Source organism: Punica granatum, chromosome 4 (assembly GCF_007655135.1).
Source record: "Punica granatum isolate Tunisia-2019 chromosome 4, ASM765513v2, whole genome shotgun sequence".
Lineage (NCBI taxonomy): Eukaryota > Viridiplantae > Streptophyta > Magnoliopsida > Myrtales > Lythraceae > Punica > Punica granatum.
In genome coordinates, this window is record NC_045130.1 from 18122702 (window position 1) to 18193729 (window position 71028).

General features: G+C 38.2%; 6 protein-coding genes across 10 annotated transcripts in view; 5 read left to right on the top strand and 1 right to left on the bottom strand.

Moving 5' to 3' along the window:
* The first annotated feature begins 15147 nt into the window (after positions 1-15147).
* Positions 15148-16383, top strand: LOC116204205 (F-box/kelch-repeat protein At3g61590-like). The gene has a single exon (XM_031536281.1). The coding sequence runs from the start codon at positions 15148-15150 to the stop codon at positions 16381-16383; it is 1236 nt and encodes a 411-aa protein (XP_031392141.1).
* A 3830-nt stretch (positions 16384-20213) lies between these two features.
* On the top strand, positions 20214-33106 carry LOC116204064 (NAD-dependent malic enzyme 62 kDa isoform, mitochondrial). The gene is made up of 19 exons (XM_031536121.1): positions 20214-20675; positions 21291-21387; positions 23164-23282; positions 23819-23986; positions 24258-24386; positions 25078-25138; positions 26087-26190; positions 26267-26350; positions 27107-27213; positions 28223-28334; positions 29032-29145; positions 29746-29811; positions 30500-30572; positions 30681-30767; positions 31695-31749; positions 31845-31916; positions 32158-32220; positions 32310-32424; positions 32716-33106. The coding sequence occupies exons 1-19, from the start codon at positions 20493-20495 to the stop codon at positions 32788-32790; spliced, it is 1884 nt and encodes a 627-aa protein (XP_031391981.1). The 5' UTR covers positions 20214-20492; the 3' UTR covers positions 32791-33106.
* Positions 33107-34913: 1807 nt separating this feature from the next.
* LOC116205648 (pentatricopeptide repeat-containing protein At1g63330-like) lies at positions 34914-39408 on the top strand. 2 transcript variants are annotated; one of them, XM_031538280.1, is made up of 2 exons: positions 34914-37941; positions 38016-39408. In XM_031538280.1, the coding sequence occupies exon 1, from the start codon at positions 35187-35189 to the stop codon at positions 37878-37880; it is 2694 nt and encodes an 897-aa protein (XP_031394140.1). In that variant the 5' UTR covers positions 34914-35186; the 3' UTR covers positions 37881-37941; positions 38016-39408. The 2 variants fall into 2 exon arrangements, with proteins under 2 accessions (XP_031394140.1, XP_031394141.1); XM_031538281.1 differs by having other exon boundaries at positions 38029-39408.
* Positions 39409-57587: 18179 nt separating this feature from the next.
* On the top strand, positions 57588-63732 carry LOC116205013 (dynamin-related protein 1E-like). 2 transcript variants are annotated; one of them, XM_031537432.1, is made up of 15 exons: positions 57588-58159; positions 58638-58701; positions 58797-58904; positions 59932-60033; positions 60141-60191; positions 60278-60339; positions 60613-60703; positions 60791-60855; positions 61131-61325; positions 61405-61524; positions 61604-61674; positions 62208-62433; positions 62521-62571; positions 62647-63150; positions 63348-63732. In XM_031537432.1, the coding sequence occupies exons 1-15, from the start codon at positions 58019-58021 to the stop codon at positions 63474-63476; spliced, it is 1980 nt and encodes a 659-aa protein (XP_031393292.1). In that variant the 5' UTR covers positions 57588-58018; the 3' UTR covers positions 63477-63732. The 2 variants fall into 2 exon arrangements, with proteins under 2 accessions (XP_031393292.1, XP_031393293.1); XM_031537433.1 differs by having other exon boundaries at positions 58019-58159; positions 62671-63150.
* Positions 63733-64883: 1151 nt separating this feature from the next.
* On the top strand, positions 64884-67459 carry LOC116204940 (berberine bridge enzyme-like 21). The gene is made up of 2 exons (XM_031537324.1): positions 64884-66713; positions 67156-67459. Exons 1-2 carry the CDS (start codon positions 65063-65065, stop codon positions 67269-67271), a joined length of 1767 nt encoding a protein of 588 aa, XP_031393184.1. The 5' UTR covers positions 64884-65062; the 3' UTR covers positions 67272-67459.
* Positions 67460-68107: 648 nt separating this feature from the next.
* Positions 68108-71028, bottom strand: part of LOC116204941 (phosphatidylinositol N-acetylglucosaminyltransferase subunit P) — a 3051-nt gene continuing 130 nt past the window's right edge. The window contains exons 1-5 of one of the 3 annotated variants that reach the window (XM_031537325.1): positions 70887-71028; positions 69676-69907; positions 69241-69313; positions 68650-68768; positions 68108-68477 (exon numbers count right to left, since the gene is read on the bottom strand). The exon at positions 70887-71028 is cut by the window's right edge and continues 122 nt beyond it. In XM_031537325.1, coding sequence (XP_031393185.1) covers positions 68353-68477; positions 68650-68768; positions 69241-69313; positions 69676-69862 — 504 coding nt within the window. In that variant the 5' untranslated portion in view covers positions 69863-69907; positions 70887-71028 and the 3' untranslated portion in view covers positions 68108-68352. Of the gene's footprint in view, positions 68478-68649; positions 69114-69240; positions 69908-70886 lie in introns of those variants that run through there. The other 2 variants (XR_004156422.1, XR_004156423.1) reach the window with 2 other exon arrangements.

Consider the following 71028-nt stretch of genomic DNA (forward strand, 5'->3'; position numbering starts at 1 on the left):
TCGCGCGCAAATAGGCACTAGATATAAGCTAAGATCTGTCAAAACGGGGAAGAGAATTAATACATGGTGATCAAAGGCAAGAAATATGCAAAATTGAGCCCAAATATATAGCAAGAGAAAAGGGAAGAAACGAGTTGGCTCAATTTGAAAGTAAGGATATTAAAGAATAATTTTTCAGAAAGGAACAAATTCAAATTTTTATATTTGAGCTTACTATATCTAATATGGGAAAAAAAACTTGCTATATCTAATGTATTAATTATTAAATAAATATGAAATGTACATTAAATAGGAAAATTAGCTGTAAAATTGTCACTGAATGACTTAGAATATCCAAAATATATTATGAACTACTGTTTGAAATTTGAAATTAATTGTTAAAAGATTAACTTTCTTATGAAAAATTTAATTTTTATGGAAATTGCGATCAATTACTACGTAAAAGTAGATCATGATATGCAATAATGTCCTAATTAATAAGTGCATTAATCATTTCAAATGATTGTTGACAAAAAAATACTTAAAATAATTATTCTCATTAATTCATTGATTCTAAATAAATATCTTATTGCATTTAAGAACTAATTCATCACATCTATATACCTATATATAATATATAATGGCAGTACGAAGGGAGAGAATGAATGGGGTTTCGCCAAATTTTCTCTTAGCTTCAACATAATCTGTCATGTTATTTTTTACTTCTCTAAATCCCGTCACGTAGTATCTTCTCAATCCTTATTAATGCAAACAAATTGATCTCCATATGGCATCTTCTATACCCCCTTTAATACAAGAATTGATGGATTTCAAAATTAGTGCAATACAAAAATAAATATGATTTTGTAAGTTCAATTCATTAATTATTTCCATTTTCTAATATTTGGTTTAACAAGTTAATTGATACTGACTAGAATATCTAAAAAAATCTTCGTTGACATCAAATACACTCAAAGATTAAAAAAATATAATACAAATAAATTGATTGAAGAATTCATATAATTTAGGAATAAATATAATCTTTTCAAATTCAATTAACTAAATTATTTTATTTTTTCCAATTCCCAACGTTACAGAAGTTTGATTAAATTCTTGAAACCATAATTAGAATATTTAAAGGCTATTACAAGTTTTATGTTAATATTAAATCCACTTAGAAATTAAAAGTGATGCTTATGAATTTATTTATTAAAAAGGATATTGAAATATTCCTAGAGTCAAATTTAATTTTTCAATTTAAACAGGATATTCAAATATTTTTCAAAAATTTTCAAGCAAGTAATTTTACTTATATTATTGAAATCGTAAGGACCTTAGAAAAAAATAATACAAGTAAATTAATCTAAGTATTCGTACAATTTAGAAATAAATATATCTTTTCAAATTCAATTAATTAGAATTGGTTTCTTTTTTTCATTTTCCATTTCTACAAGCTTACTCTTGAAATAGTAATTGGATTATTTAGTTCAAAAATGATGTTGAAATACTTTTGAATATTTTTCACGCAAGAATTACTTACAAAATTGAAATTGTAAGGAGTTTTGGAATATTCAATAACCATTACATGTTCTATATTAATATTAATTACACTTAGAAATAAAAATGATGCTAAAAAGAATTGATTTCTTTAGAAGTTCATAAAACGAATGGAATAAATTTAGTCTCTATGTTTATTAAATTTACTTAAATTTGAAGCATTTAAATTCTATGAGTGATTTACTTTTCAGTGAGAAGGAGTGATTTTTTTTTTCAATTTTCAATTCTACGAACTTAAACCATATTCTTGAAATTGAATTCAATTTTTCAGCTAAAAAAGGATATTGAAATATTTTTCAAAAATTTCCACACAAGTAATTTTACTTACATCATTGAAATTGCAAGGACCTTAGAAAAAAATCATTCAAGTAAATTACTCTAAGAATTCATACGATTTAGAAATATCTATATCTTTTCAAATTCGATTAATTAGAATTAGTTTCTTTTTACATTTTTCAATTCTAAAAATGCTTAATTATACTCTTGAAATCGTAATCGGATTACTTAGTAAAAAAAGGATGTTGAAATACTTTTTTTAATTTTTTTTCGCAAGTAATTACTTATAAAATTAATTGTAATTGTAAGGATTTTTGGAATATTCAATAACCATTAGATGTTTTGTACCAATATTTATTACACTTAGAGATAAAAATGATTCAATGAGAATTGATTTCTTTTTTCAGCGTTAACCTTGGTATCCAAAGGCGCAATTGGACCTTGACTAATTTAGTCAAGTAAGGTTGGCCCACTATGGGATAAAACTCTCACAGCGTTAATTTTTTATATTCATAATGACTCGAATCCGATACCTTATTTAAGCGAAATAAGCACCAACCTCATGAACCAACTCACGTTGGTTAAGAGAATTGACTTCTTTAGAAGTTCATAAAGCGAATGGAATGAATTTAGTTTTATTTTTATTATATTTACTTAAAGCCGAAACATTTAAATTTTTATGAGTGATTTACTTTTCAATGAACTACGAGTGATTTATTTTTATACAAAAGATACATATCCAAATATCTTTCAGATATCGATAATGAAAATTAAGATTCTTTTTAGAAACCAAAAGATTTAATTATTACCTTAATTTTTATCAAATTAATGTTGTTCATGCTTTTACTGGTCTTATCTATAAAATATATTCATTAATACTTTTTAAATAAATGATATAGTTTATTATGTATATATGATAAATTTAACAATTTTATTTATTGTTATTTTGACAATTATCAAATAGTTAATTCTATAACTATAAGCTAATTAATATTTTTTAAGACACTTTATATTAAAAATATACAAATTTCTGCTATGATGAGCAATCGCGCGGATGAAATAGCTAGTAATAAATACTAGTAAAACGCAAAATGAGATTTAACGAGGCTGCGCCACGTGTCATCCTAAGGTTAATAAGGTAGTGCCACGTACCAAAAAGAGAAACGTGGAGTTAATCCTTGTGGGTCAAGCTACCTTTATAGAGTAAATGAGAAGCTATGTAATAGAGAGTTTAAAGTAATTACTTTTTTTAAATAAAAATATATAATAATTTATTGAACTTAATTAATCTTATTTGATTCTACAATTCAATTTTAACATTTCTTATCCAACAAACATATAATTCAAGGCTGTAAACTGCCGTAAACTATATATAAAATTAAATTTGAAAAAATATTAACGATTAATATTTTCAAAGAATTAATATTCTTTCCATAATTTTTCACTTAATAACTGGTATTATTTGATGAAAAACATTTACTTGAATAAGAATTAAGTAATTACTTTTGTAGATAAAAAAAATATTGCAAAAGAATTTAGATATAAAACTGTAAATGCAAATTTTCAAATAAAATGCATTACTAAAATGATAAGTAAACCATAAAATTGTTGGATAATTATATTAATTAATTACGTTAATTTCGTTCAAAATAATTTTTGCTTTTCAAATCAATGTTAGGAGGGCTTTATCCCTTAATGGGCAACCTCGACTAAACTGGATTAATCGGGGCCCAAATTGGATTTCCGAATACCAAGATTTAGTCGAAGATTGAATGTTAAAAAAATGTCGAAAATGAAGTTTGTATAAGAAATGTAAGAACTAAATAATTTTAATAAATATGTTTCATTATTTTCTATTAAATGAATATACAATGAACAATAATTGAAACCATTAGTTATGAAATACTTAATGAGCATTCAAAACACGTAGCCTTTTATTAGATAACTGAGTTATTAAACCTGTGCTTTACACGGACTTGTAAAGAAAATTTTATTATGAGAATTTATATATAAGACAATAATTGATATAAATTCATAATTAATGCTAACATATGCAAACATTATTTTTTAATACTACATACACTTTTTAATACGGTAAATTTCACACTCATACTAGATAGGATTAACACAAGAGCTCATAATTAAGTAAATAATTCATGTGAAATATTTCACATACGTTATCTCAATTATCAATCCAATTTAAAAGAAAATAATAATAAAGTTTATAAAATTTTAAAGTTAAGCATTAGCTGGTTTTTCATTATCATGCACATTCCATAGATTAAGTTTGTGAATTTGAATAATTTAGATAAAATGAGCCGATTACCTTGATGAAATATTTACTTAATTAAAATTTTATAAGTCTAACAATCTTTGTTAAAATTAATCAAATGAAGTTTAGTATAATTTTAAACAATTCTTATTTTCCTAAAAATTTTGAATATATGTTTACTAATAAAATTGCAATAAGTGATTATAATCATTCCTTAAAAATTTTGAGTATATATTTACTAATTTTTCATTTAATTTTTATGTACAATATTAATCTATTAAGACATTTAATATTCTATCCATTTTTAATAGGGTATAATCAAGTTTACACCCGGTTTTTAACTTGCAATTATTTGCGAAAGAGTCTACAAGAGAACATAGAACGAAATATAAGTTTTTACATATAGTACAAATAGCGGTAAAACCCTTAAATAGGGTAGGATTAGATGTACCTATTTTAGTTTGCTTAAGAGACGCAATGTTTATTTCTTTTAAGAGGTCTTTATTAGCAATCTTAGAGTCAAATTTTCATAATAGTCCTATATACTTTTACTGTTATTCTAACTTTTCCATAGAAAAGACACTTCTTTTCAAAAGACTACTACCCTAGACCTATGCCTCCTAATTTATAATACGAAGAACCAGCATTTGCTACTTCATATTCTGGAGATAGCCTTTACGAATGAAATCTAGACAGACAATTGGAATATCAAATTATTAAAAGTGTATTTGGTTTTAGAGTTAAGTAGAGTTGAGTTTTGATTTTAATTGAATTGTAATAATAGTGTTGTTGAATTATGTGAAAAAGTGTGAAAAAATAATGAATAGTTGAGAAAAAGTAATGATTGTATTGTTGAATTGTGAAAAAGGTAATGGATAGTTGAGAGAATTTAATATTAAAAATTGAATTGAATGGTTAAAAAATTGAAGAAAAATGAAAAAGTAATAATTATGTTGTTGATTTTTGTTGTATAGTGAGTAGAGTTAAAGTTATAGTTAAAATTTGAAGTATTTACCTAAAATGGCATATGGTTTGCTTGTTTTGTTAAATCTATTATATACTTTTTTTTGTCAAATCTATCCCATGGTTTACTTTTTTCATCAAATATATCCCGGTTTTATCTTTTCTGTCAACATCTAACGGCCGTGCTGAGGTGGCGCCTACGTGGCAAGTGTGGCCCACTGTCTCTCCACGTGCCACGTCATCACGGCCGTTAGATGTTGATGGAAAAGATAACGCCGGGATATATTTGATGCAAAAAGTAAACCATGAGATAGATTTGACAAAAAAAAACATATGATAGATTTGACAAAACGAACAAACCATGAGTCATTTTAGGTAAAAACCCCTTAAAATTTTAATAATGTGATTGTAAAACCAAACGGAGTGTAACATACTTAACGAAATGGTTATAGCCGCTAAGGCATATAGAGGTAAAAATAATAATGATCAAGATATTGCTAAACTTCTAGCAATAAGATTCAATGGTCTTCTAAAAGGATGGCAGGATAATTATTTAAAAAAACAAGAAGGAAATTATATTTTAACTGATACGCAAAATATAAATGGAGAAGATATAAAAATAGCGGTATCAACCCTAATTTACGCAATCACTAAACATTTTGTTGGTGATCCACACTAGCTACAAGAAAGATCCACATAATTATTAACAAATATAAGTTCTCCCACTTTACACGATTTTAGGTGGTATAAAGATGTATTTTTGGCAAATGTGTTTTTAAGAACCGATTGTAATCAAGATTTTTGGAAAGAAAAATTTATTTCAGGATTACCACTCTTATTTGCAGAAAAGGTAAGAGAAAGAATGAGAGAAAGACATAGTGGAAATATACCTTATTATGCTCAAACGTATGGTAAAATAATAAATTATGTTACGAAAAAAGGATTAATGCTATGCACAGATCTAAAGTTAAAGTCTAAAGTATCACATGATACTAATAGATTTAAAAGAGAATTATGATCATTTTGATCACAATATGACCTAACGAAAAGTGAATCTCCTAGTCCATCGGCCATGACCATCCTCCTTTATCTCCATTACTTTATCCTTAATATAGAGCTCCTAGGTTGATTTCTCCATCCACTTTTAGACCCATGACTGCGTTAGAAACTACATAATCTCCTTCATCTCCATTTCTTCCTTTCCACTATCCCTCTCCTTCTTCTACTTTTGCTCAAGTAGTTAATCCTGAAATCAAGAATATGAAAGGATTCATAGTCAATGCTATTGTCCACTTATGTTCTATAGAATCATAATTCAAAAATCTTCCACCTTACGAAATTACCGAAAAAAATTATCCTAAAGGCTTTGATACCATTTTTATTGAACCCAAGTAATAAAATATTAATTTTAATTAGCAAATAAATGAAGAAATTATTTTCCTTTCATTTTCTATTACCCTTTGTTTATTTTCAACTAATGAAAGTACATAAAAATAACTCTTGCTTTAATTGTTCTTTATAAGTATTTAATTTTGGACCTCTTTTCGAATAGATTTTTGGAATTTTTAATAAACTTTCTAAATTATTTATTATTCTTTCTCTCAATACTTTAGCATATATTATCCATTCATTAAGATCATTCCTATTTACATTTAAATGATTCATTAAATGTTTGATTGTATGAATACAACTCATTTTTAGGGTCATCGGTCTCTCGGAAACCAATCACTATCTATGTTTTCATTATCTTAACTTAAAAGTCTTTCACTTTGTACATTTTCTATGTTAGCACTTCTTAATCTTTCAATTTCTTCCTGGAATGCATTCATCATTGTTTCAATTAATCCTCGACTATGTTCGTGATTTCTAAATAAATATCCTGACAAACTTTTATGGTAAAATATTGAAGAATTAATAAAAAAATTTACATAAATTCCCTTAGCTATGCTTAAATAAATATCTTTCATACCAATTTAATAAATTCTAACAAATACATGCGCCTATTGCTCGCCAAAAATACTGCCTGAAATTCTCTTTAGAATTCCCTTAGCTATGCTTAAAGCTTGTAGTCATTTCCATGAATGTGTACTCTTACTTCCTCATCCCTGTACAAAAGATATCATTGACGAAATAAAGGAAGATTTGTAAGTATTTTTATTGTTCAGAATTATATTTTACTATGTCTTACAGATTTGAAATGAATTATTATCAAAAAATAACATACAATATTTTTTTGTTGGAATCGATATTCTAAAATAATCGAAAGATTAAAATTTGAACTTGACTGTTTATTCGCGGCTCTAAGATATCCTCATAACGAAAGTATTCCTTTAAATAACAAAGTTATTTTCAATCTAATGGATAGTGTGCGCACCCGAATTTCATCTCGTCGGGGCACGCGTGCGCGCGCCTATGCAACGCGGCTTGGGAGTGTCCACCTTCCCGGGGACGCGCGACGGACGCACGTGAGAAGGAGTCGCCACTTGCCATTTTACGACCCGAAGGTCGAGGGCCGGCAAGTTACCTGGGTCTAGGGGTACGGGGTACACCTAATTGCTAAGGCATATGGTCTGCGAAACCTGAGGTTCCGAATTCGGGGGTTCTGTTACATGCGAGCCTATATCTCGCATGCCCTATCGGTACTCTAGCTTGTCTAGGCTTGCCATTTTAATTTAATTACCGCTTAATTAAGTTCCGCTCAATCTTACGCGTTTTGACATCGTAAATTCGAAGGAACATTCCGACCGTCCACTCTCCGACCGGGATTCTTACATGAATAAATGTACAACATAAATCCTTACATTGTCCTCTCAAATAAGTAAAATACAAATTACAGCAACTGAATCCCGGTCGAATCGCGTTCGGTTATTATTCCACTCGTGCTCACCGTGTGATTTGAAAAGACCGGAATTGAAATTAAGATGCGCTCAGTGTTAGGGGGGGTAGACCCCGTGATCTACGGTGGGGCGTTGGATCCCCTATGGGTCGCATCCTAAGGGATCGAGCTCGATCCGCATAACAAAACAAGTGCAAGAATGTAACAAAACGGGCATAAATAAGCAAACAACGGGATTTTGTTATTGCCGAATTTACGTGAATTAACCGATTATTAACCGGGGTATCTTGGCATACAAATCCTACCCTAAAACAAACAAAGTAGGTACAAGGTGTGAATCGATCAAGGATCGCCTCGGGAAGGTATTTCGCATTTGGCATTATTTTATGAGGACCTGACGTACGTGACGTCTGTTGTCAAGCCTTGTGTTTGTGGGTTATTTTTAGGGTTGTTCTATGTTGTGACACTACGGTTGTTACAGGTTATTACCAAACATTGATTCCGCCTGTACATCCTAAAACCTAGTGCCTATCCCACTATTGCCCATTTTGTCTTAGCAGAGTATACAATTAATTCGGTATTTGTATTTTGAGCTAATCCACCCGAACTAACTACCCGAGACTATGCTATAATAACAAAAACTCATCGGTCGGATAGGGCGGGCTATGCAGATGAACCTGCGCCTAGATAGGTAGCCCATCCCTACCCTGATACCGCATGTTTCTCTTATTCTAACCCTAGGGGGGTGTCGCTAGGTTGCAAATAGACGATTTTGCCCTTGAGATAAAAATTGTTTTCGGGAAAGAGAGATTACGCTGTGCGGGCCACCTCGGCCTGTGACCGGCGCTAACCGATCCCCTGGACCTTCCAGGGTTGTCAAGAACCCTAAAAGAGCCAAAAGATCGGTTAATCTATCCGGAAGTGATCTAAGAAGAACTTCCACGTCCAGACCTGAGTTTCCTGAAATCAGGTAAGGCCTCGAGTCAAGACGCGCAAGTCCTTCCTAGACATCCATGTCACATCGAACTACGTGTCTCGAGTTTTATAAAATTTGCAAGTTTTGAGAAGGGCACCAACGCATGTTTGCAACCTATCGACGCGTGTTACCGGTTTATTACCAATTCGTACAAAATTATTAGGGCCAAGTGAATTAATTAATCGTGTGAACGTCCAATTACCCCGTTAGTGGAATTATTGATTAAATTAATTAATGTTTTGCCAAATGCTCTAAATATTCGGGTTTCGGACCGTCGAGCCGATCATTGATGGACCGTCCGATGCGAATCCTAATTCCCGATCGCCTTAGGATTTAAAAATTAATTTTAAGTCGAGTTTACATGATTAACCCGATTCATGAGAGGTTTCGATTTAAACGATAAAGCATTTTAAGCACAGATCAAGAGCATATCACCACATCAAGCACGGCGAACATACAAATTTACATAACCGGTGCCGCCATGATCATGATAAACACATACAAACATACATGCAAACACGATATCAACGAAATCGATAAAACGGCACCGATTCATGGAAAGCGGAAAATCATGCAAAGCACACACGTTGTCATGCCGTATACATATAATTACAAGAATAAAATATTTAAACATGGCGCACGCGCTGTCGGTCGGTGATCCAAGTAGGAAAGGGCCGGATGTCTTTGGAAAATGTTCAGGACTGATTTGAAAATTCCGAAAAGTTAAGGGACTGATTTGCAAATTCCGAAAAGCTCAGGGACTGATGTGAAAATTCGAAAGGTTCAGGGACTAATGTGAAAATTCCGAAAAATTCAGGGACTAATTTGAAAATTGCAAAAAGTTTAGGGACTGATCTAAAAATTCCGAAAAGTTCAGGACTGATCTGGAGATTTCGAAAAGTTCAGGGATCGGTTTAAAAATTACGAAAAGTTCAGGACTGATATAGAGATATTAGAATGACCGGGACTTGACTGGAAATAATTTTAAAATTCGGGGCAGATCTGAAAAAATAAAAATGCGTCCTCTGGACTGAAATGAGACAAAATGAAAAGTTCGTAAAATCGAGTTCGCGACGAATCCGATCACCCACACGATCCAATAACACTCATTTCACATCATATTCATCCAAGCAAACATAGATATTTGGCAAATGAGCCCTAAACATGCCACTAAGTAGAGGAGTTACCTAGTTTGGGAAGTTGAGGGATGATTCTGTAAATAAAAAAATAAAAAAATAAAACTGGCGGGCGAGTTGGGCTGGGCCGGTCTGAACTGGATTGGGCCGAGTGGGCCTGCTGGGATTTGGACTGGGCTGCGCTAGGCTGCTGGGCCAGACTGGGCCGAGCTGGGCTGGAATGGGCCGAGATGCTGTTGGACCAGTGCTGGGCCGGAACGGGCCGAGAGTTGCTGGACCTGTGCTGGCCTGGAACGGGCCGAGAGTTGCTGGTGGACTGAGCTGATTCGGGTACCCGGCTGGGTTTGGCAGACCCGATTGGAGGAAGAACACCTGTTCGGCAGGAAGGCCGGTCCGAGCGGCTCGAGCCGCTTCTCCACGTTGGCTAGGGAGGCTCGAGCTCTCCGAAGGTTCCTAGACACGACGGTAAATGGCTCGGGGGCGCCGAGAATCTGCGGCCGTGTGTGTCTGTGGACGAGCTGTGGGATTTCGGCCGCCGCGAGGTACGAGCTCCGAATTTTTTTGAGGGAATTCGTGAGCTGAGAGGAGGAAGAGAGAGCCGGAGCTGAGGGAGTTTCGGGCGAGCTGAAGGAAACTGAAAATCGATCGAGCTGTGGGCTGTGGGAATTTTTCCGGGAGAATCGATGAGCGCCCCGGAAATTTTTTTCGTCTGTTCCCCCCCCCCCCCCAAATTCCTTTTTTGAGCTTCGGTTTTTTTCCCCGAAAAAAACCGAGGGAGAGAGAGAGAGAGAGAGAGAGCGAGAGAGAGTTGGCGTTCGCCTGTCGGAAATCGTTGGCGTGTGCAGAGAAGTCGCGTGCGCAGAGGAGTTGGCAGGCTTGGGTTCAATCGGCACAGAGGTCACGGGTCGGGAGACGTCCCTGCCAGGAAGAAGAAGAAGAAGAAAAGAAAAGAAAATGAAAATGAAGAAAAGAGGAAGAAGAAGAACAGGAAAAGAAATGATGAAGGAGAAGCAGCGGTCAGAAGTCACTGACTTCTGACCGTGACCATCTTTTTTTTTTTTTTTTTTTTCGAAATTGACGCGTGTACAAATTGAAAATTCCGTCTTCTCGATCGAACGTCGGAAAAATAATTCGAGACTGCCATCACGTTCAGAAAAATTCAATGATCGATATCATGCGATGAAATTATTTTCAATCTCGAATTTTGTCCCGAATTTTGAAAATTGACGTCAACATACGCGAAATTCGAAAACGTCCCAAATAGCATTATTTTTGAAAAAATCATAAAATTGGGGTTAAAATAAGAAAATTTGCTATTTGCAAAAGGTGGTGAATACTCGAGTAATTAATCGAAAATACTTCCCTCACGGGTGGCAAAATGACGAATTTGCCCCTCTGGAGCCGGTGGACCAAAATTGGGTGCTGACAGATAGAAAGATTAAAATGATTATAGACATAAAGAGGAAATCATTCTTAATTTTGAAAAATTCTTATTTTACTAAAAATTTTGAATATATGTTTACTAATAAATAGCAATAAGTGATCATAATCATTCCTTAAAAATTTTGAGTATATATTTAATATTTTATCATTTAATTTTTATATACCATTTTAATCTATTAAGACGTTTACTATTATACCCCTTTTTATTAGGCTGCAATCAAGTTTATCTAAATATTATATAAAGTTGACATGAAATATTTTAATTTTAATATATCCTTAATTCTTATGATAATTGTAAAATTATCCTCAAAACTTATGGTATACTGATTTTGACTGAATTGGAGAAATGATAATTTGAAAGAGTCATATCACCACTCTTTTTTTCCAATATAGTAGTAATATATAAATCAATAGTAATTCCTTAAAATATTTGGATATAGTTATTATATTTTATATTATAGAAAAAAGAAAAATCCTTTAAGAAAATTTTGAAATTTAACTAAAAGCAAAGTTTAAATTAGGTAAATACAATTATATTTGTAGTAAAAATTTCATGCAACTCACAGGTAAAAGTCTTAGTATATATATGAGATAAATGCAATTTGTCCCCTAAACTATGTGTAGAATTTAAGTTTGCCCCGCCGGCCTTCAAAAGTTTGCACTATGGCCCCTGACCTAAGTGAAAAATAAGCATAGTGACCTCTCTTAACAGAAATAGAGACTTTTCTTCTTTATATCCAAAGGACCAACTTCTGAATCTTTTTTTTGACGTTAACCCTACACTTGGAGTGTTTTTTAGTATCTTTGGAAACCTTGTGCGGAATACTATAACTTAGAATCAATTGGAAGTTCAAAACAATAAGGATGAAATTAAAAACTAAGGTCGAAATTCAGAATTTGTCACAAAACCGAAAAACTTGCTATGCAATAACACCTAAACGGCTCAATGAAATTCAGTGTTGTTAAAACCTATAACTTCCTTACAACCTCAAAAGTCTAACCATATAAAATTTAAGGCTGAAAACAACATATATCGGAGATTCACCATTGATACCCAACTTTGAGTTTTCTCCTCCTAGGTTAATGGTGATTCTCGATATGTTATTTTCCTCTTTAAATTTTTATATGGTTAGACCTTAAAGGTCGTAAGGAAGACACTTAATTTCGTTAAGCGGATTAAGAGTTATTGTATAACAAAGTTTTGCGATTTTGTAACAAAATCCAAATTTATGTCTCGTTTTTTAATGTCATTATTTATTGTTTCAAACTTCCAATTGATTATAAACCGTAGTACTCTGCCCAAGGTTTCCAAAGACACCAAAAGCGCCCCAATCGAAGTCTTAACGCCAAATAAAGATGTTCCGGAAGTTGGTCCATTGGATAGGTAGAAGAAAAGCCCCCAATTCCATGTTAGAGGTGACACGATACTTATTTTTCACTTAGATCCGGGGTTATAGTGCAAAATTTTGAAGGTTGAGGGCAAACCTAAAAACACTCTATAGTTCGGGGGCAAACTACATTTATCTCTCTCTCTATATATTTTTCTTGAGTCGAAATCTTCTTTTTGGATATGTTGATTCTATATGATATAAAACTCGAGGAATATTACTTATCAAAAAAAATCGTGCAACGTTCACATGGGATGGAACACTAGTACATAAAAAAAGGGAAAAATTACAGCTGAAGTCCTAAAATTTTTTCGTTTTTGTCGATCGAGTCATATATGTTTCATTTTGACTAAATCAATTCTATAATAAATATTTTGTCACACACTTTCAGCCCTAATCGAATGAGAGTTAACGTGCAGTGATGTGGGCATTGACCGTGTTAAATAATTTCCACCTATCATGAAATATCCTTACATAAATATATATAATAACAAAAACGTATTTTTAAAAATGCAAAAAAAAACAGAAAAAAAAAAAGAAGAAGAAGGGGAACCCCCATCCCTCGGGTTACGCTCTCCGGCAACACTTCCAGCCCAGCAACGGACCGAGGTAGTCTCGTGTTTTTTTAATTTTCTATTTTAAAACTTATTTTATTATATTATCTTTATATTACAAGTGTGTATTATAATGACTAGTGAAAATTATTTAATGCCGTCAATGTTTAGGTCAATACACGTTAACTCTCAGTCAGATTTGGACTAAAAGTGAGTAATACGTTATAAGACTAATTAATCAAAATGAAACATATGGGACTCGATTAATAAAAATGGTGAACTTCTAAGATTTCGACTGTAATTTTTTCTAAACAAAAGTAATATCATAAGTGAAGAAGGCAAAATAATAATAATAATAAATAAAGTTAGAGAGCGGGGCTTTTGACGAGGAACATCAAGAAACTCTCCTTCTTTTTTGGGCGAGATAATTTATTTTCCTTAGGAATTCTCCTCTTCCTCTTTTTTTTTTTTTTTGGGGGGGGGGGGGGGGGGGGGGGGGGGGGGGGGGGGGGGGGGGGGGTGGGTGAACCTTATTGATTGACCCTGTCAAAAGTCCCAAAATTTCCTTTCCTATTTTCTTGTATAGAGATCCACCTGTTTTGCCTGCCCACTTCTACTCACTCTCCTTTAGAAAGAGGGGGGGATGAAACGAAAGGTTCATGCGTGTGCACGCGTTGAGAGGCAAAGCAGATGACCGTTGAGAAGCAGCAAACCAAACCAAAAGGCTTCTAAATTAATGCGTTTGTGTCGTAGATTTACTTCCACTTATAGAAACATGAGTAATCTTTTTAAAATGGGTTCGGAATTCATTTCATCCACTCCCATATAATAAGCTCAATTTTGGTGGACCAAATATTGGACTAGAGAACGAGAAGGGTCCGTCTAAAGAAGGAAAAGGCAAAAGTATTTTATTTTATTTTTATATCGGTTGTCGATCTTCAAAGTCTCTTCCTTTCTTTCAGGTTTCTCTCTTTTTTCCCACTCTAATATTCCCCTGAGCGCTTTATCTGTTTGTAGAATATGTGTATCGATGCTTCTCGATTCCTTGATGTTTCCCAGGCATTCATTCTAGAAAGAATTTACAATTTTCCTTTTTACGTTAATTTTTTAACAAAAGAAAAATCAGCTCATTTTCAAGAAAATAGGTAATCGGAGAATATTATTCAAGTTGTCAGACTTGATTAATTGCCCTTTGTTGTTCAAAATGAATGGTTTCATATTTATAATTTTCTAATTGTTCAAAGGTCTTATAAGTTGAATTAATCGAATTCAACTTTTCTTGTTCTATCTCAATGTCGTTGAAGCCATTTGTTTGATCGGTTTCTTATTTCATATGAGTTAGACGGAGAGGTGAAACGTGCATTGTAAATTAGATTTCCATTGATTGCAAAAACAGAATCTTGCATTTGATGGCAATTCTATGTTTTTGTGTATGTGTGTCTGTTTCCTTTTTCCCCCCTTTTTAAAGAAATCCTAATGATAGAATCTACATATTCATAAAACTAATAAAGTTGCATATGATCTTCTTTTGTCGTTTGTGAATTTTGTTTAGTCTCAGGTCATTTTGTTAAGACTCTGCCCTAATTAATTTTTCAGCAATTGATTGCATATCATATTCCCGGGATTTGTTTCCTTTAATATCGATTTAGGCTCTCTATTATAACTCCCATTAATATATGATCGGTTGCAGATTAAATTGGTTCTTTTTAGGTTGATTATATTTGAGCAAGTTAAGTTAACCCTTCTTCCCGCAGCATTTTGTTGATCATGGACAGCGGTGGGTCTTGGGATGATACCGACGACATCCAGGATGGTGGCACACACTCCTGCAGTGAGGTTGATGCCGACGATGAAGGCATGCAAGAAGAATATCCCGTTTCCTTAGATTTAATGCCGAACGATACTTTGGAACGAATCCTCTCATTCCTCCCTATCGAGAGCATTTACAAGGCGGAATCTGTGTGCAAGAGATGGCAAACGATTGTGCGCTCGAGAAATTTTATAAGGAACATTTATCCCGTTCATCATCAACTGCCATGGTACTACATGTTCAAGTGCACGAACAAGCATACAGGCCACGCGTACGATCCTAACCTGAGGAAGTGGAACCGAATTTCGCTCCCTAATTGCACGGAGAGCTCCGACTTGATCATCGGTACCTCGGGCGGGTTGGTCTCTTTTTATGATATTGATGTCCGCACGGGCAAGCTATACGTTGGCAATCCGCTTACAAGACAATGGAGGGAGCTCATTGAGCCCCCGGGCTTAAATCTTCCAGAATATGGTGCCCTCTCAATGACACGCAGCAGGAAGAGTTCATCAGAAGGAGGATCCTATAGGATCTCGATCGTCGAGTCGAAGCATGTCTCTGTAAATTTTTTGGAATGGAACCTCTCGATTCATTTGTATGACTCCGAGTCTAAGACGTGGAGAACACCTTTGAGGGAAGTCCTGACAGGATGGAGAGGGGGTAATGAGAGCGCGATATGCGATGGGTCTCTGTATTTTCTCATGTATGCTGCAGGCGGTGGCTGGAACATGCAATATCAACATGGCTTGGCGAGGTACAGTCTATCGGGGCAGTCGCTAGGGCATGATTCTCTGGCAAGGAGTTTCATTCCTGCGCCTTGTACGCTGACATGCGGACGGTTGATGAACCATGGGGAGAGGTTGGTGATGGTGGGAGGGATCGGGAAGGAAGGCCGGCCCGGAAGGTTGAAGGGGATCGGGATCTGGGTCCTGAATGGGAGCAAGTGGGATGAGATTGCTATGATGCCGCAGGAGTACTTCGAACGGTTCGGAGGATCCGATGATGTGTTTGCTTGCAGCGGGAGCTGTGGCTTGGTATACATTCATAGGTATGGGAGATCTGCGCTGCTCATGTTTGACATGAACGAGAGGCGATGGAGGTGGGCGCAGAAGGGCCCAGTTGTCGCGCTGAAATTTTCTCTGGACGTCTTCAGCGGTTTCTGCTTTAAACCAAGGCTGGACGCTATGCCCTGATCATACCTCAATTTCTTCCATCCCCTTTCGATCATTAATTAAGATATTATTTGAGATATGTATTCTTCGTGCATCTATGGTGCAATCATTTTTATGGTTCAATCATCTTTTGGACCGTTGAATTGCAATTCAATAAAAAAAAATATTTGATTGTTCATTCCACGGTGTAAAATCTGATTGTACCATATAATAATTCCACTACGGAATTTCCTATTGTTCAGTTGCAATTGTATCAATAATTTTTCGGCCGAATAATTGTATGGCTAAGTGTATCTTTCTGGGCTTATCAATTGTTGTATTAGGGCTCTTAAGCTAGGCCCGGCCAATATATGTTTCAAAGGATATAATCCCCAAACAAGAATTTTTTTTTTAAGTAAATTGCACTAGTGGTTCAAAAAGTTTTACAAATGTTTCAATATGGTATAAAAAGTTTTTTTTGCTACTTGATGATACAAAATGTTTTGAAGTTGTTTCAGTATAGTACAAACTGTCTTATCGCAATTAACGCCGTTAAGCCGTCCTTTACAAAATCTGTAAATTTTGCACTATCATGTAACTTACGTAAAACATTTCGTACTATTAAGTTACAGTTTCAAAACATTTTGCACAATCATATAACGTACCACAAAAACCGATTTTGCACAATCAGCATCGGTTTGATGGCGTCAATAGCGAAATGACGGTTTGTACTATACTGAAATAACTTTGAAACATTTTGTACCATCAAATAGCAAAAAAAACTTTTTGTACTATATTGAAACATTTATAAAACTTTTTGGACCACCAGTGCAATTTATCTTTTTTTTTAAGAACCTCGGCCATTTTATTTTTCTTTTTTGTATTATTTCCTTGTCACAAGATTTATCCTCATAATTTGCATTAGATTTGCTAGCAAATAAAAAATAGAGCGAGACCAAGGTACACATCCGGAAAAAATAGAATGAGAAAAGAAAGCAAAAACAAAGTGAGTTGGTTTAGCGTTGGGTGGCTCGGCGCCTATTTTTCACAAGTAGTGTTTCAAATTTGAGTCTCGTAAATGAAAAAATTTCATGATTTGGATAATTTTATTCCTTAATGGACCGATCAAATTCGAACTCATTGGGACTTTAAATACCATGGTCCATACTGGGAAAACCAAAGAACTAAATTAAAAAAAAAAAAGCAAAAAAAACGACTTAAGAGGCAGGTAATTAGAGGGGCATTTAATAATAATAAGGAATCCCTTGAGTAAAAGGAAGATCTAGAACTCAGATTTCTTGAAAAAATATTCAATGAGTATTACTCATCTAAAGTGAATGAGTAAGAACTGATCAAAATACTTATAAGTGAAAATATGTGAGTTCATTATAGAGTCAATTCCCCACTTTCAGCATTTTAATTCGGTGTTACACATCCAAATTGATGAATAATAATTTCCCAATATTTGCTCGGATTTCTTGCCACGTAAAGTAAACCATACATAAATGTTCTTTTAATAGATTTCTTGGAAAGACCATCCTATCTAAATCTCATTCACCATATATGTTAAATATATGACTTATATTTTGTATGCATATGTAGGACCCCAGATTCCCTGCCAAATTCTGCTATTGCAGGGGTTTCCATTGAACTCACTAACATCTTCCTATATAAATGCCCCGACCTTGCCCGCCTCTTCACCCACGACATTATATCTATTAAGAATTGAAGGACTAGCTCTTTTTCTTTAAGTTTTGTCCCTTCTTCTTATATATATATATATATATATATATATATTCTAAATTAAGTTTTGATTATTGGCTTGGGAATGAGAGAGGATTGGAGGAGCTCCGTTTAATTCAGAAATAGGGGTGGAGAGAGGGTGGCACAGCTGCTGAGTCATGGATACCTCTTAGGGCTGCATATATGTATATATATATATATTCCCCTTAAACATTCACTTGTATATATGTATATGGTATATACTACAGGAGAGATGGGAGCTACGAACAAGAAGGCAGCTCAAATGGGTTTGCATGACTCAGGAGACGTTTGCTTTCCCTTCCCCTTCCCTGCCCTGAATTGAAGGGAGCTCCCTCCCCTATCTACTTATAAATATGTATATATATATCCTTTACCCACACCTCACCTTGTCTTCTTATTCTCCTCTTCTTTTCATACGCAAATTTATATAAGTAACTATTGAAATTATATGAATTTCATTTTTGTAAGTATATTTTACTATCATCATCTTCCATTTAATATGTATCAAAATTATTTTTTTTAGCTCAGTATATGTATTATTTCAGTTTCTTTTTTTTTTTCAGTAAGGGAAGGGGCAAGAGCCCACACAAAAAATTAAAGCATACAAAAGTGAGATATGGAAGCTCCGATAATCTCGCCTAACATGAGATGGCCAAGGTCGTTAGGAACTGAATCAAGGTAATGTACTTTATATGAAAAAGAGGAAGCTCTTTGAGCAAGTCAATCCATACAGCTATACCTGAATTTCCCAGTTTCTCGCAATGAGCTCTCTGACTTCCCAGATTCCTATTTATTTTTAATAAAAGTTAATCTCTCATGTGCAATATATATGGATTTACACTAATACAATTGAATATTTTGAGTATTTGAAATTTGTGCTACTTACACGTTCTGACGGTTGGGAGAAACTTGGACAACACCCATGTGCAAACTTTTGGTTTTTCTCTATCTAACCTTCCTTGTTTTAAGGATAATTATGCTGAAGTAACATCCATTTTCCAATACTACTAGGATATAATTTACACATGCACGCACTAAATTAGGCGTTCACTCTTTTGGGCTCCGGCCCGTAATCCACCGAAAAAAAATAAGCGTTCACTTTCCTTGTCCTATTGGTGTTCATTTTCTTATTTCGATTTGTAATGGTCTAATTAGGTACTTTATTGTTAGGAGACCTTTGTTGGGGTTGCTAAACCCCAAGTGGAAGCCCGACTCATAGTTGGTTTGACCCCCCGGCCCAAGTGTGGAAGAGGAAGCCCACCTTGAGATAGTTAAGTCCCAAATTCGGAAGAGATGAAAACTCGGCTCGAAGTTAGTTGATGAGGGCGAATGTTTAAGTGTTCACGTGGCATGTTAAGGTAAACGGTGAGAAAGACCACATGATACCACATAAGAGCGAGTCACCACACGGTGCCATGTGAAAAATTAAAATGAAATCCACGGGTTTTTAGGAAATTGAGTACCACAATCAAGCTTTTGGTTTGGAGATGGATCCAGTAGCTTACAGGTTCAATGGGTTGGAGATGAGTCCAGTAACTTATACGCCAAATGGGTATTTTATATGATAGGAGTGGGTTCTATGAGTATTACTTAACTTAAATGAATAAGAATCAATTAAAATGCTTGTAAGTGGGAATCATTATAGGAGTGGGGCCAATTTCGTTTTTTCGTTGGGTGTTACACATCCAAATGGATGAGCATTACTCATGCCAATATTTGCGGAAGCTAACTAATCACTAGCCCAGCGGAAATAGCAGTTCATATCCCCATGTGAATGAATTATGTGCTACGAGCTCCAAACCTCGAGTTACGGAACACTTGTGATCTCCCCAAACTTAGCCATTGGCACATGATCTCCCCAAACTTAGCCATTGGCACATGCTCTTTGATCAACCATGATCGTCACTGCACAAATGGAGAATCGATAGGAAATCTCCTACGTCCAAGTCCAATTAAATTAAAGAGGGTGAAAGAAGTGAGTGGTGGTCCTAATCTGAAAAATCTAAAATCTGGATAAGAAGTGAGTTAATTGGCCCAACAAAGTGGGAATTTCCATCAATCAGTCAGTCGGTCAATGAATAAAGCCCCCAAGCCGACAACCTCAAACACCCAACGCCAACGCTCGAGAGAGAGAGAGAGAGAGAGAGAGAGAGAGAGAGGACTCGTTATTCATTCCCACTTGCAGAGTCTGAGTCTGAGTCCGAGTCTGTCACTCACTCTCCCTCCACTTCTTTCTTGCTGCTTAGCTCTTTGCTTCTCTCTCCCTCGCTTTTCCGCCGATCACCGCAAGCACATCCTTCCAGTTCCCACTCCGTCCTCCAGTCCTTTGCTCGGCTCGCTGCTCTGCTCTACGTCGATCCTTGGGATTTGATACCGGAGCAGGAGAAATGTCCAACTTCTCCGGTCAGATCAGGGCATCCTCGTCCCTAATGAGGCGCCTCAGGCACCGCCTCAGCGATGATCCGGCACGCCTCCTGCAGGTTCGGTGCTTCACTACCACCGAGGGCCATCGCCCCACGATTGTCCACAAGCGCAGTCTTGATATCCTCCACGACCCCTGGTTCAATAAGGTAAAAAAATCTCGAGGAGATCTTGCTTGAATACTTCTTCCTCGGATTTATGCCTCGATGAATTGAATGCTTGATACGTTCTCTAAGTCAGATGCTTGATACCGAGGGAGAGAGCTTTAGGAAAGGAATTGGTTATGTAGTCTACTGTTAATTTGGATGCTTGCGCTTTGGCCTACATCCTCTGGGATTATATTGTTTCATTCATGTTTTAATCTGCTTTATCTTATATAGAAATACATGCCTGAATGAATAGGAAGGTTAGGTGAAAAATGGAGGAGATATCGCGCTGGAGAATAGTCTGTCTGCCCTCTGGATAAAACTTATTTATGAGTTCTTCGAACGTAATTGAGTTACAAGTTTGTTATTGAAAGCAACGAATGAGAGAAAGGAATGAAAGCAGAAGGATGAGGACTTTTGACTTATTGTGCAATTAGATCACCCTCTCCTTCTTTGTCCCATTCATTTTTATCTTGATGCTGAGACTGAGTTACTGTATGGCTATCTTGGTATTTTTGTTTATAAGATGTGTTTTGGTCAGCAATTCAGCATACTTAGTTCTAGGTAGACATCTCTTGCATTTACAATCCGACAAGTGACCCTTTCTGCACTTGATAGGGAACAGCATTTTCTATGACTGAACGGGACCGTCTTGATCTTCGAGGGCTTCTTCCTCCCAATGTTATGTCCACCGAACAGCAGATTGGTCGCTTCAGTATGTTCCATAACTCACTTTATGCTACTGCGGAGTTGTTGCTGCGTCTAGAGTGTTCCCACTTTTACTTTTAGTCGCATATTGTGCAAATATATAATAGATAGTAGCTCCTGGTTTTTCCTCTTTGAGAGTAATATAGTTCCAACTGGGAAACAAGTAGTAAACAATAAGTTCTTGCAACGTATGAAGCAAACCATCTAATTCTTACGCACTAATGCTGAAAATACATTTTCCTTTATCTATTATATTTTTAGACATTCTAATAATGCTATTATTAGTTTCTGATGCTCTGATCTCTAATGACCAACAAATTGAGGTCATTTTAGTTTCTTTGCTGATTGGAGCATTACCTAATGCCTAGTTGCCTTTAATACTTTGTCGTGATGAAGGAAAATCTTCCATTTTGATGATCTAATGACGCATCTCATGCAAGGACTATTGGATCTTGTGTGATAGACCAATATATTTCTCGTAAAATTACAAATGCGGAAGTGGCATCAAATTCATGGTTTATCCAGGGAGACTATTTTGGCATGCTAATGGATATCTGCTATATTGCATGTCTTGTGAGAAATTTCCAATATTCTTTTGGGGTAAAATAAAGGGTGCAGAATTGCATTTGGTGGCTAAATTATTCCTTTAGCTTCATGGGAGTTGAACAATTTGGTGGAAAAACTGTTAAATGCTTAGAGGCCTTTTGCATACTTCCAATTATGGAAATAATTGTGGGGGTTTCCCCAGTATTCCTCACAACAAGTAACAATGAATTCAGTGCTGTATTGTAATTCTCTTGGCATCATTAACTAATGATGCTAAACTTACTTCAGTAATTAGTAATAGGGATCAAACGGTCAAAGAAGGTAATGGAAGTTAGACAATGTTGGTTTTGAGTGGTCCCTTGAGAAGATATAAAAGTTATTTTTGGAAAGCTTCTATGGGTATTTTGCTCTTTCTATCAAGATTGGATTTTGCTGCTAGGCCATGCAAGATTGCTTGATGGAGGAAGACCTTAATTAAGATTTATAAAACTATATGAGAACATCTAAAATTTATTAGGGACTGATGTTAGGCTCATAAGCTCATAAAAATGGGGAACAAGAGATTTGCACGGTACTTTTTCAAATTTTGGAAGACGTCAAGCTGTAGAGTAGATGGCTTTTGTTGTTAGATCAAAACAGTGAAAATGCTAGAGGAAGAAGATGCTTGATTGGTGAGTGGACGAGTTGATTATTTACTGATGCTTTTGAAGCTATTATGGCCTGCCTAGAACACACTTTTTGAAAGAAGTAGCTAGTGAAATGGTAGTCTATCTCTTTCTTGGTCTTGGGAGAGCGTAAGTGATACGTTTTGTTGTAAGGTCCAATAAACTTCTCTTGCAATGGGAAATGAGAACACACTAAACGGAGCTGCCTAATGAATTAAATTGATGAAAGACTTGCTTTATCATATATATGCTCCGAAAGGAAGATTTTAAAGTTGTGTTTTGATAATTCGGTCATTGTTGAGATTGACAATTTTACTATCATATACTGGCATCAGTTAAAATGAGGAGGGCATAGCTATAGCATCGCAGACATGCTGTGGTGAAATTAACTCTTTCTTTCTAATCGCTTCTGAGAAAAAAAAAACTGTGATTTAATTGTACTTAAGACATGTCTAGTACTGGCAATCTAAACTAATCTAATGTATTTTTTTTAACCAGTTGGAACAATTTCATATCTTATACATAAATTTTACATTTAAGTGTATTGACCTTTTGAACTTGAATATCAACAGTGGAGGATTTGAAGAGGCTCGAGCAGCAAGCAAGAGATGGGCCATCTGATCCTTATGCTGTGGCTAAGTGGCGGATCCTCAACCGATTGCATGATAGAAATGAAACTATGTATTACAAAGTAAGTTGGGTTCTGCTTTGTTACCTTGTATAACTTCCTGTAAAGCAGAATTGGTGTAACTATTTTGGTGTTGGTGTATAAGTGCTAATGTGGCTGAATAGAATTCTTTTGACCAACATAGGTGTTGCTTATGTACGTAACATGCAATTACATTGGGCTTGTGTTGAATGAATATTTAACCATTTGATTCAAACATCAGCCAAAGCTATATGCTATTAACATATTTTCTGTTTTAACAGTACTAAGTAATCACTCACATAGTTTGTAACTGTTGCCTCGAAGATTATTAGGTGCACTGATCTGCTTTTAATGTCTCGACCTCTTGCTAGGTCTCCCTTTTTGAACTCTAAATAAATGAGATAAAGGTCAATGCACTTAAACTATAAATGGCAATTTTAATTTAACCTGAGCAAAGGAGTATGAGACTTTGATCCTTTTTTGAGTTTGAGTTTGGTGATAGTGCCTCGTGTAATTGTTCTGCTGTTTACATAGTAGATTCTGTCATCTTCAAAATCATGATTTTCTATGTTGGACAGGTTTTGATTGCCAATATTAAAGAATATGCGCCGATAGTATATACACCGACCGTGGGTCTTGTGTGCCAGAATTATGGTGGCTTGTTTAGAAGGCCAAGGGGAATGTACTTCAGTGCTGAAGATCGCGGTGAAATGATGTCTATGGTGTACAACTGGCCATCGGAGCAGGTCCTGCATTCATGATTGTGATTACAATTATAAATTTCACATCTAATTCATATGACATTGCCTGCAAATTAGCTGTTTACAACATCTTTGTTGCTTTCCTGATGCTTTAGATTTTCTACCGAAGCAAACCCTACATTGATATGGAAATATAAGGATATTTAGGCCCTATATCTTGAGACGACAAGTATATTGTCAATGAGAAGAGGTTTTACCTCATTCTCTTATAAAATTGAGTTGACTCAGTTTGGCTTTTTGAAGGTCCTTTGTGCAGGTTGATATGATTGTTGTAACGGATGGAAGCAGAATACTAGGACTTGGAGATCTTGGAGTTCAGGGAATTGCTATTGCAATTGGGAAGCTAGATCTGTATGTTGCTGCTGCTGGAATTAATCCACAAAGGGTATTGGCTTTTGTTAAAGATTTATTATCTGTGGAACCACTCCACCAACAAAGCTTATGTGGTGTGTTTACATTAAGAGCAACAGGTTTATCAAAATGAAATCATTTGAACTCTGTGGGAATATCTAATAATGAGCAACTGTTGAAACAAAAATGTTATTTGATGGATCAGTGACAACAGTTTATATTGTTTCCACAAGAGCTTTTCTAATGGATTTGATTGACAGAGCTAATCCAGCAAAGAGGGCAGGGGATGCTAACGCTATCCCTTCCATAGCTTCTTGCTTCTATAGTAACTTTAAGGCCCATCCTAACATATCTGGGAACTGTCAAACTGAAATGAGTGGTGAAAACGTAGGTAGTATGTAAATTGTCCATCCTAATCATTACATTTGAAAGCATTTCTTTTTCTTTTTAGTCCTTTCACACTAATGCTTGCTTGCTTCTATTATGATAACATCATTGCAAGTATAATCCATAGGAACTGCCCATAAATCAAGTACCACTTATGCTAATCCTATGACATGTAAGAGAATTTTAAGGGATTGTTAGTTCCATAACAACTCCAATATCTATCCCTGTTGACATGATAAATTATATTATTTGACATGCTATATAGTGGGCATATTCTAAATTATCCTGTCTAAGATTTTGGACCGATCTACCTCTTGTCTGTTGCAACATGTCTGCAGGTGCTCCCTGTGATGATTGATGTAGGAACTAACAATGAAAAGCTTCTAAAGGATCCCTTGTGTAAGTTCTTCTATATTTAATATGAGAAAGTCCTAGGTAAAGCATGGTGCCGAAAACTAATTGAGGTTACATGAAATTTTGAAACTTAATTTTATTTGTTGCAATAACTTAATAAAACAATGCAAATAAGAATTGCAAATATCAAGGGATGCTGCTTCATATGAACGAACCAGTATGTTGGGTAAAATTGAAAGGAATTGAATGGTGCAGGTAGTGCCAAACATGGTGCAGGTATTCATGCTTAACAAACATGCACCCTAATCATATTAATTCGTGCAGGGATTAAATAAAGGGCCCACTAAATATTTTGTAGGACTTTTTAACATTGACTACATTTTAAATAACTTTTGGCAATATTCTAGTTGCTGAATACAGGGGCACATAGGTGGGGAATCCATGCCCTATGCTTGTCACTTGCATTAGAAGTATCTGCATTATGGGTTCTATTCCTAGATTCACTGTATTGTTTTGCATCTAGAACTGATTTATATTCTACATCTCAAGCGTGGGGAAGTTAGTGTCATCTCACACGAGCAAACTATCTTATTATTATTTTGAGATTTCACTAGCATTCTGTTCTTCCTTTGTTGATGTGGAAAGCTCTACATCTGATTATTTAGCTCAGTGATGTTAATGCATCATGGTGTGTTAGATCCTGCTTTTGCATTATCATGGAGGGGAGCACATAAATGTTTTCAAATGAATATACTGGAGTGATGAATTTCTTAGAAGCTTATACTAGTATGAAGGTCCTCGAAAAATCAATCTCAAGCATTGCTTAACACTATCTTCACGTGCCAACCATGCTTGATACGTGCAATAACGATTTGGAATATCAGTATGGGGTAGAAAGATCCTACACTAGAACCTGCCTTCTACTAGTATCTCAAAATAATCAATTTATTGGAGCTTTGCATCAATTAGTGATTCTCTTGCTCTTGCCTTTAGATTTGGGATTGCAACAACATCGCCTTGATGGCGATGATTATCTTGCCGTCATCGATGAATTCATGGAGGCTGTGTTTACTCGTTGGCCCAATGTGATTGTGCAGGTAGCATACTTGTTATGCTTATCTTTGTAGCTCCCTTATTAATTTTTTGATGCACTAAGACCCTTAATTTCTGCAGTTTGAAGACTTTCAAAGCAAGTGGGCTTTCAAGTTATTGCAACGATATAGAGACACCTACAGGATGTTTAATGATGATGTCCAGGTAAGAAGGACACTTATCCTGCTTCTTAGATAAGGTTTAGAACCAAAAAGAAAAAGAATGAAAAAGGACGATCAGAAAGAGGGAAGAGTAGAATCTGCTTTATACATCTCCTTTTTCATTTATGCATCATGCCATATTATATGCATGGCAATTTGAGTGGCCTGGGGGTGAAAAGAAACAAATAATACCTTTAAGCCAGAGCTTAGAGATGGGTTCTTCTTTGTCCTTCACACTGTGCTTAGTTTAGTTTAGATGGAAAGGTGGGTTATATGGCACTGCATTTTGCTGAAGTTTCCTCTTTTGGTGTATGAATCCATAAAGCTGTCTCCCACCCCCATTGTTCCTCCCTCTGTCCATACCTCCACTATCATAATGTCCTGTCAGGACAGATGTTTCCAAGTTGATTTTGAATAAAGGGAAGGATCAAAACAGTCTCTCTTCTCTAGACTGAAATCTAGTGATTGTGCATTTCTCTATCAATACCTCTCATCACCAGTACCTCCAAAAGAGAATTTAAATTGTACTGTAATTGAGAAGTGATCAATTGGAATCGGTACTATGGTCTTTTTTATGACCAGGGTACTGTGTAAGATGTGAAAACATGTGAGAGGACCAAATCTTAGTATGCTTGTAAATATGAGTTCGTTGCTACGCCTCTGTGGAGAGAGTGTGAGTTATTCTTCAGGTCTTCATTATCCTATCATTTGGATACCTATTTCTGCTTATTGCCTTGGCTGTTTCCAACAATTTGAACAGGGAACGGCTGGAGTCGCAATTGCTGGCCTCTTAGGAGCTGTAAGAGCTCAAGGAAGGCCGATGATTGACTTTCCAAAAATGAAGATTGTTGTTGCTGGTGCTGGAAGGTAGCAACTTATTCTTATGGACTTGATTGAGATATAATTATCTTTTTTATATATTTATGATAGAGAGGGAAAAAGTTAATATGCAATATTTTACTTAATAGTGTCAGTCTGTCATTCTTTTCTTTTGTGGTAAGATTTCCAGTGCGATCAGTTTCCAACTTTCTGCAGTACCTTTGTATGAATGGATTGTGGAACAAATACGATGCCTGATAAATTAAAGGAAATTTAATTAAGTAGTGGAATATTAAAATAAAGTTTTTTTTATCCCCGGAATTTATATATACATATATATATATATACACACACATATATATAGGTTCCACGCAGTGCTGAAAACCCTTCCCAGAAGATGAAAGATGAAAATGACAGCAATCAGAATAAGAATAATTTGATGTACTCATTCACACTTCTTGTTTATGTGAGTTGAGTTGGCTGTTGAAGCATCAAGTATTTTCGTAAAGAGCTGTCCAAGTTTTTAGTGGAAATGTATGGGTGAAATTCTTGTCATCTATAGCTGTCTTTTCTGTTCTGTTCAGAGGGGCTTTAAATTCTGGACTTTATATGGCGAAACAATATCATTTATCCAATCTTTTGCACTTTCTACATTTGTTTGCTAGATTAAACCGGTGATCATAGATCCCTCAACAAATGTTGTGCCCCAACTTGCTAATCTCTGCTAACTCTTTGCTTTTCCATTTATTACTTAATCATGTTAGATTCGTTTTCTCATATAATTGATATTGTATTTGTAACTGTGTCCTTCAGCGGAGGAAGAAAAGGACAAATAGTATTTCTGTGTCTTTAACCATCACAACTGATTTGTCTAAATGAAAACTTTTTCTAGATGATTTGGTGGGATGTTATCACCCTGAATCTTTCAAAAGATGTAACCTAAAACAAAGCAATTGAGCTTAAACTTTTGGGAAAGGCATAACCATGATATGCGTTGTGCCACTTTAATGCAAATGCTATCATTGGGCTTGGTTCCTAAATCCATAAACTGTTTCAGTGCTGGAATAGGTGTTCTGAATGCTGCAAGGAAGACAATGGCCCGAATGTTGGGAGATACGGAGACAGCTTTTGATAGTGCGCGGAGTCAATTTTGGGTGGTTGATGCAAAGGTTAGTTGTTGCAAATTGACTTTTCAGATACGAGGGAGCAAATAGTAGAACTGTAATTCGAGTGTGGTGAACATGCAATGGAAGTTCTGTGGACCATCTTGATATACAGAATTAATAACCTAAGGTGCCTACCTTCAGCTGGATATAGGGTCTTTATCAGGGTTTTAGCTGGACAAAAAGGTTAATTTTGTAAAATAAGATCATTTGAAATGCTTCAGGGAAATGAAAACTGAGGGTAACTTTTGTTGAAGAAAAAACTTTTTACTTTCTGATAAAAGATTGGGAAACTTCCTTGTGAGGGATGGGCATATCAATTTCATGTAAACGTAATAAGTGCATCCTCTGTCTCTCTCTCTCCCCCCCACCCCCCCAAACTGGGCTCTTTTTCCCCCCCTTTTGCTGCCAATATATCCTGGAAGAAATTCAGGAATAATATGTTTGGGTTTTGTAAAACCCCATCTATTGCTTAATTTGGGACTATCAGGTAACAACTTTTCAGTACTTCAAATTTGAGGATCTCCACCTGCCAGTGGAAAGGAGATTTCAAAATTCCGTGACCTAGCATGCTGACTTCTATATCTTCCAGTGTTTCATGAATAAATTGAGCATCCGCATCCTCATGACATCATATATTGTTGGATCAATCCTTGTGGTCTGATGAAATCATTCACTATTGGCTCTTTTGGTGTACAATTAGGGTCTGATCACAGAGGAACGTCAAAACATTGATCCAGAAGCTCAGCCATTTGCATGGAAAGTTAAAGAAGTTAAACGTCAAGGATTGAGGGAGGGTGCAAGTCTAGTGGAAGTGGTTCGTCTATTCTCACAGTTGATAATTTAAGTTTTATGATTTTTTATATCCATCAGAAATTTATTTTCTTGGGGTCCATCAAAGTGTTAGTTCCTAAGTTTTGTTATAATCCATGGTTGTAAAAGTTATCTTTTGAACTGCTGCAGATTTCCCTGAAAAGGAAGTTCAGTGGATTAACAAATGACTCTTTAACTAATGCACTTTTAGCATGCTAACTATCTCAGATATATTCTCTAGAGTGCTTTATTTATTTCATGTTCGCCAATCTGTAAAAATCGGTCCTAAATATTCAAAAGGATATTGGTCTATTTCTTTCCTACAAGGCTAGCATATGGTTGGTGGTTCCTCTTTCCATCGGAATGTGTTCTCACTTATGTGTATTTGGTGCATATTATTCTTCTGAAGTCACTAGAATATAAATCGATTACTTCTTTGTTTTTGTTTGCGCTCTTAGAGCAGGCTTCATAAGAAGTTTCCTGGCATTCATTTTGTTCTTATAATCACTTTTGCAGCTTATATTATTGAATTCTCACAAAATTCCATACATACATACATGCATTTGTATATGCTCATAAAATTCTGGATCTTTGTTTATATTAGGTGCGTCAAGTGAAGCCTGATGTGCTTCTTGGATTATCTGCAGTTGGGGGATTGTTTTCAAAAGAGGTATCGATGCCTGTGTACATCAGAATATTATGTCCGTAATGCTCTTTCTTTCATAAAATTGCACTACTTTCAGAGGGACATAGTGGCTACTTTAGTTACAAAGTTCTCTTGACATAATGATTAGCCTGTCTGTCTTAAGAGATTTATTCTAAATATGTTCCATATCCTCATCCTTGGTTTCAGTGCACTCTGTTGATTGTAGATAAATTCGGTGGAAAAAATAAGAACGATGTTCCATTGTTTCAGCACTTGGAGCTAGACCAAGCAATTCCTGATAGTGCATGGCTGCATGCTCACAATATAATGTAGGCATATATAAAGTATGAGGTCTTCATATGTATGCCAATTACTCATTGTTGAATTAGTCAAAATGGAGACCCAATTGCAATATCAAGATGATGCTCGCTGTTAATTTAGTCTTCCCCTGTTGCAATTCCTGTAGCGAGATAACCTGATATTGCTTTGTGGTAGATCCATTCAGATGGTCCACTTTCATGTCGTTAATATGGTTTGAAGGAGGCGAAAATAACTCTGCAAGGGTGTCTTGTCAATTAACAGACACTGATGATATTGATTGTTGTACTGGATTATAGATAGCTTACTTCACCATCAAATTCTTTGAACAGAAACAGAATTGCGTAGCTCCTTGAATATTACTGAATACTTTGACAACTCTACTTACTTTTAGGTATTAGAGGCAATGAAAAGTTCAACTTCAACTAGACCAGCTATCTTCGCAATGTCAAACCCCACCAAAAATGGTACATTGGCTTTTCTCATTTTCTATTTCTAAACATTCTTGCTTATATTTTAGAGGGTAAACTACTTGTAACTTATTTCCGTTCTGGATGTCACTTTCTCTTGGACAGCTGAATGTACTCCTGAAGAAGCATTTTCCATTGTTGGTGAAAATGCTATCTTTGCAAGTGGAAGCCCGTTTCAAGATGTAGATCTTGGTAAGTAAGAATTGAAAGACATCAAATCCTGTTCTTTTTCATGACAAAAACTTTTGACTTTCTTTCTATTCTGGTGGTCCTTTAATTTCACTTACTCTCTGTTAGAAGTAAGTATTTCGCTGATCTTGTTTGCTCTATCTGACTGTGAGTACATGCTTAATTGTTTTTACTTAGGTTGTAATTTTTTCCTTCCTTGGTCTGGGTTAAGTTTCGTTTAAACTTAATAGAATAAGTGCTTAATAGTTGGTTTTCAACAATCTTACAAAGAATATTGGAATTCAGGAGACGAAAGGAGATCTAAAAAGTCAATCAAGTGAAAAACTAGTTCATGATTGAGTTGAAATTGACTTTACTAAATAATTGGTTATTGGCTTAATTAATATTTAAACTGTCATTATTCACCTCCTATCCTTTCTCTTCAATCATTTCCCCCATAAATTCTCATGTCAACAAACCATTGACAATGGTCGGGACCTTAGCTTTTCATGTTAGATTATCATAAGGACAAGCAGTTTGATTGAGACAATATGCCTTTTACATTTTTTTTAATTTAAGAAAAAGGCTGACGTGTATATTGGTGCTCACTCAAGGTAGCTTATGTGAAGTAAAGTAATATTCACATGCACTTCCTCTAATGCATATTGACTAGCAATTGACATGTCTTATTGAACTTGCAATTGTCTCACCATAGTATATTATTAGGAGAAAAAGGCTGAAGTTGATTACATGATATTGAATCTACTTGAGTAGCATTATTTGTAATCGTTTAAATTTATTACTCGAGCAGTTGATCAAGCATATGATTACTTGGTGCCAAATGATGGTGCTTATGCTATGAAGACCTGGCATGATTATTTTATGTAATTGCAATAATCTCGTAAATATTTTGATTGAATCTTCATGAAAACTAGTGTTTTCGTTGAACAGGAAACGGTCATATTGGGCACTGCAACCAGGGAAACAACATGTATCTTTTCCCAGGGTTAGTTTTTCTCCAGTTGTGTTTCAGGAGAAAACAATTCAATTCCATTTACTCAATGTGCCATTGTTGATTGTTCAAATTTCCTTTCATTACAGGATTGGACTAGGTACTCTTTTATCAGGCTCTAGGATCATATCTGATGGCATGCTTCAGGCAGCTGCTGAATGGTATATTTCATTTATATATTTATTTAAGTTGTAAATTCATTGTTCAATTCAGAACTTTTACATTTTTTAGACCTTTCTTAAACAAACACGGCAAAGACGTAGGTGGTTCTGCTGAAATGGGAAAGTAAGTGCAGAAAGCTGATAGGGTTCAATCTTGGTTTTCTAGCATACTCCTTCGAATAAGTTAGACTTGTCTCTACAAGGAATGCCTTTCGACTGACTTGACCTATGGCAATTGCAGCTTAGCTGCTTACATGACTGAAGAGGAGGTTGTCAAAGGAGTAATATTTCCTTCAATTTCTAGGTAACATCCCTGACCTTGATCCCCGAGTTCTATCGTTAGTGGGCATTTTAAAATCTTAAGACATTTTGCGTATTTAATTCCTTTTGTAGCATTCGAGACATAACAAAGCAAGTAGCTGCAGCTGTTGTGAGGGAAGCAATAGAAGAGGACCTAGCTGAAGGATACCGTGAAATGGATGCTCGTGAACTTGGAAGGCTTAGCCAGGCATACTCTCTTAACCTTTTCTGTTGAAGTTATTATGGATTACAAAATTTCTAAGTCCGTGATTTTAATATTTTCTCGATTCCATCTCGCATCCTCACCACTCGTGGCCTAGCTCTTGACATGACGAATTTTCTGTGCAAAGTTCATGCTGATATCTCTGTCGATCATACTTGTCTAGAGGGACGAGTTTCTCCTTTTGAGTGTCATCTGACGTTCTTGTTTCTTCTCCCAAACTTGGATATATTTTCATTAGGACCCAAGCCTAACAGAGACAAAAAATCTTACTTGCAGGAGGAAATTGCAGAGTATGTGGATAACAACATGTGGAGTCCAGAATACCCGACATTGGTTTACAAGAACGATTGATTAGTTGCTTCCCAAATGTTGTAGCCAGACTCAAGGAAACAAGTCAGGACCGGAAGAAGTAAAGTATACAGGAAAACGATGAGTGACTTTCATTAGCTGTCTTTCTTTCACAGCCAATAACACCATACTGTCGTTATGTGCATTGGCATATGTATCGAATTCGATTCATATCTTGAGTGAGCATGTAATCCCTGTTCCCTGAATTTGTTGTGCTGCTCTGTCGTTTGGACTGTATACCACTGTGCTGTGTTAACACTATGTAATCTCAAAATATTTGAATGAAATAAAATTTGTCACGGGCCCTCAAATTGGGAATGATCAGCTTACTAATTGGAAACGCAGGGCGGATCCACTCAATTCAGTACAAACACGATACGTCTTCTTACCTTACGTTTTTCTCAGGGGACTAGTGCCAACAGGTAGTATTACAGCCCTAATTGTGATTTGGACTTTGACCTTCCATTTGATAAACGGAGGAAAAGGAAAGAAAAGAGAGGAAAAGTTATATGGGAGTTTTTGAAAAGGGAAAAAGACACTTTTGGTTGTCACTTTGGTCCTAAACTTTCTTTTTTGGCCGTTCTTATCCTCAAATTTTTGCCACTTTTGTTCTCCCGACATTTTATCCGTTGCTAGATGCTGATGTGGATTTGAAAGCGATACATTTTTCTTAGAGAACTAGTGCAAACACGATATGTTTTCTTCTCCCGTGTTTTTCTCAAAGGACTAGTGCCAATAGAGAGTATTTTCGTTTTCATGGTAATTTGAACTTTAACTTTCTCTTTGGATCGTGGGAAACAAATAGAAAGGAAAAGGAGGGAAAGGAAAGTCGTATGGGAGATTTTGAAAATTCTATTCGACCTACTCTCCCTTTTCCTTTTCCCTCTATTTTCCTCATATCAAACGAGCTCTAACGATAGATTTGATTTGCAAGAATAGGAGGGAAGAGGGGAGGAGTGCACTTTCCTTTATTTGGACATGCTAATTTTAAGAAAAGTGATGGAGATGGAACGAAACATAATCATTTTATTTCTCTTTCCTTGTTAAGTTTTTAATTCCCAAAATTGAGAGAATTTGGAACATTATATAAATTTGAAAATTTGAAAAGACTATTTTACCCTCGTTTAATTTAAAAGACTAAATTATAAAGAAATGACGTATTAATCAATTGATCTAGGTAAATTTTCGTTCACCTTCCTTTCCCTCCTTTATCAATCTATATCCAAACAATGAAAACTTAATCCTTCCATTTACCTCCCCTTTCCTCCCTTCCCCTCTCTTTCCCTTGTAAAGTGATATCCAAACAAAGTGTAAGTACGAAGTAGTATTGTTGTTGAACTACCATCGGGTCAATTCTATTAAGTTAAACTTATTTGTACTTTTTTATGACCCAGCATAAAATATCAAATACAAAAGACATTCAATTATCAGTGACTAGAGAACGAGTTAAAACTATTATACAGAGGCAGCGATTTCACCCTTTTTTTCCCTAACCGGTTGTGTTTGGACTGCCCAACTAATTCATGAGGTCCTAGGAACTCCTGCGATGTCGAAACGGGAAAACTGGGTGAAAGAGAGATTCATGAGTTTAGTATAATGAAATATACATTCTAAATATATAATAAAAGGACATGGGTAATCTCGCATGAATATCGAATCGGAAACCTCTTGCTCACCATACGAAAACGTATACCATTACGCTAAGTCCTCACGTTATTTATTTAAATAGTATTTTTGGGCTTGTGCCATGGGCTACCATGAAAAATTACTGATGCCAACAATGCGCTAACACTCTATTAATTCATCAATCGGGGGAAACGATATCATGACTTAACTATCTCAGTCGATGGATACCACGACCATTGAGCTCAAGCACGCCTTTCGATAATTACGCGGCACCTGGAGCAAATGTCCAACCATGTCACTCCGTCCTCAGGTAGTAGCAACATTGAGTCCTAAAATATCTTCTTATCAAAGACTAATACGAGGCCGATGAGTCGCGATCGTATGCAACGACTTCGTGGTTATGCTTGGGAAACTAATACACCAACCACCAACAGTTATTATAATGTCATCGAATAACGTTATGAGGCTTCCACAAAATTTTTTGATCCGTCATTTTTTTTTTTTACAGAAATTCGATTATATTCATGTTTTCTTTCTGAAATTAAATTAAAAAAAAAACCAAGCAAAGCTCATATACGAGCTCAAGGCCCAGCCCATATTCTCCTTCTTGTCTCCACTCTCCGGTTTGCACTGCTCCCGCTCGGTGGCTGCTGCTTTCCGTTGCCGTCATTCGTTGGTGCTGCAGAGCCACGGGGAGGCCGGCGGAACTCGTCCCGCCCCTGCAGCCACCACGTCATTGGGAGAAAGTGGGAGACGATCTCAATTTGCTTCAGATGTCTGCTTACACGCGCCGGCTGGGCTCCCATTGCCACTCTCCCTCCCTCGCATCCCTCCATCTGAACCCTGCTAAAACCCCATTTCTCTCTGCCCTTCCCAGAACCCTCATTTCTCAACCCAAACGCCCCCTCCTGCAGTGTTTGTTTTGCAGCTCCAGCTCCTCCGGTAATAACTCTCCGGGCTCCTTCGATTACCTCTCCCAGTTTTCCCCTCATTCAAGCGATGCCCATCTCAGCAGTTGGAGCTGTGTTAATCCCCATGAGCGGCGGAGAATCACAGTCGGCTTATCTAAGATCATTAAGTGCCACAAAGGTCATACCTTGAAGGGATTCTCCGGCAGCTTTTGCCCCATTCTCCTGGTAGAGATAATGAAAATGTTCGACTGCAGAGAAACCGCATTTGCCTTCTTTAAATCCACTTTCCGGGACCATTCCGAGGATGCCCTTCACTCCTGTTGCTTGGCCACGCATGGCTTAGCGGCCGATGGCCTCCGCTTCCTCGCGCAAGATGTCGTTTTTTGGGTTATCAGTAGAATCGGTTCGTCTAGGAGTAAGGATTTTGTAGAATTCATGTGGGAGAAGCACTGCTTGTTCGAATCAGATTTCTCGGTTCTTGATACACTCATGAGGGCATTTCTGAAGGCTGGCATGGTTTCTGAGGCCCTAGATATTGTGGGTCGAATGAGGGAGGTAAGTGTTAGGCCGAGTGCATCGGCCATGACAGTCCTTTTCAAGATGTTGCTGAGGGTTGGTAATGTTGGCAGTGTCTGGAAGTTGCTTAGGGACATGATTCATATGGGGCCTCCCCCATCAAATTACGGCTTTAATGCGCTGATGTTCGGGTTTTGTAGAAAAGGGCAAATTGAAGTTGGAGAGAGCCTGCTCCATGTGATGGTAAAGTTCAGGTGCGAACCTGATGTTTGTACATATAACATTTTGATCAATGCATATTGTATGGCGGGGAAGACTGTAAAAGGACTTGAACTGATGCATATGATGATTGACACAGGGTATGAGCCCGACTGTGTTACCTTCAATACAGTTATTAATGCCTTTTGTAAGGAGGGAAATGTAGTGAGAGCTAGAATTATGTTTGATGGAATTGTGGAGATGGGTCTCTCTCCGAATACTTTCATGTATAACACTCTCATGGATGGTTATGTTAAGGCGAGGGACATACATCAGGCTGACATGCTTTACATAGATATGAAAAGCAAGGGCGTGCCTCCTGATTGTGTCACTTTTAATATCTTGGTTTCGGGTCATTACAAATATGGAAGAGAAGAAGATGCAGATAGGCTGTTGAAGGAACTATCTGTGTCTGGGTTGGTTCAAGGTTGTTCCCTGCATGATATTTCAGTAGCTGGGTTATGCTGGGCTGGTCGATTGGAGGAGGCCACGAAATTCCTAAAAGATATGCTTGAGAAAGGAATAGGTATGAGCTTGTTTGCATTTAACTCAATCATTGCTGGTTATAGCAAGGCAGGATTGGATATTAAGGCTTTCGAAATTTATGAGGTTATGGTGCAGTTCGGCTTGTCTCCTTCATCATCCACTTCTAGTACGATGCTTATGGGTCTATGTAAGCAGGGGAGGCTGCAGGAAGCTAGAAGTCTCTTAAATGAAATGATGGACAAGGGTTTTCCAATCAATAAAGGGACTTTTACTGTGCTGTTGGATGGCTATCTTAAGGTGGGAGATCTAGAAGAAGCTCAAATTTTGTGGGATGAGATGAAATCCAGGGGTTTATTTCCAGATGCTGTTTCTTTTTCGGCTTTTATAGATGGACTCTCCAAAGCAGGGTTGATGGAGGAGGCATGTGAAGTGTTCATGGAAATGTTGGGCAAAGGGCTAATCCCTAACAATTATGTGTATAACTCTCTAATAGGTGGATTATGCCACTGTGGCAGGCCAAATGAAGCAATGAAGCTGGAGAAAGAGATGAGACGTAGAGGTCTTCTTCCCGACACCTTTACCTTAAATATAATTATAAATGGTTTTTGCAAACTGGGAAAATTGAAGTCTGCTACCGATGCATTTTTGGAGATGCACCAGATTGGGCTAATCCCGGACATAGTTACTTACAATACTTTAATCAACGGGTATTGTAAAGCATTTGACATGGCCGGTGCTGATAAATTCATGAACAGAATGTATGCCAGTGGGTGGCCTCCAGATATTACCACATATAACATTCGAATCCATGGCTTTTGCTCTACTAGGAATATGAGTGGAGCAGCAAAGATGCTCGATGAGCTGGTTTCATTGGGCATCGTTCCAAACACAGTGACATACAACATTATGATGAACGGTGCCTGCCAGGACATTCTGGATCGTGCCTTTATTCTGGCTGGGAAACTAATTAAGATGGCTTTCATGCCAAATGTGGTCACGGTAAATTTACTTTTATCTCACTTCTGGAAGCAAGGGATGCCTGAGAGAACCTTGAAGTGGGCGCAGAAGTTGAGAGAAATTTCCTTTTGCTTTGATGACATTTCCTACAAAATTATGGAGAGGGCAAGCAATGATATATGGCAAGATGATCGCCCTTCTTGGAGAACATCTGAAAAGTGCCTCTTTTTGGACTTCGTAATGTACATTACTTATGATTCCTTGCGCAGAAGTCAACCTCAATGTGATAAGAGTCATGCTCCTCTTAAACTTCTTGGGAGTAATTATGTTAATTCATGATATAATTTGATTGCAACAACATGGGATTGCATAGACCATACTTGCTTGTGATCAGGAACATGTAAGTGCACAAATTGGCTGCTTGGTGTTGAGATTTTGTATGCTTAGAGCAATTTCTTATCTGAGTCTGTGCAGGTTCATTGTGCAGGTTAATGATATTATGATCGCAGGTGATAAGGCACTCGGTTTTTGTTCTTCTGATAACCTGCACAACGAACCTACTCTCAAGGTATATTGATCGTAAGAGTTATTGAAAGTTTTTTGAGACATACATATGCATGCTTAATGACTATTTAGTGAAGGCAAAGGGCAATTAGATGCAAGGATTAGGCAATGGCGGTTGATTAGGAGAGGATGAAGATGGATTAAGCAAATGGTTTGATTTGAAGAAGATAAAAAGGCATTAATGGAAAGATATTGATAGTTGAGTGCACGATTTGAAGACTTAGGATATTTTTGACAAAGATAGACTTGTCAAGTGGCAAGAGGCGGCCATGAAGAGAGGGGCGGCTGGCCTTGGCTGGTCGTGGGTCCCATGGGCCTCGGCGGGTGAGTCTGGAAAGATCGGGTCTCGATTGGTTGCGCGTTCGAGGCTCGTAGCTCAAATGATTGTCGAATTGGCAATGTGCGCGCGAAGACGATTCAAATGAGCCCCACATTGCCCAATTCTACATAAAAAAGGTTCAGGTGGTCCCCGGGGTCGGAAGCCAATTTTTTGCTCGTTTCAAGCGATCAGAGCAAAGTTAGCCGTTTCTGAATGCGCATTCCGTCTCTGTGTTCCGTGTTGGTCGTTTTGACATATATTGTCGTTCAGACCGAACAGTTGCCCAATAAGATGGTATTGCAAATGTGGAATCAGAGACGTCCTAGGAGTCTGCAAATAAATGTCTCTGACTGCTTCTTGAATATCTCGAGGAAGCCGGAGATCGCTGCTATCTCCGTTTGTTGAAAATCGATCTTGAAGAACGGCCGAGGGGCATCTAAGACCTTTAAAGCACTATTTTGGAGGCCTAGATGATTTGTGCAATTCAGTTGAGAATTCCACATTGAGCCTTGCAATTGCTAGTACCATATTAGCCAGCCGCCTAGCGTCAAGTTTTCGCCCAAAAGGACCTCCGGTTATGGATTTGTATTGAAAACGGCGTTTTCTACTACTTGGAGGTCACTTGTGAAACTAAAAGTAGTTGTACGGTCTGATTTGGCAAATTGCATCTGACCGCTACAGTTTTCGGGCAATGCAGGGCTAACTTTAGTTACCGACGTTTTGCCAGGCGAGTCTCCGGTTATGTGTTTTTGCTAAAAGATTGGCTTGTTCTATTATTCGGGAGTCATTCTGGAAGCTTGAATGACTTCCTAGAAACAATTTGAAATAAGGCTCATGATTTGTAGAACCGCAGAGTTTAATTGAGCCTAACATCGGGCATTAGCTTTTGTCTGATGAACCAACGTTTTTGAACTTTGTCTGTATTTGTTATATTGCTATGTACATAGCAGTTGATTTGCGAAATGCATTCAGAAACACTTTTCATATGTTTGGCGTCGCGAGGAATTTTTAGAACCCAATATTGACTATCTTCTGATGGCCCGTTGAACTGGCAAAAAGTAGCACTATTGACGTTATATTCTGTTGATGTCGAATTGGGGGCTATTTGGGCCCTCTGGTTGCTCCGTCAGATTGTTGAACGTCCAGAGAAGTTCTTCTGCTATGTCCCTGAGCCATCTGCCTATCCCTATTAACCTTAGGATGAATAGTGAGCTGCTGAAAGGGAGCTCCATGCTCTGACTCACGTACATATGCATATTCATGCAATCTTCAATTCCCCTCTTGTGCCATGGAATCTTGTACATATGGCCATCTTCTTCTGTCTTATGCTTTTTCCATATGCTTTGCTTATGTAATCTTCACTTCTTTAGCAACTCATGTGTGGAAGGAATTAAATGTGAAATTCCCCAAGATTGAGAGATCTTGCCAATCTTGGATTCGCGCCCATGTGTATCACCTCTTGCTAGGAAACAAATGACAATTTCCATCATTGCTTCACCAACCCCTTTCACGATTGTCCAGGTCGGGTTGTGCCGTGGGCTTTGATCCTAGTAGGTCTCGTGGGTTTCAATTGGTCCAACTCACGTTCAAGCCCATAGTTACCGTGAAATGCAGAAAATAGGTGTAAACGAAATGCTGAATAATGGTTTTCTTCCTTTATCTTTTTGGTAATAAAGGATGATAACTCAATCATTAAGTAGCAATGGTCTTTTACAGATCAAGGGACCAGGACCCCTGTAGCATCCTTATATAAAGAAATAGCTAAAAAAAGAAGGAACATGGAGATAGATGATGAATGGAGAAATTTTCTTCCTTTATATAGTATAGAAGTATAGATAAATGATTATTGTAACTTTTTTTGCTCAGCGATCAATGAATGTCCATTGGTAACAAAAATGGGTACATGGTAAAAGTTCAAGAGACAGATTACAGGGACAAAAAAATACAGCAGATCCACCGGGATCACTGCAAAGGAAAATATAATGTGACAGAAGCACATCCAATGAGCACACATACAGTAGCAGAAATCCTTCTTGTTGTTGTATGTATGTTCCGGATCTCTTACAACTAAACTCTATATGGACAAAGTTAATACCAGGAAGAGAAGCCAAATGCAATCCATATAGAGGCTGCCACTGTGTGGAAACAAATGAGGAGAGCCAATAGGGGTCTTAAACCGGTAGCCGGAGTAGGAACCCTTCATAGATCAAAACCACTAGACCTAATTAATCAACTAAGCCCTAATCACTAGATTCGACCTCTCTGTCATGGGGCAGACCATGCAGATCTTCTAAGAATACATCAGGAAGCTCACACACCACTGGAATATCTTGAATTGTTGGCTCCACTTGATCCACATCTCTGATAGAGGCTGAGAATCCTTGATAACCTTTACGAAGCATTCGGGTTGCTTTCAGACCTGAGATCATTACCGGTGAAGCACTTATGCTGTTACGAGCACAAGTGAACTTTGTCTGTCTAGGAATCTGGAACTCCACAGTTTCTTTTGAGAGTTGGCAGAGGCGTAATAGGTAGCTAACCGGTCCATGTCGAGGATCACATCAAAATCTCCCATCTCCAGCTCCACTAAATCTGCATGCAAGTCTCTTCTATCCACCTCGACTTGGCAATCTTACCAACACACGGTCCACAATGATATCCTTTAGGAATGGGGTGTTGATGCACAACTCCACATTTAAAGGTTCAAAGGGAATACTATCTTTAGCAACAAAATTTTTGGATACGAAAGAATGAGTAACCCCAGGATCAAAAAACACATAAGCAGAGGCTCTACTACTAAGAGCTGACCTGTCACAACTGCATTAGATGCTTGAGCATCCTGACGAGTCATCGCATACACTCTACCTGAAGTTCAGGGCAGCTGGTTAGAAGTCTCACCTACTTACAAGTTTGAATAATCGATTCGAACATGTCAATCATGTCTGGGCAGGAGCGTGCTGCTCTACAACATTTGCCAGCTTCATCATCCATGTTCTTGAGTAGCTACAAGCAACTCGAGCATCGATCACATGCTTAGCCATAATGATAGCGTCTCGACATTCCTATAGAATCAACAACTGGTCCTGCCACAGCACAAAGGAACAAGTCCAGGGCAGCAACACTGGGACGCGTCCAAGGATAGCCCACTGCCTCCGTCCAAGAACATAAACACTCGACGCTGCATCCATCATCAAGCCATGTTGTCGTGACACCCACCGACTGCCATCCCCATTACCCTGCCCATCATTGCATGCACGGATTCACGATCATGATCCAGCAATCCATAGCCCTCGCTCACATTCACAATTCCTGTGCACTGCTCATGCTCGAGGCTTGCACAAGTAGCCACGATGGCCATGTCTCACTTTTGCTTGGTCTGGGTTTGACTCTTACCAATAATATGGCTTCAAGTAGCTCACATGAAATGTAGGATGAACCTAAACTTAACCTTAAATAAAAAATATTATCAGTTGGCATCTGCAATGCCATCGAAAACTGGAAGAGAGATACTCGGGAAGTTCACCCGCTAATTGTGTTTTTTTTCTTGATATTTTGCAATGGGTTCTATTTTCTCCTCATCTTCATGTTATGCTATCAACCTCCTCTACACCAAGTCAAGGCCACGTGCTTTTTTCATTTCATTTCCTTTCCGAGCTTAAGGTTTTTTGAAATTTGGCCCTTCATTCCCTTTTCTTTGCAATTCAGTCCTAGTTTCTTTCCTCGTTACAAAATTAGTCCTTAAACTTATAAATATTCATAAATTCTGAATATGGGCCATCACAGATCAGGAGGCGGTGTGGTTGGTCAAGAGGCGGGCTGACCTGGTTAAGAGGCAGCATGGCCTCTGGCGCCGTTATCGCCGGCAACCGAGGAGTTATAGGTCACCTCTACTTGCCGCCACGGGTCGGAGAGGGAGAAGGCGCGACCACCGAAGGGGAGCAGTAGACTGCCCCCACAAGCATAACACTGGAAATGGGGATGACGTAGAGGAGGGCCGCTGCAACCTACCAAACACTCTTCAACATCCTCTCTGCCTTAGATCTAGAGCACGAGACCACCATCAGCTCACTAACAACTACTAGTGGGCGGCAATGAGGTGGAGGCAACTGTTGTGACCGAGATTGAGGAGCCCGCCGTGGGCGCCGTCATTGAAGGGCCCTCTGGGAGTGTCTTTGCAAGTCAAAAGGTGACACCTGTGAGACCCATGACAGGAGCGTCCGTGAACCGCGTCGTAGCAAAGGCAGAGAACCCGTTGTTGCTGGAGCACTGCGACCAATTCGAAGGAGCACGCTTGGACACCGCGACCTACGTGAAGGAGCACCTTGACTCGGGGCCTATTCAGTGGACCACCAGCACATAAGAGCTCCCACCGTGACCCACAGTTAAGGCGCCGAACGGCTACCCTTACCTAAGTCGCACCCTCATATGTCCAAGGAGTATGAAGAGTAAGGAAGAAAGGGGAAAGAGAGAGGATCCACCGGGAATGAAGACCATCGGGAGATAAAGGAAGGCCCCATCTTCCTGATCTTGGTATCGGTGCTGCCGGACGAGCCCAGTCGAAGCCGGATGCGCCGGTGAAATGGGCGGAGACCAGGGCTCCTGTTTTTGGTTACAATGAGAGAAGGAGAAAGAAGACCTTTGTTCATGGGATGATTATTTTAACTTATAGTATAGTTGACTTACGAGAGGAATAAATATGCTTCAATTAACGCAATAGAAGGAGGAAAACTAAATGCTAGTTTTAACTAAAGTACATCATCTTTATAAAAATGAATTGAACACGTTCAATTTGGATTCATATTCGTATTTGATACACAAGTTTGACAACTATATTTAAATATTAAATGAATTAATAATAGAATCTATAAAAAGGGAATTAATAATAAAGACGAACCGTACTCGTGTTATGCACGGTCTATCCTAATTTTTTCTTTAACTTTTCAAATATCAAAAGAATTTAATTAACTTATACAATTTTTAAATATATCTACGCAAGTTATTTGTAGTACTAATTAATAAAATTAATTTAAAATTAAAATTAATGTGAATAAAAATTGTGAGATTGAGTTTAATTAAAAATTAATTGAGTAGGAGCTTAAGAACGTTAATGGGAGAGAGAAAGGGAGAGATAATTGTGGAGAAAATCAAGGTGTGTTTAGTTGGTTAGAATCGTGATTCCATCACCGAAAAAATCCGTACGGAATTCTTTACTCTAGTGGGCACCTCGAATCGGAGTTCTAATTCTAGATGGGCCACTTGTGCTCCTATTTACAATAATTTTTCGCACTTCGCGGTAAATGGGGATTAGGCTGTAAGGCCCATGAGATCAACTCTTGCAAGGAGAATAGCCTACTACTGAAGCCCATCAAGTAACCCAACCCAAATTCATGGCAACATCCAATCACAGACAGCCGTGTATTGGTTGGCGGCTGATGGATGGAAATCGTGGGATTATTTTCAAGCGTAGGTGTATGGACCCGAATGTGCACTCTCGTCGGGGCCCGTATGCGCGCTTTTGGATCGCGCGACTTGGAAGTGTCCATCTTCCGTGGGGACACGTGACGGACACGCGTGAGAAGGAATCGCCACTTATCATTTTACGACCCGAACGTCGAGAGCGGATAAGTTACCCGGGTCTAGGGGTATGGAACACCTAGTTGTCGTTAAGGCATTGATCTGTGCGGAACCGGAAAGTCCGAGTTGGGGGGTTCATGTTACGTGCGGGACTATATCCCGCACGCCCTTTCGATACTCTGCTTTGCTAGACTTGCATGTTTTATTATTTACCGCGTGGATTAAGTTGCGCTCGGCTCGCACGTTTTGACACCGAAAATTCGGTGAATTAAACGATGTCGATGGAGAAGCCGAGAGAGAAGTAAACTTGTGTGTCGGGGAATTGATTCACAATCTTGCATGACAGTTCATCAAACCATGGAGGTTGAATCCCTGCGTGAACCGAAACCACGAGATCTTGGATTTACTTGTGTCTGGGCAAGCATTAGACCGATTCGGTTAATTCGACTCTCGGACCGTTCGCTCATCAATTGGAATTCTTACAGAATAAATGTACAAAATAAAATCCTTACAATGCTCTCAAAAACAATAAATAAAAATTACAAATGGTCGAATTCCAATCGAATTGCATTCAGTTATTATTCCGTTCCAACTCACCGTGAGTTTAGAAAAAAATCGAAGAAATGAAACTCTATGCACGCTCTCACTGAATAGGGCGTTGGACCCTGTTGTACGATAATTAGGGCGTTGAACCCAAATATTATTCGGCCTGGGGATCAGGCTCGACCCGCATGGTAAACAGGTGCAGAAAGGTAACACGCAACATGTTAATAACAGACAAAATGTTTGTTATTGTCAAGTATACGTGTTTTAACAAATTGTTAATCTGGGGTATTTTGGCATGCAAATCCTACTCTAGACAAACAAACGTGTGCTAATGTTTTAGCATTCGGCTTTGGTTGGAAAACCTGACATATCGGGTGTCCGTAATCAGGTTTCGTGAGTGTGGATTGCTTTTACAGTGATTCGGTGTTATGACACTGAAGTTATACTAAATTAATCCAAATTTGTATTTTGACTCTAGATTTGGAACCTAGAGTTCCACCTAACCATTTTCTAGTGTTTGGTTAGGTCGTGTGAAATGATTAGTCAGGTAATTAGATTTTGATACAAAATACCCGACTGGCACCTTAAACTATGCTAGAATGACAGAAACTCATCAGTGGGAATAAGAAAGGCTGTGCAAATGAACCTGCGCCTGAATAGGTAGCCCGTTCCTATTCCAATACCATCGTGTTTCCATCAAATTAACCCCTGGGGTATCGCCAAATCACAAAATGATGTTCTTACCATTGACTTGAAAATGTATTTTTAGAAAAGGGAAACAACGCAATACGGGCCACCTCGGCTTGTAACCGGTGTTGACCTATTCCTTGAATCTTACAGGGTTATGCGAGAATTCCGTAAAAGCCAAAGATTTGGTCGATCTATCCGAAAGTGGTCTAAAAAGAACTTCTGTATTCCGACCTGAATTACTTGATGTCAGGTGAAACTCGAGTCAAAACACACAAGTTTCTCCTAGATGTCCATGTTACTTCGTATTGCATGTCTTGGGTTTGGAAGTATGCGTATTTTGAAAATGGCATTAACACCATTTTGTAATTCGTCGACGCGAATTACAGATTAATGTCCAATTCGTGCAAAGTGGTTTAAAGTTGAATAAATTAACCGTGTGAGCGTTCCGATTAACCCATTCATGAAATTAATGCTTAAGGTTATTACCGAATGCATTAATTATGAAAATGATTTGTGACTCGGAGACCAAGACGGTTCCATAAGGATCGAGAATAATTTGGTCCAATCACCAAAACTACCCTCGTAATCGAATGGATCCGAATGAGTCATTGATACCCGAATCCATGCATGTTTTGTTTTAAAAGACATCTTTTTATGCGAGATTGTGATGATAATGTAAATTGCAATTACACGAAATCCAAGAACATACTTAAAACGGGAAGAGGAAGCCTCTTGGAACCGAATAAGCCCATGAAGCTCTCGGCCACTACTCATTGGAGAGAGCCGAGAGGTCCCATGGCCCGGATAGGGTTCCACGAGGTTTCTCCGTCTCATTTCGAATCATTTCTCACATGCTCAAACAATAAACATGATAAATGACACGATTTTAACAAAAGTCGGTATTGCCATGATTTTAATAACACATTTAATCATGCAAACATGTACAAACATGTTATTTAAGGAATCGATAAAACAATACCGACTTCATGTATGAGGGAAAACACGAGGAAACTCGAGAATCGAACTTGGATCGGGTCAAAAAGATCGTTCCTTGCCCGAAAAGAATAAGAGAGCATTCGGTCATCTCCCTTGGAGGGAAACTCGTGAGATCTCATGCCTTTCCCGGGTCGGGATGTTCTTCTCGACTACGATTCAAGTGTTTCCCAAATGCTAGCATGTAAATCGAGGACAAACATGCATGATATAACATAAAATTGCATAAAAATGTAAACTTGGAAGCAAAGCATGCTTAAAACACCATATTACTCTATAAACATGCAAGAAATGTAAAGAGCCCTAGCTCCTCTAGGTCGAGAATGTTTTACCTAGCCTCGAGATGCGAGGAAAGAGTCGGGGAAGGGTTTGAGAGTCGGGTGACTCGGTGAAATCCTCGGAAGGACGTTCGGGTGTAAGGGCATGCACGTTCGGGCGAGTTGGGAGTACGACTGGATGTGCATGAGCGTGCGGACGCGTAGGCGGGTGCGCGGGTGTCACTATTCACCCAAGAGCACGGTCTTTACCCGAAATCACCTAATAGACCTGAAACAATAACTTAAAGACTTCAAATAGAAAAACCAAGTTCACCAATGAACTCTATGGATCCGAAATGAGTGGGATATGGAGTTTGAGAAACTTCAAACTTAAGTCGGGATGATGAACACCGGCTTTCGACTTAAGAACTAAGGGCTTTCTTTTGGGATTTGTTTTGGTTTTTCCTTTGGTTTTTGAATGTTGAAGCTTGCTGCTGCTAACTAGGAGTTGAGAGCATTTCATAGAGGGAGAAAGCTAGTGAGAAGTGTGCAACAAGAGAAGTGATTAGCTAATCACTTTAGAGCAATTTATAGGCAAACTTAATGAGCAATTAAGGGAAGCAAAGCGCAATTAGCCTCTTGGATTAGGCTTGGGCGGTTAGCTTAGGAAAATATCAAGCCTTATCCTCTTTCATTGCAATAATGAAAAAGAGACAAGAGCATTGATGAGCATAGATGAAGAGTTGAGTGTTATCTTCAAACACTTAGATATTTTAAAGTGGAAGACAAATGCAAGTTGCCTTGCAGGAATAAGCCAAGGGAGAAGGGCGATTTGGGCAATGTCACGGCTGGTCATGGACGACCGTGGGCCCCACGGTTCCGAGGAAAAGCTAGGAGAAAGCTCGGGTCTCAATTGGTCGCATATTCGAAACTTGTGGTTTGAATTAAACGTCGAATTGTCGATATACGCGAGAAAATGGATTTAATGAGCCCAAGATTGACACTTTTTGTGGAAAAATGCCCCAGGTCCATATGTGGCTCGGAAGCCGTTTTTGCTCGTTCCAGGTGATCAGAGCGAAGTTAACCGCTTCTGACATCATATCTTGTATTTGCATCTCACGTCGGTCATTTTGACATGAATTGTCAGACAATGTGAACAACTGACCCTTAAGCCGATAATGCAAATGTGGAGCCGGAGACATCCTAGGAGGCCGAAATTGGATTTCTCAAATTACTTTCTGAGTTGCTTGGGTGCTCCGGAGATTACTGTAATCTCTGTTTGTCAAGATCAGACATCTAAGGACTTGAAAACTACATCTGAGACCTCTAAAGTATTACTCGGGAGGTCTAAATGAGTTGTGTGATTAATTTTGACAATTCCACGTTGAGCCTCGGAAAGGTTAGCACTGTGTAGGGTAGGCATCTGGCGTTAAGTTTCCGTAAAAAGGACCTCCGGATATGCATTTCCACTGAAAATGACCATTTCTGCTCCTTGGAGGTTACTCGGGAAACTGAGAAGGGTTCTGCTGTCCGTTTTGCCCAATTGTGGATGTTCGCTAGAGTTTTCTGGGCAATGCAGTTCAAACTTTGTTAGCAGTAATTCCGTCAGACCAGTCTCCGGTTATGCATATTCGAAGAGGGGTATTCCCGTTTTGTTACTCGAAAGTCATTTGAAGTATCTGTGTGGCTTCCAAGAGACAATCTGAAGTATTGCTCCTGCTCTGTATGCTTGTGGGACATAGCCGCATCTGATATTTGGAATTAACTTTTCTCTGAGAAACCGGCATTTTTGGACTTCCACTGAAAAGTTGTCTGTATACATAAAGTTATTCTGTATAAAGCAGATGATTTGTAAAATGCATTTGAAGACACTTTACATCTGTTTGGCACTGATGTGGATTTTTGAAGTCCAATATTGGCTATCTTTCGATGATCAAGTGAACTATCGGAAATTAGGACTATCCATGTGATATACTGAAAATGCCAATTTTGGACGTTGTTAAACTCTCTAGCCACTTTGTTGCCTTTTGGTGACTCCTGGAGTCCTTCTATTGCATGCGTATGTCATCTACTTGATTCCACTGACTTGAGAATGAATAGTGATTTCTTGCTCTGTTGAGCCGTTTTCTGTGTTCCTGCTCAAGTTGTGATTTGGATCATTACTAATAATGTTGTTTGAGTTGGTGAACCAAAATGGGGTGTTGACAGTAGACGAGAACGAACGTGGACGAATTCTCGGGCACGTACGAAGATTGAGTGAGCATCAAGGAATTTCCATTCAAATTCGATCTCAAAATAGAACATGAATATTCCAAGGAGCCCAAGATGGTAGAGAAATCCCATGCAAGAAGGCGTCCATATGTTAATTGCAACATGTATTTCTCATCTTGGGAAATATGTTAATTGCTCCTTCCACACTTCAAAGCAATGGATTAGATGGAAGACTGGGACGTGCTGCTATTCCCAATTATCTTTGATTTTTTTTTCTTTTCGTTGATTTTGACAATTAGAAATAAGTGGAAGATATAGCTAGTTGCTTAGTTTATTCGATTATTTCCCGATTTCATTGTCTTGGGCGGCACTCATGTGCTAGCATATTTAAGTCGAGTCTGTCTATTATTATTTTCTCCCATTCGGCACATTAATCAAACACTCACTTATTTTTTTCTATCTATATTTATCTTGCACTCACGCCTTCAATATCTACTTTTTCTACGCCCTTTACCTTATCATGCAATAGCCTTCCAAGGCAATCTCGTCAATATGTTGACATATCCTTCTACCTGACTTGGTTTATAATCAAGGAGATCATCCATGAGCTAAGGTTCCAGCCAAAGCTTACCCTTTTCGGCTCCTAGTAGCCGAACCTAGTGCTTCATTCTACTTCCGACTATCTCAGCCATGAAGCTATCCAAATCTCCTACGAGCCACTAAGGCCCTGAGGTACACTAAAGACCTACTTTTAGTCTTCTCTCTTGACGTCAACCTATTGTTAGCACTCACTCGTATTTGGGGAGAATCCTAGTAGTCAAATCCTTGGGCCATGTAATCATCTGACCATCATCATCAATCACTCCAATGACATCTCTCATAAACCCAGCTGTCTACTAGACCTACAGACCTTTGGGGCCGTGGTGCTACGTTCTAGCATGATGAGGTTGGCTGGTGGTTTTACCACCTATTTTTGAGACTGCGCTTGAGTATGCCTGGCAACCCTAATCTCGTGAGAGATTCATCTAGCCAGTGTCGAAAGTGGGATTGCACGATTTTATGCAAGGCAGCTCCATACATGGGGATTCCCCATGGACCACCCACCACGCCCATCTCTTTCGTTGCCTTTGCTGTCACTGCCCACGAAGCTGAACCACCAACAGTGGCACCACCATACTCTGACCCTTTTCACGCTGACTAGTCAAGATCTGACCTCGCCATGGTCAAATCAGACTCACTAGTCAAGATATGGGTTCAACGAAAAAGTCTCGATCCACCAAGGGCTCTCGAGCCCTGGGTGGCTTCATAGCAATGGGATTGTCAGAGCCATTGAGGCTCTACAACTGTTCATCTTCAACAAGATGAACATTTGGATATATATAATATTATTTATTTCTCTAAATTTTCTATTTTATATTATCTTAATTTTTTTAAAGCAAGGGTATATATGCCTTTTGAATTATGAAACATATTGCATTCTCCATGTATCCCAATCAATCAAATGTAAAATTTCAATTTCTCAGTTTTCTAATTCCCTCCAATTAAACAAATGAAATTGTATTAGAATTTCAATTTTTTAAATCTTGCCCCCGCTCATTCTATTCAATATTGATTCTATTTCATCGAACCAAACGTAACGTGAGAGATTAGGGAATGACAGTTACTTGATAGTTAAAGAGTATATAAATTTACTAATCTATCGATACTTTAGTGGTTAGTTAATTACGTTATTTTGATATGGGCAAATCATCAAGAGATTGTTACACTAACTTCCACTATTCTCTAATTTGTAATATAGATAGATAATACTAATATCATATTTTGACATGATAAATGGGTATATACATTATATAAATAAGGGTGTTTAACATGGATTGCATATAGGCGTGTTGGTTAAAATTCCATATTTAGCACGTGTTTTAAGAAAATACACGAAAATACATTGTTTAAATTTCATCTCAAATCTAGCATGTTCGTTAATAGCTGTCCAAAAACTAGTTTCAATGCTGATGTGGTGATCTAGTAGGCCCCCAATACTTGCTAGATTTCGGAAATTCTACAAACCACGTGTTTTTCTATGGTAATTATCCAAAATTATATTCATCAGAAATATGAGATAAAAAACAAGAATATAAGCATGAATATTGACCTACTAATGGATCAGTTCACAAAATACTTCATATCCTTGCAATAGAATAAACAAAAAGAAAAAAAAAAGAGTTTAAGGGGTCGTCTATTAGAGTATGGACATTCTTGTGGACTATTGAAGATGTAGACCATATGAAGAAGTACCATGAAGGTACCAAAGAATATGCTTGCAGTCTGTAGATGAGTACTACATGGAGCATGCGTGATATGACTAACAAGATTCACTGCATATCATATGTTGGGTTTGGTGATAATGATGTATTGAAGTGCACCCACCATATTCCAAAATTGAGTAGGATTTGATCATGAATTACCATCCATCAATCAATGAGTAGTCTGGGATGGTGTATTAGTGTCTTAACGACATATGCCTTGTCAAGACTGAAATAGAGAAGGACATCGAGTATATACTTCCATTGTGAAAGAACAAGAGTGGTAGATAAACACGCGGCTTGAATTCCAAGGAAATAATATAGCGAGCCAAAATCTTTCATAGCAAACTCAAGAAATAGAAGTGCAATAAATCTATCTAATAGAGTTAAAATATTGCCATTGAGGATGACATTATCGACATAGAAAAGAATAATGATCTAAGGACCACAACGGCAAGTAAAAAGTGACGTGTCCATGAGATAAAGTTCCAAGATATTCGAAAGAGAGTGAATCGAGCAAACTAAATTTGAGGTGCATGCTTAATTTGACTTACAAAGATGACAAATATGATCTAGAAACATAGGATGAACGATGCCAGGTAGCTGGCGTGTATGTAAACCTCTTCCTAAAGACGACCATAAAGAAAAGCATTCCTAACATCTAATTGATGAATGGGCCAAGAAGAATAATGAGCCACAAGAAGAACAAGACGAATGGTAGAGGGTTTTACCATAGGATTGAAGGTCTCACAATAGTCAGTACTTGGTTGTTATTGAAATCCCTGTGCAAATTATGCATGATTTATAGCACTCAATTGAGCTATCGAATCGACACAATCCTATATCTCTATATGCTTCCAATCACGTTCATATGAGCCAAATTGAAGGAGATGGGTAGGGCGATAAATGTTGTGATGAGTAGACTCTGAAGTGGGCTAGAGGAGGGAGCAGTCTGCATATCACTAGCCCAGATAAAAGAGAGGGAGGTGGAAGACCCAAGGATGGTTGTAAGGGCTCAACAGAGAAGGGAGAAGAAAGGTCCAACTATGGCAAGGCTAGAAAAAAAATTAAAGGAAAGAGACGGGGTCACGCAAAAGAAAGCATAGTAATAGAATTAGAACTTGGAGGCGCAAGAAGCAAGGTTGTCATGTTCGACAGTCTGAGTAAATTTGGTGGACACCTCACAAACTCGTATTGTAAATTCGTAGAATTTATGTACCAAATAAATCTTGTATATAATGAATATCTTAAATTTAAACCAATATATATAAGTACCAAGAGCGTATTATGCTACAATAACATTAATATAAAGTCCAAAGTACGCAAATACAATCAAAATTAACTCCGAAGAGTGATATAAGTGTCCAAAGCCATCCATTGTCATTGTTCATATGTCTTAACAAAGCACAATTCACATCGCAATCAAACGTCCTCGTAAACATGATGATCCATCAAAGGAAAATCCCTAATTTTGTCAAATTATGCTATAAAGTCAAAGATTCATTTCATTTCTTGAATGGGTTGCGGGTATGGGCTCAATCGGCTGGATGGGATAGGTAATTGACAACTCAGGTAAAAAGTGATTGGGTCGAACTCATATAAACTCTTCTGTTTGGTTTGTGAGTTATGTTTTTAAAATTTTAACTCTAACTTTAACTCTACTCACTACACAACAAAAATCAACAATATAATTATTACTTTTTCCATTTTCTTCAATTTTTTTAACCGTTCAATTCAATTTTTAATAATAAATTATCTAAACTATTCATTACTTTTTCACATTTTTTCTCATAATTCAACAACACAATTATTACAAACCAATTAAAATCAAAATTCAATTCTACTTAACTCTAAAACCAAACACACCAGTAATTTTACCGAGTTTACGATTTTGTTTGCGAGTCCACCTGAGTTTATTAGGGTGTGTTTGTTTTATAAAAAAATTTCAACTCAACTCAACTCAACTCCACTTATCTTCAATTCAACAACACAATCATTACTTTTTTATTTTTAAAATTTTTTAACCATTCAATTCAATTTTTAATATTAAATTCTCTCAACTATTCATTACTTTTTCACAATTCAACAACACAATCATTACTTAATCATTACTTTCTCTTAACTATTCATTACTTTTTCATACTTTTTCTCATAATTCAACAATATAATCATTATAAACCAATTAAAATTTTTTAACCATTCAATTCAATTTTTAATATTAAATTCTCTCAACTATTCATTACTTTTTCACAATTCAACAACACAATCATTACTTAATCATTACTTTCTCTTAACTATTCATTACTTTTTCATACTTTTTCTCATAATTCAACAATATAATCATTATAAACCAATTAAAACCAAAACTCAACTCAACTCAACTCAACTCTAAATCCAAACGCACTCTTAGGGTTTGCGATTCTAATTCGAGTTAATTTTATTTTATACCCTATAAGCGTAAACTCGTCCAAGTTTACGAATTGTATCGCGATTTTAACAACCATGACAAGAAGTGATATTAACTGAGGTGCAACAGAGCTAGGAGGAAAGGAACTGTCTCAAGAGGATGTGGGATTAATAACCGATGACGAGTAAGAGACAGTTAAGGGAAGAAAATTCATCATAGAAACTACATGAGGACGACTCGAGTTATGTTGAGATGGAGAGATGGCTCAAAGCAAACATTGATATGGAAAACAAGACTTCTCAAAATGAACATGTCGGGACATATAAACACAATTTGAGACGAGTCCAAGGTATTGATATCCCTTATATTCATTGGCACAACAAAGAAAAATGCGATCTTGAGATCTGTGTTCAAATTTGTGTGATGTGTAGGGAGTCAAATTCGGAAAGTAAGAGCACACCCAAACATGCGGAGGAAGTTATAGTTCAGAACTTTGTTAAATAATTTTTTGAATGGGGATATTTTTGCAATAGAAGAATGGGAAGACGATTAATTGTAAAAGTAGCGATTAGTGCAGCATCAACCCAAAATTGTAGAGGCAATTGACTTTGAATTAAGAAAGTCTAAACCATATCTAATATATGCTAATGTTTACCCCCGCTACACCATTTTGTTGGAGTGTGTGGAACATGACATGCAAACTGAGATACCATAATTATTTAAAAGGGTGCAAAATTGAAAGACATAAATATTCTAATTGGTTTTTTATTTGCCTTTTAAGTGTGAAAATTTTCAATGACTTCAGATATTCTCTTTAAGAGAAATATCCATGTAATCACAAGAAATCGTCAATGAAGATAATGTAATACTTAAAACCCAAATTTAAAGATATCAAAGATTGCCAAGCATCAGCATGAATTAATTCCAAAGGAAAAGAAGTGTTATGGTTCACACTACGGAGAAGTATTAGAGAGGACTGATCTAAATTACAAGATATGCAAAAATCGTTAACATATTTAATTCAGGAATCAAATTTCTAGACCTAATAACCTCCAAGATATATGCATTTAGGCATCCTAACCGAAGATGCTATAGGATGGGAGGAGCTGTGGTGGCAGAAAGTGCCTTATGGCAAGTTAACATGATAGGATAGAGTAGTCCCTTAGCAGGGCACTTGAGTAAGATCATCCCCCACTGATTGTCCTTGACCAAAAAACCTGAGTCAGTAGAGATAACATGACAATTGTTATCCTAACAAAGTTTTTGAATTAAAACCGGGTTACAATCTAGAGAGGGAATGTGAAGGATATAATTTAGACAAAGAGATGTACAGTGGGTGCAAATTCACAAAACCAACACTTTTAATCATCGTATGGAGTTGGATTGAAGAGAGTACCTTCATTGTTTACCATGTAAGACGGAGCACCACAATCAAAGAAAGCATCCCTAGTAGGCGGTTCATTATGAGACATGGCAACAAATGACTTGGGGAGTTCATGAGATTGATTGTAGTGAAAAAATTTAAGACACTGAATGGCGGTGTGACCGGCTCTGATATAGAGTTGACAGATAACGGTAAGTGAACGTTGTCCAAGATACCATCATTAGCATATGATGATATCGGTGAATTAGATCTTATCAAATACGAAGCAACATAGTGTTGTGTTCCAAGAGCAACTAGACGCCCATGATTGCTAGACCCAAATTTCGAAGCATTGCCATGACCCACAGAGGTGTTCGGGGAACTTGAATATAAAGGAAAGAAAGGGACATTGGAGCCACCTGAATTGAAGACACCTCACCCTCTGGAAGAGGCTCTCCCTTGATTGCAACGAGCCCCATGACCACCACGTCCACCACCGTTCGAAGATGATTAGGATTGGGCTTGGTAGGCAGCTTAGGAGGAAATAATGGGGTTGGAGTTGCTTTGTTTTAGCCAATGTTCTTGATAGATAAGCTTAGTATTAAGGTCCTCAAAGGTGAAAAGATCATTATCATTGGAGAGAGATGTGCTGAAGGCTTCATAATCACGAGGAAGGCCAGCTAGTGCATAAGTGACAAAGTCTTTGAATAATATTGATTCTCCTATCTCTTTTAGTTGATCACCTACGACTTTTAGGTTAAGTAAATAGCTTTAGACACCTTGGTTGGTAAGTTTGGTGTGTGAGAAGGCTAACTTGACATCTAATGCATAAAATGAGAGTGTGCAACTAATCGCTTTTAGAAGGCCTCTCATATGGCTTAGGTAGGTGGAAGATCATGAACTTCTTTGAGAAGATATTCAGAGAGGGTGGCGAAGAGCTATGATGGAATCTATGTGGTATCGGCTTGCATAAGAGGGATCATTTGAGGATAGGCATGGGTTTGGACCACCGACATGATCAATAAGTCCATGCGATTTCAATAAGGTGGAGAAAAGTGACTTCCACACCAAGAAAATGGAGTGGTAAAGTTGAACGATGATGAGATTGGTTATATTAGGAGCAATGATCGAACCATTTGTGGTCGAGGCATTTGTGGAGGTAACTTCAGTAGTCAAAGGAGCAATGGGAGGCGTGTAACTAACGACATCAATAGATTGAGAAATGTTAATGAGACCATTGAAGAGAATGATTAGGATGCGCATATGTAAATGCTGAGTAAGGATTAAGAGAAATATTGTGGCAGATTAGGGTTTGTGAAAAAGGAATAGCGGAGATGGGTGAAAGAATTTGTGTATGTGTTTAGGGTCTGTGGCAATATTAGCATGGACAATTGTGAGGCCTTACCCAATGTGGACAACCACGAAATTTATGAATAATAAATTAAACTATACAAAGTACGTCGAGATTCACAAGATGTGTATATATGACATATATATCCATACATGAAGAAAATTAAATATAATTTGAGAAGAGAGATTGAAGATATCTAAACATGGTGGCATATATCTAAATCACGAGAGTTCTGATTTTGGTTTACTCATCGAATGCATAAAATAACTAGCCTATTTATAGGCTCAAGAAGCAACCGAATTAGGATAGAAATAATATAAAATGCCATCTTAAAATCTAAATCAAATATTTGAAAATACAGAAGATACCAATTAATCTCATTGATTGATATAATCTTATTTTAAATATTTTATTTCCTAATTAGAGAAATTATCTCTAACTCTCTCCCTCAAGATGAACCGCACATAATCTTGATATCCTCATTTTTCACATGATCAATCAAGTAACGACTTTTGTCTACAACCAAATTTTAAGGTGAAAGATATATGAGTTTCTTTTACTCAAAAAAAGGCTCGCCATTCTTCTTTTCATTTTGAGGCAATAAACGCATAACCAAAATGCGCCAACTTCAATTGAGGTCGCAGTGGACTGGTCTTGGTCAATCGACTCTGATACCATGTGATTTTGAGATGCCATAACTATCTCTAGCAAGCCTCTTTATGATGCATATCTTGGGCCGTATACTCATCATTACCGCAGTCTATGGAAATGCAACCATGTGCCCAAGTGCCCTAAACCATCGTCTCTTTAGACCATCGACGACCATCATCAGGGGTGAGTGAACGGCAGGGGCGCCCCTATCCCCCTAATTTTTTTCAATTTGGGAGAGAAATCATGGGGTAGGGGAGCCCTTAACGACTACCCACCTTCGACGGTGGTTGCGGGCAAAGTCTGCCCCTACTCCCCTTTCTTGATTCTTCTCTTTTCTTTTTTTCCTTTTCCTTTTTTATTTTTATTTTTTAAATATTTGTTTTATTTTAATATAAAATTTCAAAAAATTACTTTTAATCGCAACATCAACAAAGTTAACAAAAAATATAACTACAGAATCAAAATGGTGAAAACGCGAAAAGTTGAGGATAAAAATAACAAAAAAAGATTTAAGATCGAAATGACAAAAAGATTAAATGTTGATGATCAAAAGTGTTTTTTTTGTTTACGGAAAAGAAGAAGAAGCAAAACATATTGAAATCACCGGGCAGTTACAGATTTTAATTTTTTTTTGGGGTAAGTAGTTCAGCATTAAATTTAATAAATTCTAAATTGCAATTAATAATTAACTAAAAAAATTTAAGATTCAACCGCCCTATATCTTTGACTCAGACCGTGGTCGGTTTTGATATTTGCTTAAAGCCAAATGCCAGAGTCTTCTCTCTCTCTCTCTCTCTCCATACAGAAACCCAGTGGACCCCGCAGAAGCCTGCCTGCCTGCCTGCCTCTCTCCTTCCATGACGAAGCTGCTGAAACTGACGCGATTAAGCATTCCAATTCTTCAAACCATTTCCCCAGTCTCTTTCGGAATTTCAAAACACCGAAACGAAGAAAGAAAGCAGCAAAGTCTCTCCTCTCTCCTTTTCCTCTCCTTCACTTTTATTCAAAAGCCTTTTAAACCCTTCTCTTCTTCTCTTCTGAAAGAGGAGACCAGTCGCACCACCACCTTCAACTCCCTCTCTCTCTCTCTCTCTCTCTCTTCTTTCTCTCTCTAGAAGCTCCTCGTCTGGCCGATCACGCGGCTGCCGTGTGAGCTGCCCTGCCCTGCCCTCCCCTCTGAGTCTGTCTACCATCAGGAGTACACAGAGCTCTGCGTCTGTCTCCTCTGAGTCTGCTCTTCCGATTCCCGAGATGTCGACCATGGAGAGCCTGATCGGCCTGGTCAACCGCATCCAGAGAGCCTGCACGATGCTCGGTGACTACGGCGGCGGTGACAACGCTTTCTCCTCCCTCTGGGAGGCTCTCCCTACTGTTGCTGTCGTCGGTGGACAGGTGTCCTTCCTTCCTTCCTTCCTTCATTCATTCATTCTCTCCCCCCTCCCCCCTCGATCCATCCCCCCTTCCTTCCTTCCTCTCGTTTATCTATCTATTCAAAGAATTTCTTACGTGTTGTAAAGTTTTGGTTAGAGCAGTTACCTTGATTCTAGGTCAAGTTTCTATGAATTTGGTTCGATGATCCGGCTGCATCCAGTAGAAATTTTCCTATTGATGATGATGATGATTCTAGTATGTACTTGTTGTTGTTGATGGAGTTCCTCAACTCCAGTATAATTTGAAATTTTTGTCTTCTTCGTACTTTTTTAGTATAATAAATATATGCTTCAGAGAGCAATCCATTGTATATTACATAATATATATGAAGATTGATTGTATACGCTGTTGAAATGGAGCATATGTATTTGTAAAAGAGGTTCTCGTAATGGATGCTGGATGGTCTGACTAATTATAATATTTTCTTGGGTGGAAACAGAGTTCAGGGAAATCTTCGGTGTTGGAGAGCATTGTAGGAAGAGACTTTCTTCCCAGAGGATCCGGTTGGTTTCCCTTTCTCCGAGTTCTTGTTAATTGTCAGAATGCTTTGGTTGTCTTCCGTTGTTTCGCTTGGGTAATGTTGGATAAATGGGTGCAGGTATTGTTACGAGGAGGCCGTTGGTTCTACAGCTTCACAAGACCGGTGATGGATCCAAGGAATATGCCGAGTTTCTGCACCTGCCCAGAAGAAAATTCACTGATTTTTGTATGCACTCTTCTCCTTCTGTTGCTATGTAGCTGCAGTATGATTGTCAACCGAAAGATGCTTTCCGATTATGTTATGCTGTCTCATCAGAATGCCGAATGTTGTTATATGGCTTAAGTAACATCAATTGTGTGGTTCTTGACGAACACATCAAAAAGGCAGTCCGAGTTGAAATGTTATTGTTGTTCATGGGCAAGTATTACACTTCAATTTGTTTGCTTGCTTCTTCGTAGAAAGGGAACTTCCCTATAATTACTGTGATAATGTTAAAAGAATAAGGCATGTTGTTTAAGATTTAGATTCTGTAAAACTGTGGCAAAGCTGATGTACATTATATATATTGAGAATTAAATATGCAAAGTTTGATGTACAATATTTTAGCTGAGGACAGTCACCATTTGTTTTGTATGGATTATGGTATGGAATTTTTCTGCTCTGAGGGACTAGAGACTAGAAGGATCAACTAGCTGCTTCTACTGTTAGCAAAAATGCTGTCTTTTAGGAGAATATGTTGTATATTAGTTGCTTTGCTTGAATTCCAGCTGATTTTTTATTCATTCGGTAGATGCAGTTCGTTCTGCTTCTGTCTTACACTGGAAGACATTTACCAGTGACAAATATTGTAGTAAATAGTTCTCAGATGCCTACTAAAAACGAGGAATTGGTTTAGTTATTATTTTTCCATGGTGTTGAATATAGCTTATCCTCAACTGTCTTCCCCCCTACCCTTTCATGGTTTTCTTCTGACTCTGGAACTGTTTCAGATGCTGTCTTAAAAACAGCAAAGGTCTTTTAACAGTCTTCAATGCAATCTGCTGCGAACAGTTTTATTATGTCATTATAGTTACAGAAGTAAGTAGGTAGGGGTCTTTCATTAATATCTGCTGTTAACAGTTTTTTATGTCATTGATCCTTACAAAAGTACTGGGACACTGGATTTTGTTATTGCTGTATACGCACCACAATTGTTGTTCTACATTAAGTGACTTCATCATAGGACTCATTTTCCATCCAACTGTCATTGCAGCTCTTGTTCGTCAGGAAATTCAGGATGAAACTGATAGGATGACTGGGAAAACAAAGCAGATATCTCCTGTTCCTATTCATTTGAGCATCTACTCTCCCAACGGTACATCCTAAAATCCAAATCTGCAAATAAAATGAATCTTTAGCTGCATAAGTGTATTATGATATTTCTATATATATAACATGACTGTTTCTTCTTTGACATTTCAGTTGTCAACTTAACCCTGATTGATTTGCCTGGTTTGACAAAAGTTGCTATCGGTAGGGTCCCTTTCCCAGTATTCAGCATATATTTCATTCAAAACATACTTGTTTCCTCATTATAACTGAAAAATTGTTCATTTCAGATGGACAACCTGAAAGCATTGTTCAGGACATTGAAATGATGGTCAGATCTTATGTTGAGAAGGTAACTCCACAGTAAACATTTCAACTCTGGAATGATAGGTTAGATGTGGCCCTAAATCATCAAAAGAGAAACCATAAGATTTAGAGTAGTTCTCATTATATCTATTTGTGATATACAGCATACAACCAATTAAACGATAGCCTTCTTGTAAAATCGTTCTCTGTTGATTTCTATCTTAGATGATAGTGGCTGATCAGTAAATAGCTGGAGATATTTCTTGTAATTTGCTTCATTCTTTAATTAAATGAATTAATTTGAGGCTTTTGTTCTTAGCCCAACTCAATCATCTTGGCTATTTCTCCTGCAAATCAAGATATTGCCACTTCGGATGCTATTAAGCTGGCAAGGGAGGTTGACCCAACTGGTATGGAAGTTTGTTTTTGCCGCAAACTTGTACATTCCAATGAGGTATTACTTACCAATTAAAATGTTTCCTTTCTAACTTGATCAGGTGAAAGGACATTCGGGGTGTTGACGAAGCTAGATTTGATGGACAAAGGAACTGATGCACTAGATGTAAGTCTTCATCTCTTCCTCCTTTTTTCCTTGTATGTTATTGTGGGTACATGTTATTGTGGTTATTTATGATCAGAATTACACTTCTACATATGTATGGACATAAATTTGAAGATCAGCTTATTGATGGCATGGTTTGGAACATTAGCTGAAACATATTGTCCCCTTCTACTATTAAGGCTGAAAGCATATGAGAAAATTGAAAATATGCCAAAATTATTTGTGAAACTATTCCATTTCATCTTGTTCCCCCCTAATACTACATGTGTCGTCAGGTTCTTGAAGGTAGATCTTATCGTCTGCAACAACCGTGGGTGGGGATTGTGAATCGGTCACAGGCTGATATAAATAAGAACATTGACATGATCGTTGCACGGCGCAAAGAGCGGGAGTATTTTGCAACCAGCCCTGATTATGCACATTTGGCAAGTAAAATGGGCTCCGAGTATCTTGCGAAACTTCTATCGAAGGTTAGATTGTATTTTTAAATTGTAATTGTATTAACATGACTTCAAGGGTCTATATTTGTAATTTTGGAATTTGTTTCAGCATTTAGAGTCCGTTATCAGGGCTCAGATACCAAGTATTACTTCCATGATCAATAAAAGCATTGATGAACTTGAATCAGAGATGGATCATCTTGGCAGGCCTATTGGTGTTGATGCAGGGGTGAGTGCTTTAAAGCGTTGCTGTTATATATGAATACCAACTTGAAGGTTTCTGGATGTTCTAACGGAATTACTTTTAGGCTCAACTGTACACTATCTTGGAACTCTGCCGTGCATTTGACAAGATTTTTAAGGAACACTTGGATGGAGGGTAAGCTTTTGCGACCACTTTATCTTTCTTACCAGCCAGTTCATGACTTTCCCACCTTAAGCAAAGTGTTCTGAGATGTGGGATCCTTTTCTTCCTCTCCTATGCTAATAGTTTATTATCATCTGATTCCTTTAAGTTCTCTTGAAGAATTCTAGCAATTAGAATTTAGCCCTCATTCAAACTTTCCTCAATGGTGCAACTTTTTAGTTGGCATTTAAAATAGCTCATAGTTTAATGATTTGCCTTTGTTCCGTACTTGATTTCCCTACCAAATATATTTAATTACCATAATGAGGTCACTGAAAAAGCAGTTTAAAAAGAACTACTAAGATTATTTCTGTGTACCTTCCCAGCAAATGAATTTCTGTTTACACAAGTTTGAGCAAACTAACAAATTTCAAATACTAGCAAATTTACTGTGTTAGTTTGATAATTCTGACACTCATGGACTGTAAAGGAAGATCAGTGAGTTGGAGCGCTGCTCTGCTGGTTAAGTTGGCAATGTTATGATGTGCATTTGTGTTTTATTTCAGGAGACCAGGAGGTGATCGAGTTTATGGAGTCTTTGACAATCAGCTGCCTGCTGCTTTCCGGAAGCTTCCTTTGGATCGTCACCTCTCTCTACACAATGTAAGGAAGATAGTATCAGAGGCTGATGGCTATCAGCCCCATCTTATTGCCCCCGAGCAAGGTTATAGACGATTGATTGAGGGATCACTGAAGTATTTTAAGGGCCCAGCGGAAGCTACTGTTGATGCGGTGAGTAACTATGACGAACCTTGCCAGCTTAATGAACTTTGGGAAGCTTTTCTTGGGAACTTTTACTGACTTGAACCATTTTTTTAGGTGCACTTTGTCTTGAAAGAACTGGTGCGGAAGTCAATCAGCGAGACGCAGGTAAATATGGGGACTACTTTCAACTATTTGAGATGAAATACAGGTTGAGATTGGTGATTTTATCCTTACAATTAGACTCGTGCAAGTATTTTTATACAGGAACTGAGGCGGTTCCCTACTCTGCAAGCTGAGATTGCTGCTGCTTCCAATGAAGCCTTGGAGAGGTTCCGAGAGGAAAGTAGGAAGACAGTGCTTCGGTTGGTGGACATGGAATCCTCCTATTTGACAGTGGAATTCTTTAGGAAGCTTCCACAGGAAGTAGAAAGATTGGGGAACCCTGGAGAAAGAAGTGGAACCCCGGGAGAAAGGGGTGGAAATCCGGGAGAAAGGGGTGGAAACCCAGGAGAAAGGGGAAGGGGAGGAAACCTGGCGGAAAGAAGTGTGAGCACTGCTGCCCCAAATGTGGATCGCTACTCAGAGGGACATTTTAGAAGGATAGGATCAAATGTGTCTTCTTATGTGGGGATGGTGTCTGATACGCTCAAGAACACGATTCCGAAGGCCGTGGTTTACTGCCAAGTTAGAGAGGCTAAGATGTCGCTGCTTAACTTCTTCTATGCACAGCTCGGGAAGAAAGAGGTACCCTCTCTCTCTCTCTCTCACTCTCTCATGCATAGCCTGGGCTGCTGTTATAACCAATATTGGTTATGTAAGATGATGGGAAGTTATAAGATTTGATCTGATATTTACTAATGCACCGGGTCCAATTTTGTCACGAATGTTTAGCATACTTTTACTGGAAGTTAAGAGTTCACATGATCTGGCGCTTCTTTCAGGGTAAGCAGTTAGGGCTAATGTTGGACGAGGACCCAGCACTCATGGAGAGGAGGCAACAGTGTGCGAAGAGGCTGGAATTGTACAAGGCTGCAAGGGATGAGATCGATTCAGTTTCATGGGCTCGATAAAGTTTCAGTTTGCACTGATCATTAGTCTCCACCACTCGGTTCGTATAGATATTGGAGGATGTAATATTGTTTGTAGCCCTGCAGTAGATATTTTCATTTTTTTTTTCTCCTCAGGGATCCGATTCTTATGAATTCTTTTACAGTGGCGTTTGGTGCATTGCCAAATAACATTGCTAGCAATCTTGATTACCACCAACATATAGATTGCTCTCAATTAAATTACCGGTATTGTGAAATGACAATGTTTGGCATATAACCATCGGATTACTCACTATCTATATTATCACGTTTAGTATCACAATATTATGAGTGGTAAATCCAAACCCAATTCCTATTATACCCTTCTTTTAATATCTGAAAAATTAATTAAAAAAATTGTTTTATTTTTCTCAGATTACCACTTGGTAATCTACTTAGACACCTCTCATGGGGGCTATCTACATTGCTAGTTTGGTGATGGTATAGATTACAAAGACAATGTGCTTTGCTGGTAATTTGGCTTAACGAAACATGTCAATCTAGTGGGCTCAGGCAATTTAATTTAAGATTGCTGGTAATGTGGATAGATTGCCTTATAACAAACGCTCCCTATTAGAAATTTGAATGGTTATGATTGACACGATTAATGTCTTCCCATTACCCTGATAGTGAGTATCGACTTTTCATCTAAATCGGTTCATCCGGATGGGATAGTGGCGCGGATTTTGCACCATGGATTTCCACTTTGAGTTTTCATATCCACGAGAGTTTATGGTCATAAAATATATGACTTGATTCATGTCACATTGATTCAATACTCGAGAAATCTCAATTCTTCGATGACGAGTAAGCTACATGCCAAGGAGTCTCTGGATTTTAGATTTTATTTAAGTTGAAACTTCGAATTGATTGAGAAAATTCCGTTTGAATTTTCATGTCCACATTGATTAGTTTTCTGTCGGAATTCGGCTGCAAGTCAAATAAATTAAAATAATAGTTTAGACATTAATCTTATCACAACTCTTGTTTCTGCTGCACCAAAATCAATTGGAAAAGAGTAGTGATACATAAGTGGAAGGGCCTTAGCTAAATCCCAATGGCGGTACGTGCCGGTGGACTCTAATTCAAATTTACAAATAATCTGTGTGTACGTGCAAAAATAATAATGCTTTTATAAAAATTTCTCGTAAGGACAAATTACCGTGTGCTAGCACTAAATTTATCTTATCTAAACGTAATTTACTTGCTCTTTACACAATTTATTTGAGTTATAGTTAAAGTATTTGAAGTTCTTTTAGTAAATATTTGTATGAATTATACATGCATTTTAACCATATGTATCATAAAATTGTCGATGATGCACACCATTCAAATACATCTCATCACTCTTACAGCCTCTTTTCGGTGTTCATCTTAATTTCCGAAAGTCCAATAAATTTTACCTAATTCAATTCAACATAAGTCATGCGATAAAAGCTCTTGTAATTAAGGATTTTTCAGTTGAGAAATGAGAATCTCGTCACCGACCCAGACCAGAAAGGAATACCTCCCGTCGCTTAGTAGAGATCAAAGAGAGAACACACGCCCACGCCAACAAACGACAAAAGATGAGACGGTCGACGTTCTTGTCTTTTTCTGTCGTCCACCCGCTCCTTCTACTCCTCCTTCTACCACCGGCGGTTTCCTCTTCTTCTCCCTCGGAATCTCTCTATGCCAACTTCCTCAACTGCCTTGAGAACCGGACGCAGTCCCCCTCCTCCTCCTCCTCCTCCACGTACCAGTTCTCCCAGTCTCTTTTCTCCCAGTCCAACTCTTCCTACTCCGGCGCCCTCAATTCCTACGTCCGCAACCGCCGCTTCAACACCTCCTCCACCCCTAAGCCCCTGCTCATCCTCACCCCTTCACTGCAATCCCACGTCTCCGCCGCCGTCCTCTGCTCCAAACACCTCGGCCTCCTCATCAGAACCCGGAGCGGCGGCCACGACTACGAGGGCCTCTCCTATGCCTCCTCGCGATCTGACGACCCCTTCATCGTCCTCGACACCTTCAACTTCCGGGCCATCGACGTGGACGTCGCGGGAGAGTCGGCGTGGGTCGGATCGGGCGCGACCGTCGGGGAGCTTTACTATCGCATTTGGGAGAAAAGCAGAGTCCATGGCTTCCCTGCTGGCGTTTGCCCCACCGTCGGCATCGGTGGGCACTTCAGCGGCGGGGGTTACGGGAATATGCTGCGGAAGTTCGGGCTATCGGTGGATAACATAGTCGACGCCAAAATTGTGGATGTTGACGGGAGGGTTCTTGACAGGGCTTCCATGGGGGAAGACCTCTTCTGGGCTATTCGAGGAGGTGGCGGGGCGAGCTTCGGAGTGATACTGGCTTACAGGATCAAGCTAGTTCGTGTTCCAGAGACGGTTACCGTCTTTCGGGTGGAGAAGACTGTCGAACATAATGCGACTGAGATGGTCTACCGGTGGCAGTACGTTGCCCCTGCGACAGATAATGGTCTCTTTATGAGGCTCTTGTTACGGCCCATCACCTTGGAGCCCCGAAAAGGAGAGAAAACTGTCAGGGCCTCTGTTTATACCCTGTTTCTTGGGGATGCGGAACGGCTCATCTCGATTATGGCTAGAGACTTTCCTGAACTCGGTTTGAGTAAAGTGGACTGTAAAGAAATGAGTTGGATCGACTCGGTCCTCTGGTGGGGCAGATTCGAGAACGGGACAGGACCGGAAGCCCTGCTCGACCGTATGCCGGACTCAGTAAACTTCTTGAAGAGGAAATCAGATTATGTGCGGGAGCCGATCCCAAGGGATGGCCTCGATTCTCTCTGGGATAAGATGACCGAATTGGGAAAGGCTGGGCTGGTATTCAACCCATATGGGGGAGTATTGAGTGAGATCGCTTCCTCGGAAACTCCATTTCCTCATCGGGCTGGTAACCTGTTTAAGATTCAGTATTCGATCAGCTGGAGCGAGGAAGGAACGGAAGCGGCGAATGACTGCCTCTCCCAAATGAGGAGTCTTTACAGCTTCATGACTCCTTTCGTGTCGAAAGACCCGAGGAGGGCCTATTTGAACTACAGGGACCTCGATATCGGGGTTGCTCGCAGCAGCGGGAATAGCTACGGGGACGGGAGTGTCTACGGGGTCAAGTACTTTGTGGGAAACTTCGAGAGGCTTGTCAATGTGAAGACTGCAGTGGACCCAGAGAATTTCTTTCGGAACGAGCAAAGCATACCTCCCCTTCCAAGCAAGTCGAGTAAGTCATTGGAATCCCCGATCATGTTATGCTCCAAGCATGCCAATATGGTGATTCTGTGCATTACTGATGTTGTTTCTGTTGTTTATGTGAGGTTTTATGCTGATGTTCATTGTAGTTCCATGTCCACGGGCATTCGGGCAATCCTGGTTGGAGCTTTCAAATGTTCCATTTTCCATTTTATGTTATCATCTAAATATGCAGCACCGAGAACATTAGCGGTATAGTAGATTTAATCGGGAGGCCATAATGTGTTAGTAAAGATGAAATCCAGAGAAAAAATGCCTGTTCAATTCCATTTCTACGAGACTGAATGATAACACACATACACGCTCAGTCTCTGTCTCCTTAATATCGACGCATCTATGGGCTCTGCATAATCTAGCTGTTTTTCCCTCTCCAAAACTTAAGCATTGTTCACTTATATTATTGTTGCTTGCAGGAACAGGATCCACATCGAGCATGGCCCGACATTCGACGCTGCCAAGATCTAATATGAAACTGATAGAGAGCGGCATTCTCGTGTCTTTACTCATTTGGGGAAACTTCTTTTTGTAAGTACAGTACTTCTAGGTGTAAATGGAGCTGCTGTAAGTTTTTCAGGAGAATCATATATTTTTATGGATCGCTTTTCACTAAATAGATAAGCAAAATACACGGGCTTTTCCTCACCAAGTTGTCGGGATTTTCGAAGGGCTGGACTTGGTTTCCTTGGTATATATAATCAATTTTACCACAGGATGTTATCAAGTTTGTCAATTGATATTTTAACGGGCTGCTGCAATAGCCAGTAGCAGTCCATTTGTTTTGCAATTGATTCGCTCTCTCTATAAGAAGGAATATCATTTCCATATATATTAGGAGGTTCAGTCTTCATGTTTGGTGCAGTCGTACAGGCAATAGGAAGAAAATGTTATATCGATTCGGATTCATGCCATTCTTTTGTCTGAAGACAGCTGGTGAATCCATTTCCTTTACACTCTATTTTGTGCTGCTTTGGTGGATGATTTGTACGTTGGAGCTGCTTCGGTCGTCTCCTCCTTGTTAAGTTCCATCGGTCAACAGGTGACGAAGTCAGTCGCTTTTTTCGTGTCTGGAGTCCAAAACTATCGGCTGGATAGCCTCGTGAAGCTTATTCATATATGCTAAAGTCGTAGCCAGGGTATAGGGAGGTCGGGGCGAGCATATTTCTCATTTTCAGCGGATTAAAATTAGCTATATCCATTATCAAAGCAGGTGTAGTGCAGTGATACGTGCTTTCATCTAATGACAAAAAATTTTTAAATTTAATACTCGTTATGTGACTACGCATCTCATATTATAAGTTATTAAGATTTCTATTTCATAATATTAAATCCATAGTCGATCTCAAGCTTAACTATCATCTCATGCAGCGTGCGAAGATTGCCTTCGAGAAGCTTGAAGCACCACTCAGATGAATTTTAAGATGGTGAATTCTTCGGTACCCCCGGTACCGGCACCCAAATTATTTGGGTCAATCATATTGTCCAAATGCGTTGACTATTTCCTTCCTTCTATACCATTCACAAGTTTGGGCCAGAGTTTTCCGACGCAACTTCAAGCTCTTATATTAATACAATATACAAGAATCAGATAGCCATTGTACCGGTTCTGATACTCAGTTTACTGAACCAAACATTCGCCTGTTTATCTCATCAATGCCAATGTCGGAAATCGGTTCTATGGGTAGCTCATCTCCATCTGCCAAGAGACTAGAGCTCGAAGGTTCTCTACTGAATTCATCTGCAAATCAATATCACCAGATTATAGTGACTGCAACAAAACTGGCATATATATATTCTTTTCTTTGCTCTCCTATCTCAGTAGTGCAGAAAACTTGACTAAACCTCTTGGAACATAAATGAACCTTGTCAAGATCTCTAATTCTATGCAATATTGGTGGAATAAACCTTACCAAATAATGTGTTTATTGACGTCGGGGGAGGGGTTGACATGAAGTTGAGCCCAACATAAAATCCTAGTGCCAACACTACTGTCACCATGACATACACTGGAATTGCCAACGCCCAGTACCTGAAAAGCCCAACATGGATTTAATAATAGGCTGGATAAATCCTACAACTTGCACAAAATCAAATACAAAGCCCGAACCTTCAACCTGGAAGTATATGTTGACAAAAAAAACTCTCATAGTTTTTTTTTTTGGTGGGGAGTGGGGCCATTTTCATACAATATAGAAGTTATGTTACTCATCTGTTTGATGATCCTTATGGCATTCAATGTTATTCATCCATACGAGCTGTGAGACTAATATCCCGTTGAGCATCTTTGGAATGGGGTAAGGCAATGAATTCAATTCCATTCCATGGCCCAATGATATAATCCCAGTTCCGCTCCACAAGGAGGGAAATTTTAATCCTGTTGGTGAAGTCAATGACAGGGAGGCCATTTAGACGTGCAAAGTCAACATTTTCGTACAACAATATGGCAGACAAGAACTTTGAATAGCATCAGAGGTATCCAACACAAATATCACCATACTGACCTACTAGGATAGTAAAATATTCCAATTGCGGGTAGCCAATGCTCAGGGACGTATGCCCATGTGAGAAAAATAACTGCAGAGAGAATAAATCAACCAAGATATCATCTTATTCACATGATGCCTTTAACATCAAGTCAGTCATCAAGAAAGTATCTAGAACAAAATGTACAGATGTAAGAGGGAGGAGAAACTACGAGGAACAAGAGCCCATCACTAGACCAGTTGACCTCCATCACGCCATAACGAATGAAAATATATATAATAATAAAAACAAACACTGCTTCAGCCTCCTCTGAAAACCTTTCGTTTTTCCAGTGACGCATGAGTAAGCCCAATTGACCTCCATCATGCTACCAAACTGACAGTAGGAAGAAGAATTGGAGTAATCCCTTAAGGATACGAAAAAAAAAAAAAACCATGAAAAGCAGAGCAGACCTGTGGCTCCAATGGTTGTTATGGAGCCCACAAATCCATAGACTTCTGAGGTCTTGGGACCGTGCTCTCCAGAGACTCCGAAACCAGATGTTTTGTCCTCTGAATCTGAAAAGTAAAAAATTGCCTTTTTCTTCTTTGAAAGACTTAAAATTCTTCTGGGACTGCTCACAGAATGAGGCTCCTCCATGGCTTGTCTTCGAAACTTGGTGCTGCCAGAGGATGCTTAATGTCCCTAATTAGAAAAGGAAAAGTTGGGATCAAGAAGGACTTCCGCGCTATCTTTCCAAACAAATAATGTAGAAAGCACATCGTGTGAAGTTATACAAATGGAAAAGAAAATTCACAAGAACATTTATTCTTTCGTTTCCATTTCAGCCAGTGGAATCCTGTAGCTCGAAATAAATGGCAACAAGAGCATCCTCATCTCATTCATTGTTTGTTGCAGAAAAAATATTGAAACCAGAAGAAGGGCAGAAATCTCACCACACGTTACAACTTGTAACTGAGAGACAGGAGAAACTAATCTAGTGAAAAACACTGGAAGGAACCATAAAAAGACATGTTTCTAACACTGCAGCAACGGCATCAAGAACCAGTCATATCTAGATTGAAACAATTGCAATTTACTTCGCTCACTAATCAGGCCAGTATTCTACAAATCAGAAATAGCCTGATATGAACATCGCAACCGCTTTTGGCCTCATCAAGGTAATGAGGCAGCAGATTGCAGACGCGTTAGAAATCCCGTTTGCAGACTAGAGAGAGGGAGAATGAGGGGAGAGAGCGCGCGCGCGCGAGAGAGAGAGAGAAGGCAGAAGCGTCGCAATGGCCCGTAAAATAGAATAAAAATTCAACAACCTGTCATTGATTTGAGATGAGTTAGGGTGTCAATAAAGCTGTCTGATCAGAGTGGATTTGATTAGAGAACGACTTCGAGCTCGATTGAGGCCCGGAGTCAATAGGATGGAGAAATGAAACCATTCATCTGCCTCGATAATCCAAATAAAACAAGGAAGGATTGAGGTCGCTGGGCGATTGACATTAATGCGGGCTTCGAATTGGAATTGAAAGGGTCAGACTCTGGTGAAGAAGAATCACACTAACGAGAAATAAAGGCGCCTACATCTATCAAATCAACTCATGCCATTAGCAAAATCAACATGGAGCTAAGACCATGGACCCAATTAGGGTTCTTGGGGGAAGAAATTTACCATCTCAGGCGGAGACCGTCAAGAACAAGACGAAGACGATAGGTCTCAGCTCTGCAGTGGATTCGCCTTCAGCGGGACCGGATTTAGGGTTGGAGTTGAGAGCGGATTTACCCCGGAGTTTCAAATCCGACTGAACGAAGAG

Coding starts and splice junctions, on each gene's coding strand:
- LOC116204205 (XM_031536281.1), top strand. CDS start 15,148: ATGGACAGCGGTGGGTCTTGGGATGATACCGACGACATCCAGGATGGT.
- LOC116204064 (XM_031536121.1), top strand. CDS start 20,493: ATGTCCAACTTCTCCGGTCAGATCAGGGCATCCTCGTCCCTAATGAGG. Junction 21,388..23,163: donor ACAGCAGATTGGTCGCTTCA/GTATGTTCCATA, acceptor GAATATCAACAG/TGGAGGATTTGAAGAGGCTC. Junction 29,146..29,745: donor GTGCAAGTCTAGTGGAAGTG/GTTCGTCTATTC, acceptor TGTTTATATTAG/GTGCGTCAAGTGAAGCCTGA.
- LOC116205648 (XM_031538280.1), top strand. CDS start 35,187: ATGTCTGCTTACACGCGCCGGCTGGGCTCCCATTGCCACTCTCCCTCC.
- LOC116205013 (XM_031537432.1), top strand. CDS start 58,019: ATGTCGACCATGGAGAGCCTGATCGGCCTGGTCAACCGCATCCAGAGA. Junction 58,702..58,796: donor CTTTCTTCCCAGAGGATCCG/GTTGGTTTCCCT, acceptor AAATGGGTGCAG/GTATTGTTACGAGGAGGCCG. Junction 60,856..61,130: donor AAGGAACTGATGCACTAGAT/GTAAGTCTTCAT, acceptor ATGTGTCGTCAG/GTTCTTGAAGGTAGATCTTA.
- LOC116204940 (XM_031537324.1), top strand. CDS start 65,063: ATGAGACGGTCGACGTTCTTGTCTTTTTCTGTCGTCCACCCGCTCCTT. Junction 66,714..67,155: donor TCCCCTTCCAAGCAAGTCGA/GTAAGTCATTGG, acceptor TGTTGCTTGCAG/GAACAGGATCCACATCGAGC.